Source organism: Lolium rigidum, chromosome 3, assembly GCF_022539505.1.
Source record: "Lolium rigidum isolate FL_2022 chromosome 3, APGP_CSIRO_Lrig_0.1, whole genome shotgun sequence".
Lineage (NCBI taxonomy): Eukaryota > Viridiplantae > Streptophyta > Magnoliopsida > Poales > Poaceae > Lolium > Lolium rigidum.
In genome coordinates this window covers 324,513,078-324,583,346 of record NC_061510.1, presented here as the reverse complement: position 1 = coordinate 324,583,346, position 70,269 = coordinate 324,513,078, and the positions used below count along the sequence as shown (strand labels likewise).

The following is a 70,269-nucleotide window of genomic DNA, read 5'->3' as shown; positions in this document are numbered from 1 at the left end:
AACTAGAGAAGCATGGCAAATAACCGAGGATAACCTCCCGCCTCTAAAATGGGAGTTTAACCATCGTCGCTTGTGATTCACTAGGTCATTGTGAACTAGAGAGAAAGGAAGATGCATGTTCTATCATGGACTAGCCTACCTATCCATCCATTATCATAAAGCGATTATTTGGCACCTGGTACTGCGGAATTCATTTAAACTTACTTTGTCACTAAGTTACATGGTTAATTACCTGATGATACGTATCAAACGTATCTATAATTTCTTATGTTCCATGCTAGTTTTATGATAATACTCACATGTTTTATACACACTTTACATCATTTATATGCATTTTCCGGCACTAACCTATTAACGAGATGCCGAAGCGCCAGTTCCTGTTTTGTGTTGTTTTTGGTTTCAGAAATCCTACACAGGAAATATTCTCGGAATTGGACGAAACGAACGCCCAGGGTCTTATTTTTCCACGGAGCTTCCAGAAGACCGAAGGAGATACGAAGTGGGGCCACGAGGAGGCGACACCACAAGGCGGCGCAGCTAAGGAGGGGCCCGCGCCGCCCTATGATGTGGGCCCCTCGAGCGCCCCCCGACTCTGCCCTTCCGCCTACTTAAACTCTCCGTCGCGAAAACCCTATTACCGAGAGCCACGATACGGAAAAAGTTCCAGAGACGTCGCCGCCGCCAATCCCATCTCGGGGGGATTCAGGAGATCGCCTCCGGCACCCTGCCGGAGAGGGGAATCATCACCGGAGGGCTCTACATCACCATGCCCGCCTCCGGATTGATGTGTGAGTAGTTCATCCTTGGACTATGGGTCCATAGCAGTAGCTAGATGGTTGTCTTCTCCTCTTGTGCTATCATGTTTAGATCTTGTGAGCTGCCTATCATGATCAAGATCATCTACATGTTGTGTTTGTTGGGATCCGATGAATATTGAATACTATATCAAGTTGATTATCAATCTATCATATATGTGTTGTTTATGTTCTTGCATGCTCTCCGTTGCTAGTAGAGGCTATGGCCAAGTTGATACTTGTGACTCCAAGAGGGAGTATTTATGCTCGATAGTGGGTTCATGCCTCCATTGAATCTAAGGTTGTGGATGTGTTGTTGCCACTAGGGATAAAACATCGATGCTTTGTCTAAGGATATTTGTGTTGATTACATTACGCACCATACTTAATGCAATTGTCTGTTGTTTGCAACTTAATGTCTTGGAAGGGGTGCGAATGCTAACCCGAAGGTGGACTTTTTAGTCATAGATGCATGCTGGATAGCGGTCTATGTACTTTGTCGTAATGCCCTGATTAAATCTCATAGTAGTCATCATGATATGTATGTGCATCTCTATTTGTCAATTGTCCAACTGTAATTTGTTCACCCAACATGCTATTTCTTATTGTGTTGGATAATTAGGCACAATTTCCATGATTAATTCCAGAATATAAAACATGATGACAGCAACTACTAACATGTGAAACTCAAACATACTAGATGCATTAATCAACATGAGTAGCAGCAACGCAAACGGTAAAGCATCCATCGCTAAACGAGATCGAGATATGTCGCACGTACCGATCCGGTGGTGGTGGCGGTGGAGGTGTAGCAGATGATGTCACGAGCGGTAACGTTGTTGATGACAACGTTGTTGACGACGGGGACGACGGGTCGAAGTAGACGGCGTTGAAGACGACGGTAGGCAGCACCGCCCGACTTGGACGGAAGGCGACCCGTGATGAAGAGCTTGAGCGGTCGCGCGGAGCGCTTCCCAAAAACCTAATTCGCCCTCTCCCGTACAGGATCGCAAGGACGAGCGGTTCCGGAGACTCTGCTCTCCCGTTCACCGATGCACGTCGGCTCGCGGGATGGAGTAGGCTACGATGGCGGCGCAAGCGAGAGAGGTGGAAACCCTAACTCGTGTATTAGATGTATTTCTGCGGTAGCCGGGCGGGAGATTATATAGGCTCGGGAAACCCTAGGCAACGTGGGCCACGCCCACGTCGCACGAACGTTTCGAGTCGGTTACAGATAGCCCACGATCCGGGAGCGACCCGAACCGACTAACTGCGACGCGTCCATCTAGGACTCTGTTCGTTTTCCTGAGCTGCAAAAAGTAAGGAAAGTCTCGGCTCGAGGCTCAATCCACTCACCATGAGCGCGGCGCGCGTCGTGACGTGTCGTGTCGAGTCGAGACGAGACGAGCGAGCGAGGAGGAGGAGGAGCGCGCGCGTGTAGCACTCCTATTCTCACTCACTTACTAGTGGTGGAGCAACCCACCTTATAAGGTGGTCTAACTTCCTCCCAACTTTCCATGTGGGACTAAACTTCCCACCTCTTGCCACTCCCTAGTGAGCTGCCACCAACTTGGGCTCAAACTCACAAGGCTGCCACTAAGTGGGCTTTGAGATTTATAGGAAAAACTGAAATCTAATTTGGGCCACTAAAAGTGGGCCCAATATTTCAACAATCCCCCACCGGATCTCAAATCCCATTTAGAGATTTACCAATACTCGTTGCTTGTTTATATACCGGTGTTTCGGCGGAGGCCGTTAAGTTGAACTTCCGCCTAGAACCTTAAGCTACATCCATTCACACTTGAACAATGGACTAAGCCTTGAATTGCAAGTTTTGCGTGAACGGGGTTTCACTCAAAGTCATTACCGGTACATGGCTGCCGGTAGCCTACCCCGCGGGTGAAGCATATGCGTCATACTTCGTGGTCTCTTCATGAGTTTACTAGAGATCACCCAAATCTCATAGATTGCGACGTTTAACAATCGGACTCATATAGGTGTGTTATTTCAAGAATGCTCTGTAGGACAGACATCTTTGCTAAAATAGCCAACATAAACACATTAAGGCTTGTTGCCAACCTGCCTTACAGCAATTGAGAGTTGTGCATCTTCACATAGAGAGGGTTACATAATACTCTCCTCAATTAAACCACTAGTTTGTTCTTCCCGGGTCCTAATTCACGGGATCTCCGATCACAAAGGTTGGGTTACCACTATGGCGTAACATCAACGGGTCTCAAACCCATCTCCCTCGATGCACTTTCTATCACATTACGTGATAGTCCCTTTGTAAAGGGATCTGCCGGGTTTTTGTACTGTTTGAATATATGTAACGGTTATTACTCCGGAGTTTCGCAATTTCTCGACAGACTTCAAACGTCTCTTGACGTGTCTTGATGACTTCGCGTTATCCTTAGAATTGTTCACTTTGACAATTACGGTTTGATTGTCACAATTCAAAAGGATTGCCGGAACGGGTTTTTCAACCACGGGCAAGTCCATCAAGAGCTCACGCAACCATTCCGATTCAACGGTGGTTGTATCTAAAGCGATAAGTTCTGCTTCCATAGTTGACCTCGTCAATATGGTTTGCTTACAAGATCTCCATGACATCTGCGCCACCTCCAAAGGTAAATACATACCCACTTGTGGCGTACGGATCAGCTACATCCGAGATCCAATTCGAATCACTATATCCTTCAAGCACAGCTGGGTGCCCTGAATAGTGAATCCCATAACTCATTGTACCACATAGGTAGCGCATGACCCTATCAAGTGCATGCCAATGATCAGTACCCGGGTTTGACATGAACCTACTCAACTTGCTAACAGCGAAAGAGATGTCGGGTCTAGTCGCGCTCGCTAAGTACATGAGTGAGCCAACGATCTGAGAGTATCTCAATTGATCTATGGCAATCCTTCGGTTCTTGCGTAGTGTCACACTGGGATCATAAGGTGTTGAAGAAGGCTTGCTATCAATATAGCCGAACCGGCTCAAGATCTTCTCAACATAATGGGATTGCGTTAGAGTAATCCCACTCTCATTCTTAATCAGCTTGATGTTCAGAATCACATCAGCTTCTCCCAGATCTTTCATATCAAAGCTCTTTGACAAGAAAGACTTGACCTCGTGTATTACTTTCATGTTTGTACCAAAGATCAGAATATCATCCACATACAAACATAGTATAACACCTTCGCCCCCACCATGGCGATAGTAAACGCACTTGTCGGCCTCATTGACAACAAAGCCTACGAAGTTAAAGTTCCGTCAAACTTCTCATGCCATTGCTTAGGTGCTTGTTTTAGGCCATATAAAGATTTCAGCAACTTGCACACCTTTCTTTCTTCACCTTTTACTACAAACCCATCGAGGCTGATCCATATAGATTTCCTCTTCCAACTCTCCATTAAGAAAAGCTGTCTTTACGTCCATTTGATGAACGATAAGACCATAGGAGGCAGCCATGGATAGTAGTACTCGAATGGTGGTAAGTCTAGCGACAGTTGAATAGGTGTCGAAGTAATCTTCGCCTTCTCTCTGTGTGTAGCCTTTCGCTACAAGCCGTGCCTTTTACTTTTCAATAGTACCATCAGGTCTTAGCTTCTTCTTGAACACCCATTTGCAGCCTACTGGCTTGCATCCATGGGGTCGTTCGACAACTCCCAAGTTCCATTAGAAAGAATCGAGTCCATCTCATTATGGACAGCTTCTTTCCGATCATCGCATCCGGAGATGCATATGCCTCTGCAATGGACGTGGGAGTATCATCCACAAGGTACACAATGAAATCATCTCCAAAGGATTTTTCAATCCTTCGTCTCTTGCTCTGTTTAGGAGCTTCATTGTCATCCTTCTCAGTAACATTCTCAAGTGATTGTTCAAAATACTCATTTGATGTACTAGACTCAGGAATTATCTCAGTAGAAATTCTAGCAATGCTATGCATATCTTTCATAGGAAACATATTCTCAAAAAATGTTGCATCACGAGATTCCATAATAGTATCAACATGCATATCAGGTACCTCGGATTGAACTACTAAAAATCTATATCCTACACTCCGAGGAGCATAACCTAGAAAGATACAATTCACTGTCTTTGGTCCAAGTTTGCGCTTCTTATTAATTGGAATATTGACTTTCGCCAAACATCCCCATGTGCGCAAATACGAAAGTGATGGTTTTCTCCCAGCCCACTCCTCGTAAGGGGTTTTATCTTTATTCTTGTTAGGAACTCTATTCAGGACATGACATGAAGTCAATAAAGCCTCCCCCACCATGCCTTAGATAAACCAGCAGTGGCTAACATGGAATTCACCAAGTCAGTCAGCGTGCGGTTTTTCCTCTCGGCAACCCCATTTGATTGGGGTGAATAAGGAGGCGTCCTCTCATGAATAATGCCATGTTTCTCACAGAATTCATCAAAGATTTTAGGAAAATATTCACCACCACGATCCGACCTAAGACGCTTGATCTTTCTCTCTAGTTGATTTTCAACTTCGGCCTTATAAATTTTAAAGTAGTCTAACGCTTCATCTTTAGTTCGCAACAAATAAACATAGCAAAATCTAGTCGCATCATCAATCAATGTCATGAAATATCTCTTTCCACCTTTTGTCAACACACCATTCATCTCGCATAGATCGAGAATGTATGAGTTCTAGAGGTGCCAAGTTTCTCTCCTCGGCCGCCTTATGGGGCTTCCGAGGTTGCTTTGATTGCACACAACTATGGCACTTAGAACCTTTGGCAATGGTGAATTTCGGAATTAAACTTAAACTGGATAGCCGAGACATTAAACCAAAATTAATGTGACATAAACGAGAATGCCAAACACTGGTATCATCACTAACATTGCCACAAATATGGTTCACAGACTTATTACTGAAATCAGAAGCGAAAAGCGGAACAAGCCTCCGCACTCATAGCCTTTACCAATAAATTGTCCAAACTTGGAAACAACTACTTTATTCGACTCTAAAACAACCTTAAACCCATCTCTCGCATAGAAGGGAGCCGCTAACGAGATTCTTGTTCATAGTAGGGACATGCTGCACGTTCCTCGCTGCACGATCTTCCCGAAGTGAACTTCGGATCTACCGTGCCAACACCACGAACGAAGCATGTGACCCATTCCCCATCAAGACGGAAGAATCCCGGGCGACACTGGTAAGAAGTGAACATGGATATGTCGGCACACGCATGAACATTAGCACCTGTATCAATCCACCAACATGGAGATTGAAATACCGAAAGAACGAGTAAAGAGATTACCGTACCCATCGGCATTGCTAGCGGTCACCGTGTTGACTTGCCTCCCCTTTTTCTTGCGGTCCGCCCTCTGCGGACAGTCCTTAGAAAAGTGGCCAGCCTCTCCACAGGTAAAGCAGCTCGGATCTGCTTTGTTTATCATCTTCTTCTTCTTGAAGGTTGTAGTCTTCATAGGCTTATTGAAGGAGGGCTTGTTATTCCCTTTGTTCTTGCTTGTAGGGTTTCTTACGCACCATGTTGGCGTTAGATCGACCCTCTCCTTTCTCGGTATTATCCTTAGCCCGTGCTTTCTCCTCAACATCAAGAGACGCTATCAGATTTTCAACCGATATCTCCTCGTCTCTTGTGTTTGAGGGTTGTGGCAAAGTTCCTCCATGAAGGGGGCAACTTAGCAATGATGCATCCAGCCAAAAACTTGTCAGGTAAGGCACACTTAAGAAGTTCGAGCTCTTTCGCAATGCACTGTATCTCATGAGCTTGTTCGACTACAGAACGGTTGTTAACCATCCTGATGTCATGGAAGCTCTCCATGATGTACAGTTCATCGCTCGCATCGGTTGCACCGAACTTAGCATTCGGTGCATCCCAGAGCTCTTTACCATCCGTTAAGTGCATGTACACATCACACGGACGATCAGCAAGAATACTTAGAACGCATCCGACGAAGAGAGTATTGTTTTCCTTGAACTTGTTCGATCTTGGTCGAGATATAGTTCCTTCGGGTAAACCATCGGTAACTTCGAACACTTTCGGATGAGTAAGCGGAGCATGGCCTTATACCGCCACCTCTTAAAGTGCACACCGGTAAACTTATCCGGCCTCGGTGCATCGGAAAAACCAGCCATTGTTAACTCGGGAAATTGCCTACAATTAGGTTTTTGGATTGTTGGATAATTAGGCACAATTTCCATGATTAATTCCAGAATATAAAACATGATGACAGCAACTACTAACATGTGAAACTCAAACATACTAGATGCATTAATCAACATGAGTAGCAGCAACGCAAACGGTAAAGCATCCATCGCTAAACAGATCGAGATATGTCGCACGTACCGATCTGGTGGTGGTGGCGGTGGAGGTGTAGCAGATGATGTCACAGCAGTAACGTTGTTGATGACAACGTTGTTGACGACGGGTCGAAGTAGACGGCGTTGAAGACAATGGTAGGCAGCACCGCCCGACTTGAACGGAAGGCGACCCGTGATGAAGAGCTTGAGCAGTCGCGCAGAGCGCTTCCCAAAAACCTAATTCGCCCTCTCCCGTACAGGATCGCAAGGACGAGCGGTTCCGGAGACCTGCTCTCCCGTTCGCCGATGCACGTCGGCTCGCGGGATGGAGTAGGCTACGATGGCGGCGCAAGCAGAGAGAGGTGGAAACCCTAACTCGTGTATTAGATGTATTTCTGCGGTAGCCGGGCAGGAGATTATATAGGCTCGGGAAACCCTAGGCAACGTGGGCCACGCCCACGTCGAACGTTTCGAGTCGGTTACAGATAGCCCACGATCCGGGAGCGACCCGAACCGACTAACTGCGACGCGTCCGTCTAGGACTCTGTTCGTTTTCCTGAGCTGCAAAAAGTAAGGAAAGTCTCGGCTCGAGGCTCAATCCACTTACCACGAGCGCGGCGCACGTCGTGACGTGTCGAGTCGAGTCGAGACGAGACGAGCGAGCGAGGAGGAGGAGGAGCGCGCGCGTGTAGCACTCCTATTCTCACTCACTTACTAGTGGTGGAACAACCCACCTTATAAGGTGGTCTAACTTCCTCCCAACTTTCCATGTGGGACTAAACTTCCCACCTCTTGCCACTCCCTAGTGAGCTGCCACCAACTTGGGCTCAAACTCACAAGGCTGCCACTAAGTGGGCTTTGAGATTTATAGGAAAAACTGAAATCTAATTTGGGCCACTAAAAGTGGGCCCAATATTTCAACATATTGGAGTGACACCACTAGTGAACTGTGGACCCCGGTCCATTCTTTTACATCTGAAATACAATCAACTGCAAACTCTGTTCTCTGTTGTTCTTCACAAGCAAACACCATTCTCCACACCATACGTTTAATCCTTTGTTTACAGCAAGCCGGTGAGATTGACAACCTCACTGTTAAGTTGGGGCAAAGTATTTTGATTGTGTTGTGCAGGTTCCACGTTGGTGCCGGAATCCCTGGTGTTGCGCCGCACTACACTCTTCCACCAACAACCTTCACGTGGCCTTCATCTTCTACTGGTTCGATAACCTTGGTTTTTTACTGAGGGAAAATTTCCTGCTGTACGCATCACACCTTCCTCTTGGGGTTCCCAACGGACGTGTGCTTCACGTGTTATCAAGCACTTTTTCTGGCGCCGTTGCCGGGGAGATCAAGACACGCTACAAGGGGAGTCTCTCACATCCAATCTCTTTACTTTGTTATTGTCTTGCTTTACTTTATTTTATTTTCTGTTTATTTTGATTTCTTTATATAAAAAACCCAAAAAAAATTAGTTACTTGCTTTACTTTACTTTCCGTCTTGTTTGCCTTCCTATATCAAAAACACAAAAAAATTAGTTACTTGTATTTAGTTTGTTATCATGTCTAGTCCTATACTTGTTACTCTGTCGCCTGAGAAATTGGTCTTTACTTTTAAACAAGGGGATGAGGAGAGTTTTAAGGAAGCTTGGTCTAGAATTTTTAATTCTTATGGTAAAACTGAACCTAAAATGACTCTAAGCCTTCTTCTTAGTAACTTTTATTTTGGGCTTATTCTTCGCTATAGATATGCCTTGGACGCTGTAGTGGGAGGAGATTTCCGTCATTGCGATGGGGATCAAGCTTTTAATGCCATAAAAAAATTGGTTGCATCATCTAGCTCAGCTAATAATTTTGATTCATCTCTTGTTAGTATTTGTAATAGATTAAACACTATTGAGACAGATATATCTTGCTTAAAAGAAGGGTATAGTCGGATGTGAGCATTTTGATTATGTTCCAGTAAACTCTGAACCTTCAATGTGGGACCCTACTATTAAAGTTGCTATTGATGGTAAAAAAAATTATGCCCGTTGTGATATTATGACTGAATTTTGCCTTATGCCTAAAAGTATTTATGAATCTTTGACACTCTGGGGATTTACTGAAGGTGGAGAAGGAATAACTCTTACTGATAACTCTGTTATAATTCCTAAAGGAATAGCTGAAGGAGTGTTCACAACCCTTCTTGGAAGAACGGTATCCACTGATTATCTCGTTATTGAATGTGTAGGGACAAGACAAATCACACTTGGAAGATCCATGCTGAAACTCTTGGGAGCGACCATAGATGTGGGGAAAGACACTCTAAATTCCTCTACACCTGGATGCGGTCATATATTCCCTAAACCAAAGAGTAAGAGTAAGTGTAAGAAGGGTAGACGCAAAGTCCCTGGTAATAATGTTAATGCTTCTTTTTTTGATAATACATGATTCACACTTTCTGCGTCTAACTTAAAGGCGTTAAAGAAAAGCACTTATGGGAGACAACCCATTATTTGTAAATTTCAGCCAATGAAGGCTTGCAGAAACATGTGGTGGACCAAACCTCGTTGAATCGCCGATATAGTAGGTTGTCTCGTACGACGAACATTGTCAATGACGCCAGCTGGCAATAATAACGGTGCAGAAACGCGCGATCTATGCAGCCAGCGACACCGGCCAGACCAGGGCGTCGACCTTGCTTCACTTTTTTTTAGGAAAATGCTCCCGTTCCCCCGGGGGATCGAACGCGACTCGTCCCCCGGCTTCCCAGCTCGCCACGCGTCCTATCAAAGTGGGGCCCTCGTCAAACCTTATCCCCCTCCTCTCCCGAGTGCTTCTTCTCCACAGAAAAATCCCCAATGCTACTCATCGCACACGACCATGGCTGGTGGCTGCCTCCGCCGCACACTGCACCAAGCGCATCATGGTCCTCCGCCGCCTCCACATCCCCCGTCGCCTTCCCTCGTCCGCCCTTCTCCGCCTCATCGTCCTCAAGCTCGGCCCGAGCTCGCCGCACTATGCCGCGCCGCCCATTTGTAGCAAGGCCGCCGCTCGCCGATGGTTCGCGCTGCACGCCCAACGCCGTTTCCTCGCGCCGCGCGCCCAACGCTGGTCTCCGCATCTGCTATAGCGCGGAGGGCGTTGGTACCCACACCATCTTCTCTGGCTGGATTCGTGGTTGTCGACGCTGCTCCAAATTGGTTGCTGTAAGGGAAGGCCAGCCTTGCTACAAGGGCCATCGGGCCTTCCTACAAGGAGCTGCCAGTGTTGCTGTCGGCGGCTGCCGGACTTCTACAATGGGCGGCCGGCCTTGCTACAAGGGGCGACGTGACTTGCTACATGGAGATGCCGGGGCTACTGCCAGCGGCCGCATTGCTACATGGAGCTGGCCGTGCTGCTACCAACGGCCGTTCACCTTGCTACAAAGGCACATCGGCCCTGCTACCATGTATCATGGGTGTCGTTGCTGATGCACCAGCGCCGCCGCATCGTGTTCTCCGGTGATGGCCTTCGCCGTCGGAAGAGCTACTCCGATGAGCACGAATAGGGGAGCCAGAGTGGTGAGGAGGGTTGTTGCATCGGCGCCACGGCCAGGTTGTCACGCAACGGCTCGACGGGCTCGCCAGCGATGGGATTGGTTTCTCCGGCGACCGCCGTGGCTCATGGAGTAGGGACACCGACGTACACATGGTAGGAATCATAGCAGCGCGGGCGCCATGCGCGGCCACCATGCACGGAGGAGCCAGGATGTAGGGAGCAGTTATCTAGTTGACTTTTGATCTGATCGTTACATGAGGGCATACGGCCGGGGAGGCGGGGGATCGGGGCGGGGGACGCTCAGCAGGCCCTTTGCTACAATTTATTTGCGGTTTTGCTATATCTGCCTAATATGTTTGCTACATGGTTTCCGGCGAGGTCTCCGACGAGCCCAGCTTTTTTATTTTCTTTTCTGAACGAACCGTTTTTTGCTTCAGTCATTTGCTGCCGGGATGATTTTTTGCTGCCGGAGGTGTTTTTTTGCTACATGGAAATCTAACCGTTAAAATGGTTGATCCGACGGCTAGGGACCCGGGGGCTGGGGAATCAGATCCCCGGGGGACGCCCAGCAGTTTCCTTTTTTTTAGGGAAAAGAGGAACTTCAGCTTAGGGAATTGCTTACTGACAGACGAGACCAGTAGCTTCACTAGGTATTGGGCCACCTTACAACAAAGCTTATGAAACGGCGACAGTCCATCTATCCGACCAGCCCAGGCCTCAAGCAGCCGAGCGGCCCAGGAAGCCCCGTCTGACGAGACGCCGCCGCTCAGCCCCCCCTCGTCGTCTCGCACCGCCGCCGCCGCTGCCCGCCGCCCATGGCATGGATCCCTGGCCGGCCGCTGCCTACATTCGACCGCCGCCCGCCTCGTCGCAGACATGCACTTATCCTAGCGCGATGATCCGCCGGCGACTGCACCCCACTCGTCAGCCATTGCTCCAAGATTGCTCTGTCTGTGCGCTCTGCGGACAGAAATATCTGCTGCCAGGTGCCAGCCACTGTTGTTGCCATCGTCCCTTGGAGGTCTGTCTGTACTGTCTGGCTGTCTCTGTGTGCGATTTTGCGTATCTGGACGTGTGTGTCATCAATCAATCGTGGAGCACCTTTTGTCGAGAGGTGGACGTGCACACTGGAATATCTGGGCTGGGCAGCCACAAATATCTGGTGCCACTGGTACAGTGGTACTACCGTCGGTTTCCCATCGTTTGGCCACACGCGCCGGCTGTCCTCTTCTGCGGCGAGGAGTGGCCACCCGTGCTCTATCCTCCCCTCGCCGGCCCAGGCCCAGCGCCGCGATCGCCTTCCCCCTATAAAGAATCTCCCTCTCGATCCACTCGTCAGGTGTGCACACCACTGCCATCCCCTCTCGGCCGGCTACGCTCACTCCTTCCCACCGCCTCTCGCGGGATCCGCCGTTTCGCCTAAGGTAAGCGCCCTCCCTTTCTCTCATGGCCGGATCGAGCCGATCGTGCTTGCTGCTCCGCTCAAGGGCAGGCGTCATGTCTTGTTTCTGGGAATTGGATCCATTCGTTGCCAGTTGTGCAGCTATAATCCAGTTTATGCAATCAATCCAGTTTCGTAGTGGGGATTTGGGACCTCACAATTGACTAGTACGATTTTTTCATGCATGTATAAACGTGGGGATCGGTGTGTAGTTGCAGAGACGCACACCAGATTGACAGTAGGACTTGTATGTTTCAGACTCCACAAGTTCAGATAACAGCCAGCCTCCTGTAATAATGTTATAAAAAGTACTACTCCGATTCATATTAATTGACTTCAATATGAATGTATCTAGAACTAAAATATGTCTAGATACATCCATAGTAGAGTCAATTAATATGAACCGGAGGGCTACCTCCCTTACAAAATAAGTGTTCGAGCAGTTTTTTTTTTCTAAATGAGGATATATCTATATTTTAAATGCGTCTACATAATCCATATCTAGAGAAACTTGTGAGTTGTGACACTTATTTTGAAACGGAGGCCAATAGCTGCCACACACCGTAGAATAAAACTAGTACTCCGTCTAGACCATTTTTTCATTTGCAGATATAAACTAGGCACGCTCTTATCTACAACCACTAATCTGTACCTTAAACAGGAAATGGCTGCGCTGCAACCATCCTTCTCATCGTCGACGATGGCTATGAACAACAGCTGCGGCGCCATCAAGTTCCCCAAAACTGCACTTCTGCCTGGTTTCGGTGGTATTTCGCGCACTCAAGATGCGCAGGACAGGAACGCTAGCCTCACTCTTTCAAGGCCCAAGGCTGCTTCAGTGACTGACCAGTCAGTAGCTGAGCCAGCAAAGCCTAGGCAGAAGAAACAGACGGTTGATCCTGCCGCTCCAGAATTTCTGCCGCTCCCAGCGTTTGAAGAATGCTTTCCACGCAGCACCAAGGAATCCAGGCACGCTTCCTGTTTTTACTTCGTCTAGCAGCTATATCTGGATTGCCAACATGTTTGTGTTCCAGTATACTGATTATACCTTGTGTTTGCTATTGTTGTGATTTGCAGTGAAATTGTTCACGAGGAATCAGGTCACTCCCTCAAGGTTCCGTTTCGGAGAATCCATTTGACTGGAGATAGTGGGCACTTCGATACGTATGACACCAGTGGTCCCCAGAACATAAGCCCAAGGATTGGTAACTCACCGGCCTCATCTTTCTTGTCATGTTTTTATTTTAACCCATTTAAACTGCTTTTACTCTGTGAGTCCTAACATCTAGATCAGCTGTTGCATAGAAACATAGATGCTGTGCACGCTCTCTTGCAACTATGCACTTGTGCTTACTGCATGTGCCTTGATCTAATCTTTGTTGGAATAAGTTAATTTTATAGTCAAATAATAGACGGTTTAATCTTTGTGGTAACTTAGTTTGGAGTTCAGGGTTGATTTCAGACTTGCAAAATAGTTGAAGAGGCCAAGTAGACTTATCACATTTTTCTGGTCATATATCGGATATCTCACTAGATGTCTAACTAACTGAATCTGGTGTTTTTCTAAGGACACAATAATCATATCGCCCTAGTTACCACATTAAGTCATCGTCACCAGGGTTGGTTTTCTCCATGTTTTCGTCATCATTTGGGCGGAGGTGTTTCATTTCCCATAACCCTTTTGTAGATATATTGTTGGGAGATGAATGGATGAATGTATTTCCACTTCTAACTTTGATAGTAGTAAATATAAAGGTAGATGCAGTTAAAAAATGACAGAAATGTTGGCAGAGCACATGGTTATAGTTGTCGATGTCTTGGATTGTCGTTCAGGAAAAAATTAAGTTAATCTTGCATACTATTGTATAAAGTCTTCTACAAGAAAGCAGTAACGTTAGATGATTTAGTATCCTGGGAAATTTGCTATAGAAGTTCCATCAGTTAGATATCATCAGAATAGCAATACAGTTCTTTTGTTCATCTGAATAATTCAAATCAGTTTTGTTGCCCCAAACTTGAAATTCCAGACATATCAGTTTGTTTGTAGTAACTATTCATTCAATTCTTGCAGGACTCCCAAAGATAAGGAAAGAATGGATTGACAGGAGGGAGAAGTTAGGTAGTCCTCGATACACGCAAATGTACTATGCTAAGCAGGGAATCATAACAGAGGAGATGTTGTACTGTGCCAAACGTGAGAACCTCACTCCTGAATTTGTCCGGTCTGAGGTCGCCCGTGGACGAGCTATTATTCCTTCCAACAAGAGGCACCTGGAATTGGAACCCATGATTGTTGGCAGAAATTTCCTGGTAAAGATTAATGCAAACATTGGAAATTCAGCTGTTGTGAGCTCCATTGAGGAGGAAGTCCACAAGCTCCAGTGGGCCACAATGTGGGGAGCTGATACCGTCATGGACCTTTCAACAGGGCGCCATATCCATGAAACCCGTGAATGGATTATTCGTAACTCTTCAGTTCCTATTGGGACTGTTCCTATTTACCAAGCACTTGAAAAGGTTAATGGTATTGCGGAAGATTTGAGCTGGGAAGTCTTTAGAGAAACTTTAATTGAACAGGCTGAGCAGGGTGTTGATTATTTCACCATCCATGCTGGTGTGTTGCTCCGTTATATTCCTCTTACAGCAAAAAGAATGACTGGCATTGTTTCTCGTGGTGGATCAATCCATGCAAAGTGGTGCTTAACGTATCACAAGGAGAACTTTGCTTATGAGCATTGGGATGACATTCTTGACATATGCAACCAGTATGATGTGGCATTATCAATTGGTGATGGTTTGAGGCCTGGTTCTATTTATGATGCAAATGACAGTGCTCAGTTTGCAGAACTGCTGACTCAAGGGGAGCTAACACGCCGAGCATGGGAGAAAGATGTGCAGGTAAGAATAAACATGAGTAAAGTTTAACCAAATATATTCGAATATATGCTATCATGGTTGTATGTGTTTTTCATATTCCATTGATCAGTAACAGGATGTTCTGAATAAGCTTTGATTATTGCGATCAAACTTTTATATAAATTCTAAGGACAAGATATTAACTATGTTATCTGTTCAGAAAGTTATTATTGTTAACATGAAATTGAAGTGAATATTTAAAGTAACTGGTAATAAGTAGAAAAAACATTTTGTTTTGCACTAAAATTGAATATGTGCCATGTTGGCAGATTGCACATTGAGCATAAAAGACACCATATTAAATAGGACAGATATTAACTGTTTTCATCTGATCTTTTCTGCGCCCATGACTAATGTGCACATTGTCATTTTTATTTGGAACAGTGTATATGCAATGATATTCATTAATAGTGCAATGTAGCTTATGCTTACCTAGAAATTAGTTCTCGGAAGAACAACAAGTGAGAAAATATTAAAGATCGATTTTTCAAACTCTTGATTTGCAAAGTGCCCTGAATGATAAATCATTTTTATTTTCCCTAGTTGCTCAGTAGTTGAACTTGCAGCTGTATTTCTATCTGCTATATAATATAGTCTTGCTGATATTCCTTCACTTCTAGGTAATGAATGAAGGTCCAGGGCATATTCCGATGCATAAAATTCCTGAAAACATGCAGAAACAGCTGGAGTGGTGCAATGAAGCACCTTTCTATACATTGGGTCCTTTGACAACTGATATTGCACCTGGTTATGATCACATCACCTCAGCCATTGGTGCTGCCAATATTGGGGCTCTTGGCACTGCACTTCTTTGTTATGTAACACCAAAGGAGCACCTTGGGTTGCCTAACCGTGATGATGTGAAGACAGGTGTTATATCCTATAAAATTGCTGCTCATGCTGCTGATTTGGCAAAGCGTCACCCCTACGCACAAGCATGGGACGATGCACTAAGCAAGGCAAGGTTTGAGTTTAGATGGTTAGACCAGTTTGCTTTATCTCTGGATCCAGTAACTGCTATGTCTTTCCATGATGAGACATTACCATCTGATGGTGCCAAAGTAGCACATTTCTGCTCGATGTGTGGTCCCAAATTTTGTTCGATGAAAATCACGGAGGATATAAGGAAGTATGCTGATGAACATGGTTATGGGACAGTAGAGGAAGCTGTGAGACAAGGAATGAGTGATATGAGTGCTGAATTTATGGCTGCAAGGAAAACAATTAGTGGCGAACAACATGGTGAAGCTGGAGGGGAAATCTATGTTCCAGAAAGCTACCTAGCTAAAAAATAAGGTCAGTTAGTTTTTTTATCATGTAAAAGAACACACATGAAGCTTTTTTATTCGAAATAGTATACATGATAATAAGAATTAAACCATACCAGTAATCCTTAAACATGGATCACAAAACACAATTCATAGTTTGAGACTTTGAGCCATATATGTTTTTCTTTCCTCCAGTTAATTTTTAAACCATGGATACTCCTTTTTTACCTTATTAGGTTGGTCATAATTACATTGCATAATCTGCTTGATCATAGTTCTAAATTGCCATGTCATAAATGTGGTTAATTTCCTGTCCACACAATATGAAACTTTTGCAGCATTGAACAAGCTTTAACTTCCATTAGAAAGTGTCGTAAACCAATAGTTTGTTGGATTGGCTGTACAGATGCGTACATTTAGTAGTCTGATTAATTTGGTTGAATGATCCATTGATTATTGTACCAACTACATGCAGGAATACTTTAATATCATAATAATGTAATTCTACTGAAGTGACTTATTCCTTTGTTTCTGTTAGATTCAACTTTTACTTGAATTTTTTGTCAGGTAACATAACATTTTGATTGTATGCTGTATGGATGTGAATACACATGTGTTTGTATATCTTTGGTATTTTATCATAATTCAGAAATACAAACTTTGTGCAGATCTCCTTGGCAGCATCTGTTCCAGGTGATGCAGATCTGATGGCTAGGCTGTTTGTCAACAGCACTTCTACCATCCTTTGTTAGGAGGTGGTAAGCAGGATATCTGCCTCAATAAAGCTGGTGTCGCTTAGCTTCAGTTTTTCTTATGTCGTCATGGATTGTAATAAAGAAAACTCTGTTGTGCTATGTTTGCTATATTCCTCTTTTCGTATCATTATGGGATTGTTAGTGATGAAAGTAGCACCAGGGGTGCCTGTATTCTCAACGATCTGAAGGGCCCTTGGCCTGGATTGTTGTGATATGGGCTGAGAAAGTCCCTTTGAACCTGATCAGGATAATGCCTGCGAAGGGAGTGTGCATTTCTATTTTCATGTTTCCCAGGACACACCCAATCCTCAACCTTTCGGAAATCGAGGGATCATATTTTCCTGAATGTCTGGAGCGCACCAACTGGATATGCATTTTTCTTACCTCGGAGGTTACATGGTAATGTATATGATTTCTTGAACCTGTTTGCATATTGGCATTTTTCCCGGAGAGAATCTTAGGTATTTATCATGGCATGCATGTAATTTAGTCATGTGTGTGATCAATAGTCAAACTACAGTGTGCCCGCTACATCTTGCAAAGCATTCACCATGTCCTATATAATCTACTTTTACATCTATCCATCTATATCTTTCATACTAGAAGTATGCAAACTCTGGCTGGACTCCGAGTGTCATACATATTGGAAATTTTAGTCGCGTGCTAACTGCCATTTGTAGAACAAAGGTACTAATAAAATTTGGCTCGACTTGATTATTTGAAATGTGTCTATTAGGAATTGATTTTTAGAATGGCTAAGTTACAGTTTTATCATCAACTATCCTTTTGTGTTTCCCATTGGAATTATCAAATGTAGCAAGTGCATCATAGGTTCAGTACACCATTGTTTCTCCATGGACAGTTAATTCATGTTAATCTTTCATGCATAAAACTGTGTACATTGTAGAACTTGGCAGTATTTTTTAGTGCTCGAATGGTTTATAGCCACAAATCTCCTCCCATAAGTTAAGGCGTTCCACATGCTTAGTTCTCGATGTCAGTTAAGCACACTACAGAAATACATATCTATCAGCCATACAAGCGTGGCAAAAAAAAAACTCCCTACATAAGTCTGTGGTAGGTATCAATTCGAAAAGTGTCTTTGTCTCCCACGATCTAGTGATCCCTTCACCCTAAAATATTCAAAAACCATATTTACAAGTTCAAAAAAATCTGAACATAGAAAATGATGTATCCCACAAGCATGCAAAATCGCAATGAGAAATTCTTTATATTGTGGGCTATGTAAAAAATAAAAAAAATCTGATAAAAGTTGGAGATTTGAAAATATGCATGCTCAAATCCACTCTTTTTTCATTTTTGTGTAGGTCAGAAACAAAATATGTGAATTGATATTTTCCACGTTTGTGGGATACATCATTTGGCTACATCCGGATTTTTTTTTCATTTTTTTGAATCTCGTAAATATTGTTTTGGATTTTATTTTCTAGAAAAAATAACAGGATCACTGGAGCTGGGACCCAAAAATCTCCGCTCCTATCAACTATCTATCAATCATAGGGCCCCATACTCCTTGCGACGTCACTTTTTGTATCAGTGGAGAACGTAACTTTATGTTTACCTTTGGTCATTTAGGCACATGTTTCATAGTTGACTTCGTTGCCACTCTACCATTTTGGTTCATGATCCAAATACCTTTGCTGACACGAAACATCGAGAGACATATGGGTGAAATATGTCAGAAAGGTGCTAGTGTCTGGGGTCTTTCTAGAGATGACAAAGAGCTTCGTTTCTGTTCTGATTGTGCACGTTTTATGTGATGTTGCGGCCTGTGGGTTTGTGGCTCCGGTTATCACACTGTTCTTATTTCGTCTTTGAAGTTATGTACTTATGTTCACTGTATAAATGAACTCCTTACAAGTTCAGATGTCAACTTGTAAACAATTCTTTGTCTTATACATGCTGGTATATGTCTTGCTTATTTCGATGTGGAACAAGGCCATGCCGCTTCATCGTTTTTTCTACTTCACGATGCTTTATGTTTTGATGTTTCGCTTCGCTCAAGCTTCATACTACGTGGAAATAGCAGGACCATGTTTGAGAATTTGCACGCTTGGCCTGAAATTATGCACTGATTTTGTGAATGAAATATCTGGTTGCATAATTTCTGTGGAAATTCATACGCTGATTTTTCTGAATAAAATAGCTGATTACATAACTCATGCTACAGAAAACAATGATTTTACGTGTTAACCACGACTCTGTCCTTTTCATGTCCATGTAAGGACGATACCAATGCAACGACATAATTAAGCTGTGTATGAAATATGTCAAGATGGCAAAATACTGGCGTGAAAGCATAATTTTGAAAGGAGAGATAACGTTTATAAAATATGTCAATCTAGATATGCCACTTATGTGGCATTCAAGATGGTATACATTTTCACCCACTCCAAGCTGATCGTCTCGCATGTGCCCCGGCTTAAAACGAGAAGTCTTAGAAGAGCTTTGGTGGAGCCGGAGCGGTTGTCTGAGAAAGGAAATTATGAGAGCTTTGTTGAATTCCAAGTTAATTCCTAGAGTTTCAAAGCGATGTATGTAGGGAAAACTCCGATCAAATGGAATCATACGAAATTCATATGAAATCCCAGCCCATTTTTCTTGCACCGGTGCAAAGTCAAGTACCAATACCAAGCTAAAAAAGTGGGCTTTTGTGGAGAGCGGATACCTGGTTTCAGGCTCATGTGCTTCCCTGCTGGTAAGGGCCTCTTTGGACCGTATTCCACAGAAATTAGATGACCTCAATCCTATGGATTAAAGGGTTCCCATACAAAAACTTCTTGCAATTACAAATTTGTATGATCTTCCTTCAGTCCAGAGAGGCCTTAGCGAAAAGAAAATTCACACTTTTTTTGCAAATGTTTGAGTTCTTTCGTATACTTTTACAATTTTCTGAATTCAAGCATTGGTGTGCCCTAAAACATTTCTGCGCAAAAATTTAGTTGCAGTCATGTGATAGAGAAAAAAGTTACTGTGTGATGCCAAAAAATGTTTATTTTCATTTTAAAATGTATACACATGAAGGGCTAGGGCATTTTCATGTGTGACACTTGATGCGCACATCCTTTCTTATTCTTAATACAAAAACTAGCAGCCAAACGTGTCCGACTCACATAAAAAAAAACCCTGGGCCGTATGCTTTGCGGTAGTAACTCCACCAGGTATCACTAACCCTATGGTGAAAGGACAACCAAACAAAATACATAAATCCTAGGCTAATCCTTCAAGAGTAAAAATCGGCATGTGCTTCGATGATGACGAGTCGAATCATAGGTCGATATCAGGATTTTCATCCCAAAAACCGAGCTTTGGTCCACTACCTTCAACATGGACATGACGTAGGAGTGCGCAAAGGTGGACCTAGGATTTTTGCGAAGCCTGGGCACACAACAAAGCTGAAGTCTAATTCAAAGAAAATATCAAGGCAAGATGTAATTTTAACCAAGGAATCCAAGACTGAAGCCTGGGCAAGTGCCCAGGCAACAGGTATGCTGGATCGGTCCCTGGGAGTGCGTCAACATAGCCTAATCAAAGATTTTGTGTTTTCACTAGAGTGCACATACTCGATGTTGAAGACGCTTACACCCTCATCACATGCCCGTCTAACGACTCCTCGCTGACAAGCTGCCGCTGGAGGAGAAACTGAAAGGTGATAATGTCCCATATCGCCGCACCTCTAGTCACTATTGCGCTGCCTTCGATTGAGCAACAACAAGCATGACGCTGGAAGAGATATGGTGCATTGCACCTTCGATCAGGCATGACTTGACATCTCCGCATGAAACACAATGCATAGTCATGGCCAGGCCAGCATGACTTCACACCTTCTCGAAGACATCGTTTGTAGCACATGCGGAGTCAAACCGAACTCGATATGGAAGTCGATGGGGCATACAACGCCGCTGGCCTTGAAACTCCACGGTCTCAAAAGATTACGTCCCGTACCAAGACCGACCACGATACACGGAGGTTAGGACCATCACCAAAGCGAAGATCCGAACACTATTGCATCCCGGCGACGATGTCCGTTGTTGTCGAAAGACCAGGGCTGCCGCCCAAAGCGTTCAACTACTGCAGCACCAATGGCTGATGTCACAGCGAACATATTGTGGCTAGATCGGTGCCGCTTGACTCACTGTCGGCTACCACGCTGCCACATGGCTGCAACCTCAGCATTGCTATCGGGAGAACGTCGACTGCCCTCGGAACCGCGTTCGCCCAACCACCATCATCATGCCGCCACCCTAGAGACCTTGCTCCACCTCGCGCGTCTTTCGTCCAAGTTCGAGCACCACGCTCCGGCTGGATGTCGCCACCACAAGAGGAGGCCAGAAGATCTAGACACGCTGACCGATGTCCGTATCGTGGGGATTCGCCATCGGCTTCCTCTGGTGGTGGTGAGAGGTTGGGAGAGAGAGAGGGACGAATTTTGGGGCGACATCTAGGGTTTCGCTCGAGCCATCCTAGGAGCAACGCGTGGATTTTAACCAAACACGTGCACTTCGGTGCACCTTTGAATCGTTAGAGTCTCATATGTAGGGGTGTACGTTTTCGAATATGTTTTAGAGATACCATATCTGGTATGAAAGAATCCGACGGGTAAGGATATCTGATTTCGAACTTTACACCCAAATACGGTATAGGCTATGGTATGTCATTTAGCACCCAGCCGTACCCAAAAATTATTAGGATTGCCCGACGGTTTTTTTTAATCTAAATAACTTGATTTTTAGTTTTCTTTAAAAGTTCAAAATTTTCATCAATGTTGCCCAAATCTCATAAAAATGACCCAACTTTTAAACGGGGATGTCAATTCTTTCCTTCTTTCAAATATTTTGAAATGTTTGTAAACACATCACCATTGCCTTGTGGGACCCGGTCATCAAATTTGCAGTTTTTGTACAGAATCAAATTTGCAGTTTAATCCAGAATTTAGACTTCTGTGCATACATAAAGTGAGCATTTTAAGCTAATATTTTTTCGTACGTCCCTGTAGCCGCCGCCTCTTGAGAAAAGCCTTAGCCGCCCCTACTCAGCCTCCTCCATAGATCGGTTCCCCCTCCTCCGGCCGGCTTCGCCGGCGTCGGGAGGAGTGGGGAACCCGATCTATGAGTGGAGTTTTCAATAAAAGTAGTCTTTTCGGTAGTCTATGTTAGGTTTTTGGTCGCCGTTTTCTTGTTGGTTTCCCCGCAATGGAGATGGCATTGTACTGCAATAAGTGATCTTCGGCCTTTCGTTCGACGACGAGATCTCCTTCCCGACGTCAATGGTGGTGCTGAAAGATTACAATTATCTAGGTATGGGTGTTCGAGATCTTACTTCGCCGGATCGATCTTGGATCTTTTCTCATGGTTGCCGCGAGGAGGATTATCCTCGCAGTTCTTGTCCCGGTTGCTACGTCCTCGATAATGGTGATTCCTATTCTCGGCTCTCCATCAACGTCGACAAGGCAGATCGGTTTTTATTCCCTGACATACTGGTGTTGGTACTCTTGCCGATGTTGATTGACTATTTTAATGGTTGCGCGCGTGCACGCAGCCTTGGCATTGCGGCTCAAATTAAAATTATGGGAGAACCTTCGTTGGTATTTACAGGTCTATGGTTTGTTATCTATCTTTGGCTGCCTTCAGAAAAGTACAAGATTATGTCTTGGAAGAAGAAAGAGTTTGAAGATCTCGAAGATTTGCTAGTATCTTTTAGACTTTATTTTGTAATCGCTGGAGACAGCTCGTGTATCTCTACCATGTACTATTTGTTATTATGAATACTAGGAAAGAAGCCCGTGCGATGCTACGGCGCGTGTGCGTTGCAATTATACCTAGCAATGGATTGCCTTGCCCGAAGCTCAGTCCAAAATTCCCAGGCTTGGACCTGAAAAAGTTGGCCCGATGGCTATGCCAGGCTAGGCCTAGGTACCCCAAAAGATGAAATAAGGAAGCAGCCAAGCTCACGACCCGACATGCTTCCCCAGTCCGACAGATGCCTAGGTATAGTTGCAATGAGGTGACTCATTCTAATTGTGAAGGTCATGTTCACTCCCAAGTTATATGCCGAAAAAAGTCGACCGTCTCGCTCGCATAATCCTAGCCTCACTTTGCCCTTTAGTCTTAATTTTATTTTCTACTTGATCTACATTTTAGGAAATGTTTTATATTGTGGCATAGAGGCTACTATTTATATATTTTTGTACCATATACTTGAAAATGATTACAGTTCTATTTTAAACTTTTGAACGTATACTCCTATGTATTTGTATCCTTTAAGTATAACCTACTATCTTTGTTAAAATATGATGCATGTAATTTCCATTTCGAGAACGATGCAACACAACCACATGAGACAGGCAGGTACGCATACACGCCCCCAGTTTTTGAAAATCGAGTATCTGATTGTCGTGCCCCACCAAAGATCAGCGTCCATTCAAAGGCTATCCGTCCCGTCCAACCAATCGTCTTCCCAACTCTCATCCTCTTTCCGCAATCCTTTCCCCTACCTATATAAATCGACGGTACATGGCTTAGGGGAGCGAGGTGGGATTATTGCACATACATAAACGTGCGTCCTTAATTCTAGTACTGTAAAACAAAGCGCAAAAAGATGACCTGTGGCCCAACACCGAGGCTGTTTGGCCCAGTTCAGCTGTCAGACAGAAGGTGGGAACGTGGTAACGAGAGAATAGAACTAAAGGGTACGATGGCATCGTTTCGTGGGAACCCGGGCTGGGGAGGCTGTTCGTCCGGCAGCGCGGCAACAACAGGGCCGGCCCACACGTTCATGGACGAGCACCGGAGCACGCGACAGACATTCCGATCCACACGTTGTGATCCATGTTCGGGGAGGAAAAGAACTCAAGAAGCTGGCCCCATACATTCTTCCACAGCGCGAGGAAAGGGGATCAAGGAGTCCTGGCGGCGTCCTCGCCATGGAGGTTTAAGCTGCACCGGGAGACCGAGCTTCCCCAGTCCCGAGCTTTCCCAGTCCCGGAGACGCGCCTTCCCGAGCAGGCCGAGCTTCGGCTCTGCACCCTTCTCTCCCCAACCAGAGCGCCTCCTCTATGCCGCCTGTACAAAGGTCTAAGGAGAAAGCTCGCATTGGATTTCTCGCTATTGATTATTCTCAACTTAGACATCCATACCGGGACAACATAGACAACAGATAATGGACTCCTCTTTTATGCATAAGCATGTAACAACAATTAATAATTTTCTCAATGAGATTGAGGATTTTGTCCAAAACTGAAACTTCCACCATGGATCATGGCTTTAGTTAGCGGCCCAATGTTCTTCTCTAACAATATGCATGCTTAACCATAAGGTGGTAGATCTCTCTTGCTTCAGACAAGACGAACATGCATAGCAACTCACATGAAATTCAACAAAGAATAGTTGATGGCGTCCCCAGAAACATGGTTATCGCACAACAAGCAACTTAATAAGAGATAAAGTGCATAAGTACATATTCAATACCACAATAGTTTTTAAGCAAATGTCCCATGAGCTATATGTTTTAAGGTGAATGATGGAATTTTAAAGGTAGCACTCAAGCAATTTACTTTGGAATGGCGGAAAATACCACGTAGTAGGTAGGTACGGTGGACACAAATGGCATAGTGGTTGGCTCAAGTATTTTGGATGCATGAGAAGTATTCCCTCTCGATACAAGGTTTAGGCTAGCAAGGCTTATTTGAAACAAACACAAGGATGAACCGGTGCAGCAAAACTCACATAAAAGACACATTGTAAACATTATAAGACTCTACACCGTCTTCCTTGTTGTTCAAACTCAATACTAGAAATTATCTAGACCTTAGAGAGACCAAATATGCAAACCAAATTTTAGCATGCTCTATGTATTTCTTCATTAATGGGTGCAAAGTATATGATGCAAGAGCTTAAACATGAGCACAACAATTGCCAAATATCACATTACCCAAGACATTATAGCAAATTACTACATGTATCATTTTCCAATTCCAACCATATAACAATTTAACGAAGAAGAAACTTCGCCATGAATACTATGAGTAGAAACTAAGGACATACTTGTCCATATGCTACAGCGGAGCGTGTCTCTCTCCCATAAAGTGAATGCTAGGATCCATTTTATTCAAACAAAACAAAAACAAAAAACAAACCGACGCTCCAAGCAAAGCACATAAGATGTGATGGAATAAAAATATAGTTTCAGGGGAGGAACCTGATGATGTTGTCGATGAAGAAGGGGATGCCTTGGGCATCCCCAAGCTTAGATGCTTGAGTCTTCTTGATATATGCAGGGGTGAACCACCGGGGCATCCCCAAGCTTAGAGCTTTCACTCTCCTTGATCATGTTGCATCATACTCCTCTCTTGATCCTTGAAAACTTCCTCCACACCAAACTCGAAACAACTCATTAGAGGGTTAGTGCACAATAAAAATTAACATGTTCAGAGGTGACACAATCATTCTTAACACTTCTGGACATTGCATAAAGCTACTGGACATTAATGGATCAAAGAAATTCATCCAACATAGCAAAAGAGGCAATGCGAAATAAAAGGCAGAATCTGTCAAAACAGAACAGTTCGTATTGACGAATTTTAAAATGGCACCAGACTTACTCAAATGAAAATGCCCAAATTTAATGAAAGTTGCGTACATATCTGAGGATCACGCACGTAAATTGGCATATTTTTCTGAGCTACCTACAGAGAGGCAGGTCGGAATTCGTGACAGCAAAGAAATCTGAAACTGCGCAGTAATCCAAATCTAGTATGAACTTTACTATCAAAGACTTTACTTGGTACAACAAAACACAAAACTAAGATAAGGAGAGGTTGCTACAGTAGTAAACAACTTCCAAGACACAAAATAAAAACAAAGTACTGTAGGTAAAAACATGGGTTGTCTCTCATAAGCGCTTTTCTTTAACGTCTTTCAGCTAGACGCAGAAGGTGTGCATCAATTATTATCGAAGGGTGGTACTTCTACAGCGGGATGTGGATTTTTCTCAACCAAGCATAGTATATTGGATACATAAGTTTTAGCGTCTCCCTTTTCATTAGTCTTGGGCTTGCTACTCTCATCAAACAAATTTTCGGAAACAAGCCAAGCATAGTTATTTTCTAGTGCATCATTCATAGCTAGGAGTTTACATGGTATTGGTGCTTTGATCTCCCCTCCATCATCAATATTATTAGTATATCTTATTCTATCCATGTCCATCTTTTCAAGGAGACTAACAAAATTAGTATGAGAACCAAGCATATTAAATTTAGCAAAGACCTTTCTAGCTTCTCTTGCTAGACCACCAAATTCTCTAAGAAGGGTTTCTAAAACAAAATCTTTCTTTTCCCCTTCTTCCATATCACCAAGTGTGAGAAACATGTGTTGGATTATAGGATTAAGATTAACAAATTTAGTTTCCAACGAGCGAACTAAATGTGCAGCAGCAATATCATAAGTAGGCGCAAGGTCTACCAAGTGTCTATCTTCAAAATCTTCAATGGTACTAACATGATTGAAAAATTCTTCTATATTATTTCTCCCAACTATAGACCCACGTCCTACCGGTATGTCTTTTGTGGTAAAATTAAAAGGAAACATGATGAATTAAGTAAAGTAAATGCAAGTAACTAATTTTTTGTGTGTTTTTGATATAGTAAACAAGATAGCAAATAAAGTAAAACTAGCAACTAATTTTTTTTTGTATTTTGATTTAGTGCAGCAAACAAAGTAGTAAATAAAACTAAGCAAGACAAAAACAAAGTAAAGAGATTGGGAAGTGGAGACTCCCCTTGCAGCGTGTCTTGATATCCCCGGCAACGGCGCCAGAAATTTGCTTGATGCGTGTAGTTGACACGTCCGTTGGGAACCCCAAGAGGAAGATGTGATGCGTACAGCGGCAAGTTTCCCTCAGTAAGAAACCAAGGTTTAATCGAACCAGTAGGAGTCAAGAAGCACGTTGAAGGTTGATGGCGGCGGGATGTAGTGCAGCGCAACACCAGAGATTCCGGCGCCAACGTGGAACCTGCACAACACAACCAAAGTACTTTGCCCCAACGAAACGAGTGAGGTTGTCAATCTCACCGGATTGCTGTAACAAAGGATTAACCGTATTGTGTGGAGGATGATTGTTTGCAGAAAACGAGTAGAACAAGTATTGCGATAGATTGTATTTCGAGTATAGAGAATTGGACCGGGGTCCACAGTTCACTAGAGGTGTCTCTCCCATAAGATAAACAGCATGTTGGGTGAACAAATTACAGTTGGGCAATTGACAAATAAAGAGGGCATGATCATGCACATACATATTATGATGAGTATAGTGAGATTTAATTGGGCATTACGACAAAGTACATAGACCGCCATCCAGCATGCATCTATGCCTAAAAAGTCCACCTTCGAGGTTATCATCCGAACCCCTCCGAGTATTAAGTTGCTAACAACGAGACAAGTGCATTAAGTATTGCGCGTAATGTAATCGGTAACTACATCCTTGAACATAGCACCAATGTTTTATCCCTAGTGGCAACAGACATCCACAACCTTAGAACTTTCTTCATCGTCCCGAGATATCAATGGAGGCATGAACCCACTATCGAGCATAAACACTCCCTCTTGGAGTTACAAGCATCTACTTGGCCCGAGCATCTACTAGTAACGGAGAGCATGCAAGATCATAAACAACACATAGACATAACTTTGATAATCAACATAACAAGTATTCTCTATTCATCGGATCCCAACAAACGCAACATATAGAATTACAGATAGATGATCTTGATCATGTTAGGCAGCTCACAAGACCCGACAATGAAGCACAATGGGGAGAAGACAACCATCTAGCTACAGCTATGGACCCATAGTCAAGGGGTAGACTACTCACACATCATTCCGGAGGCGACCATGGCGGTGTAGAGTCCTCCGGGAGATGAATCCCCTCTCCGGCAGGGTGCCGGAGGCGATCTCCTGGATCCCCCGAGATGGGATCGGCGGCGGCGGCGTCTCAGTAAGGTTTTCCGTATCGTGGCTCTCGGTATCGGCGGTTTCGCGACGGAGGCTTTAAGTAGGCGGAAGGGCAAGTCGGAGAGGGGCACGAGGGGCCCACACCATAGGGCCGCGCGGCCAAGGGGGCCGCGCCGCCCTAGGGTTTGGCCACCTCGTGGCCCCACTTCGTCTCCTCTTCGGTCTTCCGGAAGCTTCGTGGCAAAATAGGACCCCGGGCGTTGATTTCGTCCAATTCCGAGAATATTTCGTTACTAGGATTTACGAAACCAAAAACAGCGAGAACAACAGAACTGGCACTTCGGCATCTTGTTAATAGGTTAGTTCCAGAAAATGCACGAATATGACATAAAGTGTGCATAAAACATGTAGATAACATCAATAATGTGGCATGGAACATAAGAAATTATCGATACGTCGGAGACGTATCATACACCAACGTGAATAATCTTCTGATGATTATGCTTGTTCCTGATGCATTTATTGGAGTACTCTAATTGGCACACCATCTTATATAATGTTTTTCCATTGGTATAGTCTCATATTCAGAAAGTTAAACTTGTTTTCTTTAAGTGCCACTTTGATCTGCACTAATATGCCACTTGTTAGTTCCAGTAAATTAATCAGGTCTTGAAAGTTTAAGTATTGTACTACACGAGCAAAACTAATCACAAGGATGGCAGTAGCTGGGCGACAACATCTCCCGCACCAGGGACAACAAGAAGGTCTCCCAGGCATGGAGGACCGGACTCTTCGGGTATGCTTCCTCGGTTCCTCCCAACTATCTCTCAGTTGTCAATGCCAATCTTGCTTCGAGCTGCAATTTGCAATCTAAGCTTTAGTACTAAAATTGCTACCGATAATGTTCATTATTATAGTTCTAGAACAAAGTTTAATGTGTTTACAACCTCAGATCTTATTTGGTCAATTACTGTATATAGATATAAGATGTATCCATGGTAACAAAACGTGTCCTAGTTTGATGATCTTTTTTGTATCTACAGTTTGCATTTACTTCTTTGAATTATGCTCTTCTAAACTCAAGTACTTTGTCTCATGGTAGGCTGGTAGCAATCGTGTTCTGTGACATGAGTGGATTTCATTCAGCTTACTCTAGGTATTCTTATTCTAGTTCAGGAGACTGACGTTGTATTCTTGTCCTCACACTAGTATCATAGATGATGTGACAATAAGTATGTGTTCTATACTGGAGTATTTTTTCTGGATTGTGTTGTGTTTTCTCCCGTCACTGTGTGTTTCGTATCAGAATATTCAGACTGGCACTACTGAAGTTCAGCACATTTGAGCTTTTCTCATGAATCATTCAGGCATGCTTGTGTAGGACATTCATTAGCATCAATCCATGCTTGTGCAGGACATGCTTGTTCATGCTTGTGTGTTGATTTATGGAATCTTTACCCAATCTGTTGGTGTTCACTGCAGTTAACTTTATAGCTAGTTCTACACCTAACAACATTGTTGTTTCTTCCTCACAACAACATGAACTACTAGAATTGTTTCCAGTACTTGTTCACTTGCTGCTTGTTTACTTGCAGGATCACAGCGAGGTCGTCCCCAATGCTGACGCACCTTCTCTGCTGCCGTCAACGCTCCCTGCCCTCAACCCGGCCTCCTCTGCTCCCTGTGCCCGCCTCTCCGCTCCGGCCTGGGAGACCTGGTGCTCCAGATCAGGTGTATGCGAGATGGGGATCAAGTGTCTCCAGTCGATCATGGGATCAGGTGTCTCCAGGAGACCTACGGCTCAGGTGACCTGGGACCGAGGAGATCAGGGACCTGGGGCTCTGGATGGGGCGGAGAAGGAAGCTGGCAGGGGGCGGAGGATTCGCTGGGTCGAGATATGCTCGCTGGAAGATCGCTGGGCTTGGTTGGGGCGCTCGACGAGATCTGGAAGAGGACGACGCTCGGGGCGGAGGTGGAAGACACCTGGGGCGATCGAGACAAATTTAGGGGTAGTGATGTCATTTTGCACGTTTTCACCTGGTCGGACAGTTTTGTTGAACGTCTTATATTTCTGCACGGAGGGAGTAGGATCCACCACGAGCTCATGATATGGCTACTAAGCCTGAGTCGGAGGGAGGGAGCTAGAACCTAGAGCGAGAGTAGGCCTTAGGTGTAGAGTGGAGTGGTGTAAGGTTAAACTGATTGTGAGCAATTAGGCTTAACTTCTTGTAGTAATTTGTTTCCCCTCTTCTATCTCGAAAAAGAGAGGTTTAAGGCCTGTGTGACCCCTTTTTCAGGTAATCAGACCGTGGTTAGTGGCGGGGGGAGGGGGTCGGACCAGCTTCTTTCACAAAGGAATGCACTTCAACATTTCATAAGATTGAAAGAGCTCACATAGAAATAAAAATCTTAAACTCCTATGACATTCGTAATAGAATACAACCATCAAAAGTCAGCCTCTGAAAACCGTCCATCAATAATGATTCACAAGACGCTACAACAAAACATCATTTAATGAGTCATAGTGATTCAAACGGATTATCTAACAACAGGGCACCATCAGTCTTCTCACGCAAAGCACACAGCTACATTATCTGAAAGGGTACCAAACAACACGGAATAAACAGCAATACAGGTTTAGCGCCACAGAAGTGGTCCACATATAAGATTTTGTTCGGCAGAGCTCCTGACGAACGAAGCACTCGGTCCGTAGAATTCACCGCATTACCACTGCAAAACTCATCAATCATAAAATTAGATCAAACAACCACCCCATTGGCACAAAGACTGGATTAAGCTAAATTACGTCAATCGTATAATTTCAATTTTGCATATGAATATCACGGATTTACTTTCAAAAGTCTTACCTAAGGAATTTGTTTGTGCAAACGATGTTCTAAACAGGATCACGCATGATTCTACTAGTGTTTGTAGATATTCTGATTACCTGACAGTGGTGGTGGCTGCAGCTGGGGCTGCAGTGGCTGCGGCTGCGGCTTGTGATGGTAGTTGCCATACCATGGATACATGCCATTGGCGTATAAATTGGGGACCTGGGAGCAATAGCTACCATAGTTCGGTGCATAGTGATTGAGCGAGAAGACTGTAGTCCAGTTGTTGACATTTTCTTGGGGTGTCTACAAGGCAAGTTAGGAGTATGAAGTAGAGGGAATAGACTTATCTGAAAAATGACAGACAGTAGACAGGATATACCTGAGAAGTATAAGAGCCCCAAGAAGTATTCTGCCCACCAATCAGAGTTCCATCTAATGCAAGGAAAGTAGAACATTAAATTCATAAACACTCGGTAGTCACCATAGGTATCAACATCTATAGTATAACAAACCAATCAGTTCAAATAAGGTACGAATTAGTATACCAGAGAGCACATTTATTTAGTATTAATGCAGAGTCAACATCTATACCATCTAATGCACGGCTGATTGTGCCTCCTGCATTGATCCTCGCCTCGCCTCTGGTGTCGCCCGCAGTGGAAGGCGTCAGCATTCCAGGCAGAGTTTCTTTTTCTTTTCTTTTGTTTGCTTGTTTTCCTGAGGCTTGTAAGCTGTGTATGCACCCTGTATCTGCCGTATGTGGCTTCATTAATTTAAAGCCAGGCTCTTTGAGCCTCTCATCTAAAAAAATATTTAGTGTTAACGATCAGAGATGGGTCAAGGTCAAATGCTTTATCAAGGCAGGCAGAATCAAACCAAAATACATAAGAATACTGTAAATGGAAACAGCAAGAGTATGATTGGATTGTGAAGAAAAAATAATGTATTCCATGTTTATTATTTCCTCTATTTCCTTTTACAAGACATTTTCGCAGGCTTAATTGGGCATGCCAAAATGTCTTACAAAATGGAACGGAGGGAGTAGTTGTCAGTGCCAAACAAGTGAAGAAGCTTGGCTAATTAGTACGAATTATCAATGTACAAGAAGTGGTATCCAGATCGACAGAACTACTGCTATGGTGTTTATCAGAGTCAAAACCTAACAGGTGAAGGAACTTGGCTAATCAGTACCAATTATCTATGTACAAGAAGCGGTATCCACATCGACAGAACGACTGTTATGATGTTTATCAGAGTCAAAACCTAACAGGTGAAGAAACTTGGCTAATCAATATACACTATCTATCCACAAAAAGCTGCACGCACCATCCCCAATTTGACAGGTCTTACTGCACATCGCCTGCTTCCAAATGACCATGTGTGCATCTATGTGCAAGAATTGTGCAGAATAAAATTTGCCAAAACAAATTCACTGATACACGAAAAATACTTATTAAGGGAAAGAGAAGACATTCATTAGAGTTGTCACATGATAAACAAACAATTATCTGTATAGTTACCTGAATCAGTATTCAGATATTTGGACAAGGCACAGGGAATGTAGTTCATTCCAGAAAAATAGGATCCTCCTGAAGAAAATGGCACCAGTTCTTCAACTGTTTTCTTCTCCAAGTTAATGGCGACCACCCAAGACTTTTGGTCCTCCAATACACCCTTGCACACGAGGTAGACAACATCACTGTTAACCATGCTCAGAGTAGGAAAGCATGTTACAAGTTCTTTCAATGTCAAATTTTGAGGACTTTTGTGCCCTATCTCAGCCAACGTAACAGAATGACTTGGGCTGTTGTTGACAAGGATTTCATCAACATGAACCAAGAAACCCTTGTGCCAACAGTTGGATGAAATAGGCCTATCCCATGTGATGATCCTCCACCCAAGGTCCTCATAGTCCTCTTTTGTGTCATCCTTGGGATCCCACCACAACTCTGAATCATGGAGTACCTCCGTGTTTGACACATCTGGCATTTCACGAACGATGCGTCTTCTACAAACTTCCCTCTCAATGCACCTGATCATGCCATCCAGGCACACGACATCACGAAAGGAACGAGCGTCGCATTGGCTGAATTCAACCCGATTGGCAGGGAGCAAGCTAGGCAGCGGTATGAAGCTGAGCACGGGGTTCTCGTTGACCACATTGCACACCAGAATACCTTTCCAGAGATCGACCCAGCCTATCTTGCCACTTCCGAGTGTAATCACCTTCTGAGGCTCAAGTACCATCCCGTGGGCATGGAGCTCAGCCTCAAGCAGCACATTGCAAGTCCACGTTTCCAGCTTGGACCGGAAGACATGGACTTCGTACTGGCCATCAGTCAGTCTGTATTTGAGAGCGGCCAGGACAAAGTGCTCACCGTCGCCAAGGGTCACGAAACCCATGGTGTGAATGGACAACTTCATCGCCTTGATATAAGAACCTAAGCCCTTGACAAACTTGAGCGATGGATTGCAACCAGCTCTGTAGATACAGTAATCAGTTTGGGGGGCGCCTTTGAGAGATAAGCTGAGTAAGACGAGGTTATCCTCCGAGTGGACGATGAAAGGCTGCCTGGCGAAGTCCTCCGTCCTCAGGCCGGGGCAGTGGATGCTGAAGTGGGAGAGCCCTGGTGGTTCCGCGGGGAAGAAGGAGACAATGACCTCTTTCCCTCCGCTGGTACAGCTTTTAGCTTTGCTTGCGTTCTGGGACTTGTCGATGTGCCCCTTTTTGTCGAGGAAGACCCAGGCCGGAAGGCAGGAGCGGCGGCCGGTGGTGGTGGCATCGGTGTCCGGTTGGGTGGGAGTCTGGAAGGAGGCGGGGAGGCGGGAGTCCGGAGCGGTGGTGGCATCGGTGCCGGGTGGGGTGGGGGGCTGGAAGTAGGGGAGGCAGGGGCGCCAGGCGGTGGTGCCCGGTAGGGTCGAAGGTCGGAAGGAGACGGCCGAGGCCTTGGATCTCGCGAGGTCGGCGGCGCAGGCCATGGATCTCGCGAGGTCGGCGGCGCAGGCCATGGATCTCGCGAGGTCGGCGGCGCAGGCCATGGATCTCCCGGATCTCTCGAGGTCGGCGGCGCAGGCCATGGATCTCCCGGATCTCTCGAGGTCGGCGGCGCAGGCCATGGATCTCCCGGATCTCTCGAGGTCGGCGGCGCAGGCCAGGCAATTTTGAGGTTAGGGTTATCTCTTTTTCTCTGAGATGGTTATAGGGTTATCTCTGGGGAGAAGCGAGTGGACCGAAGAGTATAGTCTACTACCGATATAACGGGATCGGATCGGAGCTTCGGAGGCGGTGTTTCCGCTCATGGGCGCTTTGGTTGCTGGGCTGATTTTGGGCTCCTAGCGCAGGAATGTTAGCCCGTTTAAAACAAGCTTCGGGCTGATCGGAGGCCTATCTATATCTATATCTATACCTTCTTTTCTATATATATTATATATTATAAAGGAAGTATGGTATGGTTTCTCCCATATTTTTCGTCCGTTTTAAAACTATCCCTATTTTTTGATCACAATTATAGGAACTGCCACCGCCGACGTGATGTGCCGCTTCCTTCCGAAGCGAGGACGTAACCTAGAGCCCTAGATCCTCCCTCCCTTCATCTGTTCACGTGCACCGGGCCAGAAGCTTCGCGTCCCTTGTGCAATGTACGAGGATTGGGAAATAATCGTGCTGAACTATTCGAGTATTCATACGAATTACCCTCGGGTTTTAGTCCCACCTTGCTTCCATGCACTAAGAGCATCTCCAGCAGGCGCGCTATAAGTTGGCGCGGTATACGGCGCTGCGGCCGCGCTGTAAACCGTTGCCGCGCGCCGGAGCGATTTCTCTCCCGCCGGGTGCGCCATTTTGCAGCGCGCGTTGGCGCGGTAAAATAGCACCTCCGTCGGACGCGCCATTTTGCAGCGCGCGGACGCGGCGCAAACAACAAACACACACAAGTATGCATCCAACAAGATCAAACAATATATAAAAATTCACAAATAAATTGTATCATCCAAATACAATACATTGTTCACAACAATACTTCACACCAAATACAACACGTCCAACATACAACAATACAACATGGTTTTCAGACAATACTACACATAGTTTTCAAACAAATACAACAAATATGCAACTATTGTTGTCCATTCCAATTCCACCATTCTTCCATGAGATCTTTTTTTTTTGCGAAAATTCCACCGATCTATTAATAATCATCAATAGCAGTACAAACTGACCCAAAAGTAATAAAAATTACAAGTAGGTCTTTCGACCACCTAGCGACGACTACAAACACTGATACGAGCCGAAGGCGCGCCGATGTCCTCACCCCTTCATCACCGGATCCCGGCAAAGCTTGTCGTAGTAGAGCTTGTTGTAGTAGACAAACGGGAAGTCGTCGTGCTAAGGTCCCAAAGGACCAGCGCACCAGAACAGCAACCGTCGCCCAAGATGACAACTTTAGATCGGAAGAGACCGACTCGAAACCACACCAACGAACACGAAAACCGATCGGATCCCGCGAGATCCGCCGGGCACATGACTCCACGCGCCCTCTGCCGATGCTAGACGCACCACCAGAGCGAGGATAGAGCGGGGAGGACCTTATTCTGACATCAAGATGGAGCCGCCGTCTCACCATCCCGAAGAAGACACTGAAAATAACCTAACAAAGAACGAAAACCCTCCCGCCGGCGAAGCTCATCATGTGTCGTTGCACCGAATGGCATGGTATGAGGCAATGAATTGGGCAATCCTATGTGCGGACCTCCTCACTTGCACGGGAACCCCCATCAAGTCGTAGTGGGTATGATCCACATCTTTTCCGCGATCATCCTCTATAATCATGTTGTGCATGATTACACACGCGGTCATGATATACCAAAGGCATTCTTGGTCCCAAAATCTAGCTGGTCCACTAACAATGGCAAATTGGGCTTGCAAAATTCCAAATGCTCTCTCTACATCTTTCCTAGCCGCCGCTTGTGCATTGTGGAATTGGGTTTGCTTCTTACCTCTTGGTTGAATAATTGGCTTCACAAATGTTTGCCACCTTGGATATATGCCGTCGGCGAGGAAGTAGCCATAGTTGTACTTGTGGCCATTTGCTTCAAACTCCACCAATGGACCTTCCCGCATTGCAAGTCTTGTCATTAGTGGTGACCGTTGAAGAACATTGATGTCATTGCAAGATCCGGGCATTCCAAAGAAAGCATGTCATATCCAAGTCTCTTGGTCGGCCACCGCTTCAAGTACTATGGTGGCATCCTTCTTGTAGCCTTTGAATTGTCCATGCCATACCGCTGGACAATTCTTCCAACTCCAATGCATACAATCAATGGAACCAAGCATACCGGGAAACCCCCGGTTGGCGTTGATCTCCAAAAGCCTTGCCGTGTCTTGAGCATTGAGGGCTCTCAAGTATGTGGAGCCAAAGACATTGACAATTGCAACGACAAAGCGCTTCACACACAAGATAGAAGTGCTCTCTCCCATGGCCAAATGATCATCAATAAGATCCGCCGGTATACCATATGCCAACATACGCAAGGCGGCGGTCACCTTTTGATATGTGCTATGACCAAGTTCTCCGGCGGCATTCCTCCTTTGCTCAAAGAAGCGATCATATTTGGTGACCTCCGTTGCAATGTGCTTGAACAAGTTGAGACTCATCCGGAAACGCCACCGAAAATAGCTTTCAGGGAAAATCGGATTCTCATTGAAATACGACCGCATCAACTTCTCATGCCCTTCAATCCTTGCTCTCCACAACTTCTGTCTACCGAACACCGATCCACCAAATTTTGGCCTCTTAACGGCGCGGTATGCTAATAGTATCGATATGTTCTCCTCTTCTTCTTGGTCGAACTCGTCATCCGATGAATCATATGATGAACTCTACAAACATATGTATGAAATTACTTCTCTATGAACTATTGTAGCTAATTGGCGAGTAATAGAGGCCGGCCGGCGGAGGTTCATACCTTGCGAGCAAATGGGCGAGCACCATGGGCGCGCCATGTTGCTAGCAAGCTCGAGGACGACGAGGACGACATGTCACCGCCTGCGCGGAGGAGAACGCGACGGCGGTGCGAAGGGGGCCGCGGAGAAGGAGCGCCGACTACAACTCGTCGCTGGCGGCGGCGCGAGCGGCACAGTGCGGCGGAGCGTCCGCCGCTGCCAGGAGGAGGTGCGGGCGACGCGGATCTACGACGCGGCGGCGCGCAGAAGCGGAGGCGGCGGCGGAGTCGACCGGTGGCGGCTGGATTTCGCGCCGGCGGTAGGTGGGGAAATGAGGGCGCGCGCGGGGGGAGGAAATTTCCAGCCATTGGCTTTTTCGCGCTTGGACGAGCGTTGCCGCGCGCTGTAGCCGACGCGCCAGATATGCCGCTCCGGTTTGTGCAACACGCCGCGCGCCCTAAAAATTTTACAGCGCTGCGCCGTTTACCGCGCCTGCTGGAGCGCCACATTCCCTCCCGCGCGCGCTATATCGGACGTTTTTATGCCGCGCGGCCTATATAGCGCGTGTGTTGGAGATGCTCTAAGTGCCATCGGTTTATATACGTCCACGAGATGCTTGAACACAAGGTGACTAGGAAATCAACAAATAGCAGCAAAACGGGATGGATTATGGGCTGGCTGCCACCTGCATCGTGCAAAATTAAAAGGAGTCCTATGTGGACGACGAATACGGAAAGGAAGTGGCCGGCAAGATGCTCTCTCAGGAAAATAACATGATGATCCATGATTAGTTCTGTACTGTTCGTGGAGATAGAAAATTCTTTTTTTTTTTACATTTATGTATAGGTCACATATGGTCGGTTTTTATGCCAAAATCTGCACAAATAAGTGTCAACACAGGATATATACATGCGTGCGTTTTTTCATTTTTTTCTAAAACTTTAAAATAATTTTTTTTTTGGAATTTTTCATAATAAGATGCACGTGCACCCGGGTTCACATCGTCCGCCTCCATGATACGCTCTGCTATGTCCAAAAAAATGGCTAGATGTAGAATTCTTCTCTGTATATTTTTTCATTTAAATGGAAATTGGTTTTATGATGGTAACGAGTGCAATTATGGTAATATCGAAGATTTTATTTTTCAATGCCACATACACTATGCAAAAGGCTTCACCGAGTTACAAATTTGGCATCCGTCCAAATAATAGAGCCTCAAAAAAAAAATGAATGAGCATGGACTCACTATGGCTCATGTCATCGCATCTACTACTTCGCTCGCAAAAGGCTCTGCGGTCCCTTTTGAATGAAGGACAATCTGGAGGCGACCAATGGATGTGAGGAGCCTCACGATGAAGGGAGAGGCCTCTTAGGTACCGAGCTGGGGGCGACGCGGATTGTTGGCCATCCAATGCTCCAAAGTTGGATGACACGGGGTGAAAGACGCCTGGACCTGATCCAAGGAAGCACGTTGGTGAATGAGAGGAAAGGGGCACCTCAGACCAGATTGAAGAGGGATCGGGCCCGTTGCCCGGTAAGTAGGAACATGAGTGGAGTTGTGCCATTGTGAAAGATCGAGGACAAAGAGTTGACATAGGTGCAAGTGGTGGCCAGTTGCGAAACCGTAGCAACGCACGGGTATATGTGCTAGTCTATACCTAATAATAAAAGCAAAAGAAGTTTTTTTTGGTCCATCAAAAAATACCTCTTAAGTTGAACAAAATTATAAGCATTACTTTGAGTTTTCCTTTCGATCTGGTTAACTGGCTGTATTTTTCTCTGGATGACACAATAAGAGGTAGTACAAATACAAAAGGAGCAGAGGAAGATCTTCAGTACATACTGATTGTATTATGACTATACAACTGACCATGGCATAGTACGAAACCAGCTGGTAATGAAAAGTACACGTGGTATAACTACAATATTGTATAGACCGCCATGTCCGAAGGTGTTCTTGTTGGTAGCCTCAGCACACTGAACGTTTGCAGTCGTCTTCTACAGATACTGAAGTTAGTTGTCCGAGCGTCACCTTCAGCCCTGCAATTAGTCTCAAGTAATCAGTGCATATCATGTGTGAAGAATGCATATGAACTTACAGCACAAACATCTAAGCAAGATACTGCTCCTTTAAGACTGTTAGAGCATGTCTAACAGACTCCTTAAAAGGGGCAAACCCGTATAATAACCGTTAGTATACGGGTTTCGGCTCTACCCGACCGTCTAGCACGCCCCGTAAAAATGGCCCCCGCTCCGATTTTTGCTGTTTTCGATTACGGGGCGGGTCTTCGCCCCCTACTTGTGCGGGGTGGGAGCGGGGATAGTGGGCGAAACCAGTATCGTCCACTCCACTGCGCGCGAAGATTTCGCTGAAGCCAACCGCCGCCGCCGCCCGATCTCCTCCGCCCCGCCCTTCCCGGCCGGATCCCGCCGCCATGGACCGTCCGCAAGAGCCGCCTACCGCCGGCGGTACACCTCCTTCGGCCGCGGTGGTTGATGTCCTCGTCGGAGGTCCGCCGAACGCCGGCGTCGTCTCGGCCATGATCTCTGCCACCATCCCGTCGAAGAGGAAGAGGATCCCGAAGCAATTCTTCGAAGCACCCGCGGCGGCGGCCGCAGCTTCGCCGGCCGAAGCCCCGCCGGCTGCCAAGAAGGGAGGCAGGCTGAAGACCAAGGCGGCCGGGCCGAGGGGCGTCGCGCCGGCCAAGGTGCGGACAAAGGCAATCAGCCGCATCGGCCTCGCGCCTCCACCGCCCTCCAAGGCCACGACCCCTCCTCCCTCCGTTCCGGCCGATGCGCCGCCCGCGCCGCCGCCACCCACCATGGACGTAGACAAGGTGTTCGATGTTGAGTCCACAACATACTACATGGACATGCTCAACGAATCCGCGGTGAATTTGGACACCGGTATCGATGCATTCGATGGGGAGTGCAACGTCGAAGACCTTGATGACGAGGAGGAGGATGAGGGTGATGAGGAGGAGGTGGTTGAGGTTGATCCGGGTGCCGCCGGTTCTTCGTCGACGCCAAAGCCACGCACGGCGAACTACAGGTGAGTCTCCGGCGAGTGGTGGCGCCGCTGGCGATGGTCTCGTTGATGGTTGATCACATTTGGGAAATTCCGTGGCTTGAACATTGCCGATGATCGCGTTGTGATGTTAAAAACTACTCCCTCCGTTCCTTTCTATAGTGCCTATAGATTTTTTACATTTGTTTCAGAATATAAGGTTATAGCTTAGCTTTTTTTCAATTACCCCCTCCCCGTTCAGCACCCAAATCATTCAGCTCCCAAAATTGTTATGGTAAGTTAGGAAGATATGGATTTCCCAAGTTTTACGTTGATCTCAAATCGTTGAGCTAGGAGTCTTGTGTAAAAAATACTCTTGCGCTAATTTCCGTGCCAAAAAACAATAGGCACTATAGAATGGAACAGAGGGAGTATGAATTATGCATCATATTTTTTGGATGTGCTATGTTTGATCTGAAATTGTTGTGCAAATTGCTGTCTAAAACCCTGTTTTGAGGGGCCGAAAACTCGGACGAGCTAGCAGAACCCGTATCGCCACCCCGTAAAACAGAATCGTCCGAGTTTTTGGCCGACGAAAAGTGAATACAGGGCCCTTTACTCGTGTTTTAAGGGGCGAAAAAATACGGGGCTGTTAGACATGCTCTTAGCATCTACAGATATATCAAGCAGTGGACATTTACACTTGTTATCCGGGGGATACCTCAAACATACTAGATTTAGATGTGCGCCTTGGCGCACGATCCCGTGAAACTTGAACCAAACTACATCTAAATAGAAATGCGCTTTATTGAATTTAGAGAATAAAGTTGATAAGGTGAAATTAGACCCAACCACACAAAAACAAACGGAAAAACAATACTTATATACAATCATGAAAATAGTTTTAAATATACTACTTCCACCGATCCAAAAAAGTGCCAGATGATTAATACAATTGCGTTTGACAATTAAAACCTTCTAATATCAGGAAATTCATCTTTGGTGATTTTTCAAGTTCCTCGGCACTAACCGGGCGCTATGCAAGCTCGACGTAGACGGGATCGGAGCCCCCATTTCAAGCGTCGGCTTGAGATGCAGCTTAGGCTTTCTGCCAGTGCCATATGGGTGCGCCATCTCGAGGAAGGGAGTCACTGCAGGCTAGGGTCAACCCTATCCCAGGCATGGTCGCAATATGCATAAGACGGTAGATGCAGAACATGAGACGTCACTATATGATAAGCAACACTGGCTTAATTGCACCAAAACGGATCAATATAATAGGTGGTTTAGCCAGAACTTGTTTCAGTAGCTTGGTAAAGTTGTAAATATAGTTACTTGAATCAACTGGATCAGTCTAATCCAATCAACCAGAATCAATGAATGAATTCTAACAGCAGATCGTGGTACCAAAACACCTAAAATCCATCAAAGACATTCCAAGGAAACATGTTTAACCAGATATCTGAAACTGGTATTAGACGGTTTAGATAGTGCAGCAATCAAGTATCCCTGCAGCGCTTTTAGTTTTAGCTAATCGTTTCAGCCATCTGCTTATGAAGATCAGGATTGCATAAAGAGCTCACTGCTGAGATAGTTAGTACCTCTCATAGCATCATGCCAACCTCATACACCCCGTTGTAGTGGAAGGTGAAGGTATTGTACATAGAATATTAAGCTAAATCACATGGGAGTGGCTCCATACCTGGAAATGTCAATTTGTTATCATCATCTTTCCAAAAAATAGAGGTAATGAGCACATTCATGATTAGGACTTGGAAGGACAGAAGCAAGACAAAAAAGAAACTAACAACTCTGAATCATCTTGTGATCATAAGAAAAATAATATCTCTTCTTTCAATAGCATGATATATTAAAGAAAAAGAGCGCACAAATATCGTACAATTTCAACCTATATGTGAATAAAATAAAAACTCGAAATTGTCCTCAATATAACCTAAGGTGCCTTTGAACTTTCCCACTGCTTATTCCATGCAAAGGACATAAAAGCATTGATAATTATTTAAGAGCAGGAATTTTATATGGTGAAAAATCACAAAATCAGTTATCATGTAAGCACAGAAGCAACAATAAGCCAGCGCAAATCCGACATGAGCTCATATATTCGTGAGGAAAAGATCTTCTCATAATAAATTAGCAGCCACCAGCAATATAAACATGAAAAAATAATGCTAAATGGGAAGAAGATATCAAGCAGATACAGACTTCCAACATACAATGAATGAAATAAATAAAACACAAGCATCTATGTCTTCTTTCGCCTGTGCTAACGCAAAAGACACAAGGAGTACTGGGAGAGGACAAAGCTAGAAGCAAAGGAGAAGAATCAATTACGCTCTACAGGAACTACATTATTCTGAGTTGTCTATTTGTACGGATAGTAAATTATATTACTCTTCAATCCTTTAGGATCTGTGTAGATACATACTGTTATTTAGCACTACAACAACAATAGTGTTCATCATACCTGAAAAAACAATGGCACACCAGATGCATGTATTCAGAAATTTTCCCATAGATCTGTCTATCTGTCTTCTCTTATTTTCCCCATGCGAAATTAAATCATATATCTCAGCGGCTGCCAAAAAACATATATCTCTCAGTGCAGAGTTGAAACATAAACAATCTTGAATCATTACATATCCTATGAAACACTACTCCACGCCACCATAAAGCATGGTAATGAACATACATAATGTTTAAAGGCAGAAACAATCTTCATAAAATATAATAACCACTGCATATCAAATTAATGTGTACTAAATAATATGACTATTTTAGTATGCAGCAACATTTCAAGCATGACCAAAATAAAGATGATAACCTGCTAGCACTCAATATACTACTGCTTGAAAGCACCCAGTTCCTTACAAACTGAACAAGACGTACTTGAATATCTACTGCCAAAAAATAACTGAATGGTATTGTCTCGCTTTGACATTTTGCCTATAGCACGATACACAACTGTAAGGATATGTTAGTTGCAGGTGTATACAAATACACGCCAGCTAACATGTATAAGTTGTCGTGACTTTTCCATTTTTTAGAAAGTTAATTTTCCCCATCTTATTGACTTATGGGAAGGCCTAAAGATAATAAGGCTGAAGCTGGACCTAGAAATGAGCCATGAATATATACGTAAAAGCATTTCTCCAGGGATTGTTGTTACTCCTAGACTGCAGTTAACAGACATAATGGAAAAACTAAAATCAGAACCACAAAATTATTCCTAAACGTTCACACAACAAAAATAACAAACCCAAATCTATTGGATGTTAATTATCTATCGTTTTATATAAAGCTAGAGAGATTGTCATCATTACATATGAATAAGTTCTTTGAATTAAAGCACTATATTTTTTAGAAAAGCCAAGCTGATATGGTTCCCACTTCCCCTATGTTATCAGGTTCAACTGTTACCACTTTACATGAATTGGTGTGCAGCTGCAGCACTAATTGAAGTATTTACTTTTGGATACAGTTAACCTAGTAGGAAAAAAGAGGGCTTGAGCTTCTTCAAAGGATACATGATGACAACATGAAAAAAATAATGAACCACCCAAAGCTAAATTGATTTGAATAACCCAGGGATGATCAATACAATTGTGTTTGACAATTAAAACCTTCTAGAATCAGAAAATTCATCTTTGGTGAAGTTTCAAGATCCTTGGCACTAACCGGGCGAGCAGGCGCTAGGCGAGCTCGACGTAGACGGGATCGGAGCCCCCATTTCAAGCGCCGGCTTGAGATGCAGCTTAGGCTTTCGCCGATTGCCATATGGGTTCGCCATCTCGAGGAAGGGAGAGCCACTTGCGAGCTAGGGTCAACCCTATCCCGGGCATGGTCGCAATATGCATAAGACGGTAGATGCGGAACATGATACGTCACTATATGATAAGCAACACCGGCTTAATTGCACCAAAACGGATCAATATAATAGGTGGTTTAGCCAGAACTTGTTTCGATAGCTTGGTAAAGTTGTAAATATAGCTACTTGAATCAACTGGAAATTATACATGGATCAGTCTAATCCAATAAACCAGAATCAATGAATGAATTCTAACAGACAAATCGTGGTACCAAAACACCTAAAATCCATCAAAGACATTCCAAGGAAACATGTTTAACCAAATATCCGAAACTGGTATTAGACGGTTTAGATAGTGCAGCAATCAAGTATCCCTGCACCTTTCAGTTTTAGCTAATCGTTTCAGCCATCTGCTTATGAAGATCGGGATTGCATGAAGAGCTCACCGCTGAGATAGTTAGTACCTCTCATAGCATCATGCCAAGGTGAAGGTATCGTACATAGAAGATTAAGCTAAATCACATGGGAGTAGTTCCGTACCTGGAAATGTCAATTTGTCATCATCATCTTTCCAAAAAATAGAGGTACAGTTGTGGCTCCATTGAGCTATATATGCTGTGGAATTGCAGCAATCGATTAATGAGGTCTTAACCTGGGCTTATAGCCTTACGTGATAAGCATGAGACCTCTGTCAAAAGGAGTTTCCATCAAGTCCGAGATGTTACCATCGGGTGAAAGCTCTCTCAAAAAACACGAGAAAACAAATTATTTGATACTACATTGACATAGGACCAAATTAAACAACCATAAGCATAGCCGGCTGGAAGTACACTCCTATTTATAAGTTCTATAAAAGAAACAGCTAGCAACTTCAGATATACAGAGAACCACTGAAGTAGGACTGACAACTTAATTCTGATGTTAGTCTGAACCTTATTAGCGTCTTTTTGACATGTACTGGAACATGGCTTTACTCACCATTTTGGCATCGGAGGTTTCTCCAAGATAGAAAGAGAGGAAGTAAACACTAGTAGAGTCATAGGCATGTTTAGTTCAAAGTTGGAGTGTTGCATTCTCAAATATAACACCGCCACTTGCGACCCAAGTGAATGGGTAACACCCGGAATTGAATAGGGTTACTAATGGTAGCTATTAATCATCTATTTGCAAAGGCGCAAAAAAGACATGAAACAAATAGCTGTATCAGGTTACGTACTTCCAAGCAGCCCTGCATGATGCCACCATGGAGAGGAGGGAAGCTCTGGTTTTATGTGTAGGTAGCCAATGGAGCTATTACTTTTGGAATACGGATGAATGCACTGAATAATTGATATGTAGTAGTGTTTCTCGGTTTCTTATACGAATCCATAATTAAATCTAATCTGTTATGTGGCATAATATGAAAAAAAAAATAAGCTAACCTTACAGAGTTCAACCGGACAGCTTCTACAAAAAAATGTACAAGTGTTTCATGCGTAGTATTTATATCCCTAAGTCTATTTTCTGGCCTATAATTAAATGTCTGTGAACAATATTACTCACTTCAGCTTATATTCAAGATTTTTGGACCAACAAATCACTTGCTTGAACTCTTATAGGTGATTGGCTGTGTCTTATGACGATCCATGGCGGTGCAGGTTCGAAAGGCTTTAGCTTGGATTAGGTTGCTGGTTTCCATTGGCATCGAACACATGCATACGGAAGCATTATTGATGCAGCTAATAGAGAAGAACTTCATGGAAACGGAATTACCCCTCAGGGTCCAGTGCAACACGCTCTTCACAACAGGGCGTGATTTCTATGTAAATAAACAATCTAGTGCTTCATGAATAAAGAAGACCATATAAGTAAGAACAAAGCTAACTGGTAACCACTGAGAAAGGGATTTTTTTTTGGTAAATCAGTATAAAGAATAAGTAGTTAAATGAAAATGCATTATATGTCAACTCCAACTCTGCTATGAAAACAAAATTTCTCAAATTCTAACACAGGACTTCTTCAGTGGTATTGGAAGGCATACAAAAAACAGACAAAGATTTTCCATTTCTTACATGGATAAAGCGTGCACCCAATGGTCTTGCAGTTCTTTAAGAATATTCTTCATAGTGCATTATTAGATACCTACTCTAGTAGTAAAAAGTCCAACGAATGAATACTATACTTGTATAGCAGCAAGTGAAGGAACAAAGTAGAAGCGGTAACACAAGCGGTAACGGTGGAGTTTGGTACCTTACCTAGATAACATCGTTGGGTTCAGGCTCGGTGACCATATTGCACGGAGCTTGCATCAATTAACATGAATCCACGATCCATCAAACACTTCAGTATTGTACCATCAAAGCCGAGTTTAAGTTCTGAAGGTATAAGAAATAAATATTCAACTAAGATTATCCAGGAGGAGCAACTAAGAAATAAATATTCAACCGAAGTCCGATGATGATGAATTACATGATGTATGCTGCCCGAAAGGGCAAATTTCGTGAGCGGAAGATCTGAACCCGGCAGTAAACCTATCAACCTGTAGACAATAAGATTAGATGAAAATTGATTTTCAGATCACGTGCTGCAAAATATACGTGCTTACAAGTTGCTTCTGGTCCTCTTAGTTTTCACAAAAAAATATCAACATGCTAAAAAAAGAAAAGCTGGGAGAAGACCAATGCTCAAGTAACAACCCATAGCAGTCTGCTTCCTGGCATTTCTTTGCCACCTGTGCAAGACCACCATCTATTGGCTGAAGCATTGCAAACCATGCAGGAATCAGTATGCACTAAGTTGTTCCTAATTCCTAGCCAAGTGAGTTAGCTTGGATTATCTCCTAATAACTAACAACACACAAGATTCAACTATTTATATGGACTGGATGTTCAGATTTTCTCTCGTGCAATATGACTGGTTGCTGGAGAATATAAACGGAGTGAGAATGGATAGTTAATTCCTAGCCTAGTGAAGGAAATCTTATAGTTATCACATGACAGCTGGTGCGCGACAAGCAAAACAAAACAACCAGTAGCAACATTGTTGGAAGCCCTTCCAACCTTAGCAGCATCAGATTATGAGATTTTGACTATTCATGTACATAATATAATAGAAAGATTAGGGGGATAAATACTTCTTTATGAACATATATCTTAAAAATAAATGAATATATGCATGTATGTAGCACGCATGTAACAGAATTTGAATGGCACAACAGTGAGATGAGAAATTACATTGGGTAGGGTAATCTCATGCTAGTGTACATCTGGAACTATGTCATCACATTATTGACCTTATTTGACAAATAAAATCGCACAATGAGTTAGTTGCAACATTGTATCATCTTTCAAACAATGCCTTTTTGTTAATTCAGTACGTTTAAAAAGAAATGCATCACATATTAAAACTATCAAATACATATGTCCTTACACTGAATTATTAATGAGATGAGATCGACTTCGGACTTCTAATCAAAGTAGTTCATAGGATCCAAGCTAATAAAAATCTGTTGTCAATGTTTATGTCTTTGATTGATCACCAACAGATTTCTGCCTATCTTCACAAAGATAAAGAAGCTCATGCCTCTAATATGGTGGATACTGTTCAAAAGGCATGTGAGCACACCAGGAAACCATTATAGCGCAAGTATGTTTGCTAAATATCATAGTAAATACTACTTTACTTGGTACCTGTTTATTGATATCCTTCACGCCTGCATCTTGGTTCCCTGAGTTGAGCACACATCCATGAGAAAAAATGCTATTCAAAGAAAATAGTTAAAGGAATCCATCCTGGATTTTTGTATCCGGTACCCGGGGTGAGCAGCTGTGGGGATAGATCGTGAAACTGGAGTAGGTCACGCAAGTGCTGCTTGTTGCCATCGGAGAGATCACGCGGAGATACTCCAGCTGCACCAGCCCGAAGCGAGAGGATGTGAGGCAGAGGAGGGCGGCGTCCTCCTTATAAAATTGGGCCGAGCAGCGCCGATCCATGACTTTCGCCCCTGCGATTCTCCTCCCTAATCCTATCTATCTCTCTATAGGTGCAGCAGGATGGCAAAGAAGCCCGCCGCCGCGGCCTTTACCGCCGGAGAAGCGGAGCCAAAAGAGCGGCGGCACCGGTGCTGAGGCAGTTGCAGCCTGATTGAGCTCGTGGCCACCCACCTTTTGTCGAGCTCGCCAAGGCCGACGCGGTTGCAGCCTGATTGAGCGCCGATTGATGACCTCCGCCCCCACTGCTCGTGCCTGACCGTCGTTTCCGTCGTTTCCAGCCGCGCGCTCGCCGCCGCCGTCGCCAGGCGCGCCTTCGCCGCTGCCGTCTCCAGGCGCGCGCTCGCGGCCGCCGTCTCCCAGGCGCGTGCTCGCGCTTGTCGCCGTCGCCAAGCGCGCCCTTCGCCGTCTTCAGGCACGCGCTCGGCTTCGTCCCCGGGCGCGTGGTCGGCGCCGCCGCCCTGTTCTTCTCGGTTGGGGATAGGGCGTGGAAATGAGAGGGGATTGGGGAGCAGCCTCACGACGCGCCAACGTCGGGCCGCGTGGGCTTCATCGACCCATGGATAAAAAGCGGGTTCGCGCGAGGGCCTCGCGTCCTGATTACTCCACCAGTGAAAAATGGACGGACAAGATTGCCAGATGGGAAGATCCAACGGCTACGAGCAGCTAATCTCTGTGAGGCCCCCTATGGGGGGCATCATATACAACGTTAGATTTGGTGACATATACCATTCAGCAGAGGGAACTATTCCTAGTTATACCATAGTCGAACTGAACTTTGTTCAAGAAAATAGTATACTTATTGGGAAACAAAGAGGTAGCTTTGATCTCCAAACCTGAACTCTCTGTCCAGCGCTGGTTAATATTTACAGTCCTTAGGTGAGCCAGTGTGTCACCCATAGAAAATCGATATAGACGACCATTGATCCATACGATTTCTTGTTTTCCGCTAAAATTTATAGGTTGCAGTGCATCTCTATGATAAGGATACGACACAATTATATTCTCATCGGTAGATAGATTGATTGCCCCTGGATATAGCTAGTAATTTATCTGCAATAGAATGAACCACTGCATTAACCGGTGCACACAGTCCTGAATTTTGCCAGACGTGGTGGTGACTCCTTTCATTTTTTCTCTGAGCAGATTGTGTTTGACAATTAAAACCTTCTAGAATCAGAAAATTCATCTTTGGTGAAGTTTCAAGATCCTTGGCACTAACCGGGCGAGCAGGCGCTAGGCGAGCTCGACGTAGACGGGATCGGAGCCCCCATTTCAAGCGCCGGCTTGAGATGCAGCTTAGGCTTTCTGCCAGTGCCATATGGGTTCGCCATCTCGAGGAAGGGAGAGCCACTGCAGGCTAGGGTCAACCCTATCCCAGGCATGGTCGCAATATGCATAAGACGGTAGATGCAGAACATGATACGTCACTATATGATAAGCAACACTGGCTTAATTGCACCAAAACGGATCAATATAATAGGTGGTTTAGCCAGAACTTGTTTCAGTAGCTTGGTAAAGTTGTAAATATAGCTACTTGAATCAACTGGAAATTATACATGGATCAGTCTAATCCAATAAACCAGAATCAATGAATGAATTCTAACAGCAAATCGTGGTACCAAAACACCTAAAATCCATCAAAGACATTCCAAGGAAACATGTTTAACCAAATATCTGAAACTGGTATTAGACGGTTTAGATAGTGCAGCAATCAAGTATCCCTGCACCTTTCAGTTTTAGCTAATCGTTTCAGCCATCTGCTTATGAAGATCAGGATTGCATGAAGAGCTCACCGCTGAGATAGTTAGTACCTCTCATAGCATCATGCCAAGGTGAAGGTATCGTACATAGAAGATTAAGCTAAATCACATGGGAGTAGTTCCGTACCTGGAAATGTCAATTTGTCATCATCATCTTTCCAAAAAATAGAGGTACAGTTGTGGCTCCATTGAGCTATATATGCTGCAGAATTGCAGCAATCAGTTAATGAGGTCTTAACCTGGGCTTATAGCCTTACGTGATAAGCATGAGACCTCTGTCAAAAGGAGTTTCCATCAAGTCTGAGATGTTACCATCAGGTGAAAGCTCTCTCAAAAAACACAGAAAACAAATTATTTGATACTACATTGACATAGGACCAAATTAAACAACCATAAGCATAGCCGGCTGGAAGTACACTCCTATTTATAAGTTCTATAAAAGAAACAGCTAGCAACTTCAGATATACAGAGAACCACTGAAGTAGGACTGACAACTTAATTCTGATGTTAGTCTGAACCTTATTAGCGTCTTTTTGACATGTACTGGAACATGGCTTTACTCACCATTTTGGCATCGGAGGTTTCTCCAAGATAGAAAGAGAGGAAGTAAACACTAGTAGAGTCATAGGCATGTTTAGTTCAAAGTTGGAGTGTTGCATTCTCAAATATAACACCGCCACTTGCGACCCAAGTGAATGGGTAACACCCAGAATTGAATAGGGTTACTAATGGTAGCTATTAATCATCTATTTGCAAAGGCGCAAAAAAGACATGAAACAAATAGCTGTATCAGGTTACGTACTTCCAAGCAGCCCTGCATGATGCCACCATGGAGAGGAGGGAACTCTGGTTTTATGTGTAGGTAGCCAATGGAGCTATTACTTTTGGAATACGGATGAATGCACTGAATAATTGATATGTAGTAGTGTTTCTCGGTTTCTTATACGAATCCATAATTAAATCTAATCTGTTATGTGGCATAATATGAAAAAAAAAATAAGCTAACCTTACAGAGTTCAACCGGACAGCTTCTACAAAAAAATGTACAAGTGTTTCATGCGTAGTATTTATATCCCTAAGTCTATTTTCTGGCCTATAATTAAATGCTGTGAACAATATTACTCACTTCAGCTTATATTCAAGATTTTTGGACCAACAAATCACTTGCTTGAACTCTTATAGGTGATTGGCTGTGTCTTATGACGATCCATGGCGGTGCAGGTTCGAAAGGCTTTAGCTTGGATTAGGTTGCTGGTTTCCATTGGCATCGAACACATGCATACGGAAGCATTATTGATGCAGCTAATAGAGAAGAACTTCATGGAAACGGAATTACCCCTCAGGGTCCAGTGCAACACGCTCTTCACAACAGGGCGTGATTTCTATGTAAATAAACAATCTAGTGCTTCATGAATAAAGAAGACCATATAAGTAAGAACAAAGCTAACTGGTAACCACTAAGAAAGGGATTTTTTTTTGGTAAATCAGTATAAAGAATAAGTAGTTAAATGAAAATGCATTATATGTCAACTCCAACTCTGCTATGAAAACAAAATTTCTCAAATTCTAACACAGGACTTCTTCAGTGGTATTGGAAGGCATACAAAAAAGCAGACAAAGATTTTCCATTTCTTACATGGATAAAGCGTGCGCCCAATGGTCTTGCAGTTCTTTAAGAATATTCTTCATAGTGCATTATTAGATACCTACTCTAGTAGTAAAAAGTCCAACGAATGAATACTATACTTGTATAGCAGCAAGTGAAGGAACAAAGTAGAAGCGGTAACACAAGCGGTAACGGTGGAGTTTGGTACCTTACCTAGATAACATCGTTGGGTTCAGGCTCAGTGACCATATTGCACGGAGCTTGCATCAATTAACATGAATCCACGATCCATCAAACACTTCAGTATTGTACCATCAAAGCCGAGTTTAAGTTCTGAAGGTATAAGAAATAAATATTCAACTAAGATTATCCAGGAGGAGCAACTAAGAAATAAATATTCAACCGAGTCTGATGATGATGAATTACATGATGTATGCTGCCCGAAAGGGCAAATTTCGTGAGCGGAAGATCTGAACCTGGCAGTAAACCTATCAACCTGTAGACAATAAGATTAGATGAAAATTGATTTTCAGATCACGTGCTGCAAAATATACGTGCTTACAAGTTGCTTCTGGTCCTCTTAGTTTTCACAAAAAAATATCAACATGCTAAAAAAAGAAAAGCTGGGAGAAGACCAATGCTCAAGTAACAACCCATAGCAGTCTGCTTCCTGGCATTTCTTTGCCACCTGTGCAAGACCACCATCTATTGGCTGAAGCATTGCAAACCATGCAGGAATCAGTATGCACTAAGTTGTTCCTAATTCCTAGCCAAGTGAGTTAGCTTGGATTATCTCCTAATAACTAACAACACACAAGATTCAACTATTTATATGGACTGGATGTTCAGATTTTCTCTCGTGCAATATGACTGGTTGCTGGAGAATATAAACGGAGTGAGAATGGATAGTTAATTCCTAGCCTAGTGAAGGAAATCTTATAGTTATCACATGACAGCTGGTGCGCGACAAGCAAAACAAAACAACCAGTAGCAACATTGTTGGAAGCCCTTCCAACCTTAGCAGCATCAGATTATGAGATTTTGACTATTCATGTACATAATATAATAGAAAGATTAGGGGGATAAATACTTCTTTATGAACATATATCTTAAAAATAAATGAATATATGCATGTATGTAGCACGCATGTAACAGAATTTGAATGGCACAACAGTGAGATGAGAAATTACATTGGGTAGGGTAATCTCATGCTAGTGTACATCTGGAACTATGTCATCACATTATTGACCTTATTTGACAAATAAAATCGCACAATGAGTTAGTTGCAACATTGTATCATCTTTCAAACAATGCCTTTTTTGTTAATTCAGTACGTTTAAAAAGAAATGCATCACATATTAAAACTATCAAATACATATGTCCTTACACTGAATTATTAATGAGATGAGATCGACTTCGGACTTCTAATCAAAGTAGTTCATAGGATCCAAGCTAATAAAAATCTGTTGTCAATGTTTATGTCTTTGATTGATCACCAACAGATTTCTGCCTATCTTCACAAAGATAAAGAAGCTCATGCCTCTAATATGGTGGATACTGTTCAAAAGGCATGTGAGCACACCAGGAAACCATTATAGCGCAAGTATGTTTGCTAAATATCATAGTAAATACTACTTTACTTGGTACCTGTTTATTGATATCCTTCACGCCTGCATCTTGGTTCCCTGAGTTGAGCACACATCCATGAGAAAAAATGCTATTCAAAGAAAATAGTTAAAGGAATCCATCCTGGATTTTTGTATCTGGTACCTGGGGTGAGCAGCTGTGGGGATAGATCGTGAAACTGGAGTAGGTCACGCAAGTGCTGCTTGTTGCCATCGGAGAGATCACGCGGAGATACTCCAGCTGCACCAGCCCAGAAGCAGAGGATGTGAGGCAGAGGAGGGCGGCGTCCTCCTTATAAAATTGGGCCGAGCAGCGCCGATCCATGACTTTCGCCCCTGCGATTCTCCTCCCTAATCCTATCTATCTCTCTATAGGTGCAGCAGGATGGCAAAGAAGCCCGCCGCCGCGGCCTTTACCGCCGGAGAAGCGGAGCCAAAAGAGCGGCGGCACCGGTGCTGAGGCAGTTGCAGCCTGATTGAGCTCGTGGCCACCCACCTTTTTGTCGAGCTCGCCAAGGCCGACGCGGTTGCAGCCTGATTGAGCGCCGATTGATGACCTCCGCCCCCACTGCTCGTGCCTGACCGTCGTTTCCGTCGTTTCCAGCCGCGCGCTCGCCGCCGCCGTCGCCAGGCGCGCCTTCGCCGCTGCCGTCTCCAGGCGCGCGCTCGCGGCCGCCGTCTCCCAGGCGCGTGCTCGCGCTTGTCGCCGTCGCCAAGCGCGCCCTTCGCCGTCTCTCGGGCACGCGCTCGGCTTCGTCCCCGGCGCGTGGTCGGCGCCGCCGCCCTGTTCTTCTCGGTTGGGGATAGGGCGTGGAAATGAGAGGGGATTGGGGAGCAGCCTCACGACGCGCCAACGTCGGGCCGCGTGGGCTTCATCGACCCATGGATAAAAAGCGGGTTCGCGCGAGGGCCTCGCGTCCCGATTACTCCACCGATGAAAAATGGACGGACAAGATTGCCGGATGGGAAGATCCAACGGCTACGAGCAGCTAATCTATCGTGAGGCTCCCTATGGGGGCATCATATACAACGTTAGATTTGGTGACATATACCATTCAGCAGAGGGAACTATTCCTAGTTATACCATAGTCGAACTGAACTTTGTTCAAGAAAATAGTATACTTATTGGGAAACAAAGAGGTAGCTTTGATCTCCAAACCTGAACTCTCTGTCCAGCGCTGGTTAATATTTACAGTCCTTAGGTGAGCCAGTGTGTCACCCATAGAAAATCGATATAGACGACCATTGATCCATACGATTTCTTGTTTTCCGCTAAAATTTATAGGTTGCAGTGCATCTCTATGATAAGGATAGAACACAATTATCTTCTCATCGGTAGATAGATTGATTGCCCCTGGATATAGCTAGTAATTTATCTGCAATAGAATGAACCACTGCATTAACCGGTGCACACAGTCCTGAATTTTGCCAGACGTGGCCAACGAAGATTTCCTTATCCTTATCCGGCAAACCCCAACAATATTCATTTTGGATTTGTATGGCAGGAGCTGTACACCTGTAAAACCACACGCTAATCATTACTATAAGTCACACAGCTCGGAGAAAATGCTAGCCTTAGTTGAATGGAAAACTTAGCCTAGAAGCATGTCCCAACAATTGTTTACAACAAAGAAAGACAGAGTAATAATACGAAGAAAAAAACACGTGTGCAATAGTAGTAGTTCTACTGACTGAAAAGACTGCAGTAATATGATCTACAAAGAAAGCAAGTAGTTGCATATTACCTGCCGTTCGGATAGCCGAAATCAATACTGTCGGATGGCAGTGCAATCGGAGTGAAGTAGCAGGGAAAACCATTGATAGGTGTAATAAAAAGAAAAGGAATTAAGGAAGAAGACGACCTGGAGGAATGTATCGGATGGAAATTGGATGGAAAACTTAGAGACGAACAATGGCAAGATCAGCTTAGTCGCACCGTGAATTAGTGCCAATCAGAAGGTAAATATCGGTAAGAGAAAAGAGTTTAGAAGAATTCAATCTATTTTCAGTAAACAAAACGGCTCTGGCAAGTGGAAAGTCTTCCTGAAATTCGAAGAATATAGTGTGCAGAAAAAATGAAAGGAGTCACCACCATACGCCCTCGGAGCAGCGGCTGGACTAGGCGATCTTGTTGCCAGAAAATCGTGGGATCCAGACAACGCCATTTGGACGTGCAGTTGCTCCGTCCGAGCTCTTGCGGTCAAGGTCCAGCAACTTGATGTGTCTGCGCTCGGGAATTCTCTCGATCCCCCTCTCTCCTTGCTGATTCTCCTCTTTCTCTCCCTGATATGTTTTTCAATGAGTAGGGAAGATGGAGGGGCGGGTCGGGAAAAACGGCCGCAGACCGCGCTAACTTGGAGGTGCTGCAAGGCAAGAAAGCAGCGGAGCTGAACGTGGTGTCGTGGCGGCGGCTCAATCCAGCAGGAATTGCGGCAGGCAGCTGGCGCCTGCGCCGGTGGTGGGTGGTGGGTGGTCATGCTCTTACTCTTAATGCGAAGACCAGAACTACCTGCCCCGCTCAGCTATATGTTGTAATGTACAATGGCTCGGCTCTGTTGCTCTTCAATCTCTCTTTCTTTTCTTCTTACAACAATTTCAACTTCGGTTTGCGTACACACCTCAGGCCATCCTACCCCAGAATCCCAGATGCTATCGCTTCTGAAAGTGCTATCAGTGGATACCAACGCTAGCTGGACACCGATTGAGCACATCACTCTCTTTTTTCTTTTTGTAAGGAAAGCACATCATACTCAACCTCACGTAGGGATGCACATACAAGTTAGATATTAAACATGTAACATACTATTTGATGGATTAATAAGTATTTACTCTTTCCGTGAATCAGATCCCAGATTTAGCGTTTTGGTCTAACAAAAATCAAAATGTGAAATATTAGTGTGGATTGGTTGTGATTGTAGGTGGCGACTGTCATGAGCGATGTGAGACTTTAATCAATGCCAACATGCTGGTGTGCACCAATACCGTGGATGGCGGGCTACTAAAATGTTCACCCCTTGATGCCTCCATCTGCGTCGATTTTGACAAAACTGACCTATTTCTGGTAACAACGCACGAAATAACCTGTTCCAGAAAAAATTTCACGAATTGACCCTTTTGCTTGGCTCCGCACCAGATTTCATCTAGGATAGATTCCGGTTCCATCCTACATATGTGAGCAAATATAAACAAGTTACTACATATTATAAGAACAATTTGGTATAACTATTTCATAAGAATAAGAACACATTGAGAATAAGAACAATTCTATTTCCATCCTACATATGTGAACAATTCTATTTCATTGCTAATCAAAATATTTGAGGGAAACATGGTAGGCAAGATTTCTAATCCAACATTACCAACCTAACAATACCTCACAGATCTACTAACCCATAACTACAGGAATAACCACAAGGTTGTCATACATGTCAAGCCATATCAATTCGGACCTAAATAGTTAATTTGGGGATGAACTAGGGTTACCCAAAACCGGCCAAACCTTAGCTTAAACCAAAAATCCGGAGGAAAATCGATGGGGAATACCTTCAGATTTCGGAGGGGAAGTAGATCCACCAAAGAGAGAGAAGGATTGGAGGTTTTAGAGTAGGGATTTGAGTGGTGGGGAGAGGGGCGGGTGCGGCGGCGCCATGCTTCAGCCCGCGTCTCTGTCTTCTGGACGAAGGGGTACCGAGAGGGGCTGGCCGCGTCGTTGTTTTAAGTCGGGGGGGGGGGGGGCATAGCGCCACCAGCCGCGGCGTCGTGGACGCATGGCGCCATCAGGCGCGGCGTCGTACGACCATGGCGCCATCATCCGGGGCGTCAGCCTGTGTTGCTTGGCTCCGTCTGGTGCGGCGCCAAGAAAAAGGTCAATTCGTGAAAAAAATTCCGTGACAGGTTATTTTATGCGTTCTTACCAGAAATAGAGGTCAGTCAGTTTTGTCAAAATCGAGGAGAGCCGGATGGAGATTCCTATTTAATGGTCCACGTGGGCTGTTGGATTGGTTTCCTTCCTTTTTAGTCAGTGGGGGACAAAACCTATTCTTGATTTGGAGGTGCAGACAATCCGATAATTTGGCGCAGCTGCCCTACCTAGAAACACCCCAAGAAAAAAGTGCACGACATTGTTCTACCCATAAAATTACTTAGCTGAACATTAAATTAATTATCAGCTGTTGCTGGAGAGAATCACTTTGTGTTCCTCACCATTTGCATGTTGTGCTGGACTATACTACCTCCGTTTTAGGAATAAGCCATCCTTGTTTTACGTGTTTTTTGTTTAACCAAAAATTACTTTAAATACATGAAGATTGTCTTTATAAAATTATTATCATTAGAAAGTGCTTTTCAATACGAATCCAAAGTGTTTTTCAATACGAATGCAACGATGCTATCAAGATTTTATTGCTTAATTTTTATGATTAAAGTTCATCTTGGAATACGCGTGCACCTTATTGCTTTAGGGCATCTCCAGCGGCGCGACGCAAACGGACGCTGAGCTACCATTTGCGTCCGCTTTGACCGAAAATGCATCTGGCACCCTCTCCAGCGGCGCGACGCAAAGTGATCGGGCCGTCCGCGGAGACGCAAACCTGGCCCAAATATGCGCCAGGTTTGCGTCTATGCGGACGAGCGTGGACGCGCAAATTGTCCGCTCGCGTCTCCACCGGGCCCGCCTGGCAGCGAGTCTGCACCGAGGGCACCGCTTCGGCGGTCAGCGCTTCCGCGTCTGCGCCGCAGCCTTCGTCATCAATGGCGCAGCTGCATGTTCTGCGCGCGCAGCGGCGGCGGCGGGCCGGGCTTCGCGCCGCCTTCAATGGCATCGTATCCCGCGCGCGGCTGCCCTTAAAAGTCCACCGGCCGCGTCGCTCCTTCGCTCACACCTCCACTCGCACCACCACCGCCACAGCGCCATGGGGAAGAAAAATGACTTCGAGGCCTCCGGCAGCGACATCAAGAAGATCCCGCTCCCCGTTACGGTGGGGAGGCTTATGCACGGCAAATGGATGCCGTACGACGACGCCTGGTCCGGCGTGCAGCTGCCTGGCGGCTGGCGGCTTAGCTGCCGCCGGGTGCCCATCCCTCCAGTACATGCGCGCGAGCCTGATCGGACCACGGAGATCCGGCGCAAGAGGCGGTATCTGTCGGCGGACCTTCGCGCCGATCCGGCGTACGCCATCGAGTCGAAGCATTGGCGTACGTACCTGTCCACGGAGACGTATGGGAGACGAAGGGCTGGCTTCATGGGCGACAGGGATTATCCCTTCGGCCCAGCACCGCCGGCTCGTCGTCAGTAGGCGCCGACGCGTCGTTAACAGGCGTCGACGCGACGTCAGCAGACGCAACACAACGACGCCGACGACCGCGAGAACGACGACGACGAAGCCTACGCCGCGTTCGACGACGACGACTACATCGAGGCGCTCGCATACCATAGCGAGGAGGTGAAGGATGACAGCGACGACTGGCAGCAGGCCATGGCGGAGGGCCGGAACTTCGAGTGCCCGGAGAACATGACGGACGACGAGATGGCGAAGGTCGCCGTCCTCATCTCCGAGTACGACGCGCCTGTGCAGCCGCCGCTGCCCCGCTACGCCACCGCCGTCATGCCGCTAGGCCTGTTGGCGGATGAAGCACTTCGACAGGCGCTCCTAGAGTCGGCGGCGCCTCCTCCACCGCCGCCACAGCCTTATCCCTAGGCGCCTCCTCCATCGCCGCCACAGCCTTATGTCTAGGCGCCTCAACCACTGCCACAGCCGCAGCCCTGGGCGCCTCCACCGCCGCAGCCTCCTCAACCTCGAGCACCGACGGCGCGCCCGGCGTAGGCTCCCCCGAATGGCTACTAGCCATGGGTCATACCGGAGCTCATCGTGCTCGACAGCGACGAGGAGCAGCACAGCGACGATGAGCAAGAGTAGGCGTTTAGGTTTTTTTTTATGTTTTAAGTATGTAAATTATGTTTCATGTTAAAAAAAATGATTCGTCTTAAAAAAATGCGTCGTGCCGCTGGAGCCACCACCAACGCAAATGGACGTGCGGTCGATTTCGACCAAAAAGGACGTGCGGTCGATTTCGACCAAAAAGGCCGACGCAAACGGACGCTAAAATGCGTCGCGCCGCTGGAGATGCCCTTAGAGCTTCACGAGTTATCTATCTTTCCTTTGGCTTGCTGAGATTAGACTCTTGTCGGAAAAGCCAAAGAAAAACATCTTACCAAACTCTGCCACAAACTACCACACCCATAGGGAGAAAAACATCAATGTTCATAGGATCCTTTGAACAAACCAAAGAGCACATCACAGACCAAAACACGAAATTAACCAAGGTAACGAGCAGTGAAACAAGATGCGTCACAAAGCCCACATAGCTAACAGTTCACATTTGCCCAGGCATTCAAAACCAATCCATTTGGCCACCAAATGCACATCTCTTCTAATCAACCTGGAAACAAAGAGCAGCACAACAATTGGAAGATAGCATGACGAGAACAAACTGAAACCCGAACACACCGAACTAAATTTGAGGCATAACTTCTGCAAAGTAGTGAATGTGATACCTGACTTCATCTCTGCTCAAATAATTGAGTTCCAGAAGAATAGCATTCCCAGGTGGCTTTCAATCTACAGTGGCACATAAATTTAACCTAAGAATTATGCAGGAACTTAACTAGATAAATGTAGAGGATTCAATGTGGCGGCAATACTTACAATGGGTGCTGGTCACAGGCCTCCCCAATGATGGCCAATAACATTGCTAAAAACTCTTTAAAGTAATATGCAATGATTTGATCAAGTTCGGTATATGTTTGAAGAATTTGCTGATTGCTGGAATCCTATAATAATAGAATTAGGTTGTCAATGTAACTGATACCCAAGTACTACTGCGGAAATAGAAAATAGTAAAATGCAAATGTACCGATGTTTTTTCAGATGCATGTACAAAGACATGTTGCAAAAATGATATCATATTCAGTGCTGTAGGGCTCCCATTCTCATTCGGTTTGACCCTGATATAGCTCTGATAGACAAGGTCCAGAAGCCTGTCGCTGCGAGCAACATCAATCCAGGTAGGTTCCAGAGGGTTTTTCACCACCAGGGTCTTGAATATATTATCAAAAAACTTCAACTCATTACTGCTTAGATTTTGAAGGAACCGACCTATACTCGTAAGTGCCAACATTCTGCGAGACGGAGTAGCCAAGGCTGCATGATTCATAACTTTCTTTAAGTATCTGACCTTTGAATCTTCACTTCTATCAAAATCAATGCAGGGATTATCCAAAAGCTCACAAAAATGAGCAAAGTATGGTGGAAATCGTCCGCCTCTTCCGAACTTGGATAGCAAATTCTGTTTTAGCTTACTGAGATCAAGCTTCAAGTTTGCATATGTAAGAGGGTGCTGGGGTCTTTTTCTGATTTTACAAAGCACTCCATCTACTACTACCATATCTTTCTCTTCAAATTCACCCCCCCAACTGAGCCCTCTCTGATAGAATTTATTTGCATGTGCAAAAAACCCATTCAGTAGTTTCGTTCCCATACTGGTGCACTGGTACATAGTCATTTCAGAATCGATATTACCAACTATAGCACCTGCGTTGAAATGGAAAGGCACCACCGGTTCTTGTTCTCTAAGAAAATCCATCAATGGAACTGCCTCCATACCATCAACATGATCAATCGTCAGAATCTCCCTGTTAGCATCTAGTGCATTACCCTGCAAAAATAGTAGAAAGCAGGATATTCAATTCCAGTCACTGATAGAATAAATTCCTCGGAACTTCTTTTAAGTAAGATTACAAACAAAAACAGTGACATATGGGTGCTATTCATAACCATATGTTCTATGGCCATAATTTATTACTGTAGGCATATAGTGGCATACAATCAGGGGCGGACCTACCCTCCCTGTTGGCCGGGCGGCTGCCCGGGCTTCCGGCCGGCCGGCAAACTGTATTTTATACGTATTTGACATGTATTTGACACTATTTGATACTATTTTACACTGTTTTACACTCTTTGCCCAGGCTTCAAAATAGTCCTGGGTCCGCTTATGCATACAATACAAAAGTCAAAACTTCCATGCAAGCGAACTAGAGGAATATCCAACTAACAATATCTAGGATATGCAATAGGACCAAGCAAGCAGGCTATGTAACACCATTTCACCTCTATTCGTAAGTAAATCACAGATCAAAACAATGCCAACGTACGTCAATCATGTGACTGTATGACCATTTTCATCGAAACTGAACATGCAAAATATACATGGACCACAATAAAAATCCATATCTGCTACGAAAATTAAATGGCACTTACATTAACCACGAGGATATTTACGATAGTGTCGTTGTCATTGATTTCAGATGGAAGGTCAGGATTAAATCTTGGTTCCCCATCTACAATAAATCTGTAGCGATATACACCGGGAGCGAGAAATAAGCAAACATGGTAATCACATCCTACCATCCTCAGTTGCTGACTGTAATACATATACGAACATTATCAGAATCACAATGAGTGTGTTTTAAGGTTACTGTTTATTTAATGGGTTCTCAAATTAAGCAGTTTACCGCATGGTCCATTCATCCCAGGACCCTTCAACAAATACACAAACACCCCCAAGAGTCCAAGTGAGCCAAGCCGGTTGTCCCTTCTGACTCGATGATGCCTGGTTATGAACTGGAAGTGCAGCAACGACCCCTGGAGGTTGATGTGCCTGCGCTCCTCCCCACAACCCAGAGACGCTAGAGACAACCACCTGAGTACCCAGCTGAGTGGCTACAACCGCCTGCGAGGCTGGTAGCCAATGTTGCGCCTGCATTATAAGTGTTTCAAAGCATTAAATCCCAGTGAGAAAAGTATGGTCTACTGGATGCTTTATTACAAGTAGCAAGTTTCTTTCCGCTTCGCTTGGGTTAGATTCCCAATTGAAGTAGTAGCATATGGTCTACTGGATGATTTATTACAAGTAGTGGTTGCTCGAGAAGTATATTGGTGAAACCAAAACAACACATTTTCCTGAATTCTCATGGCCAAGGCTAGATCTAAAACCAACCACGATATTTAGGCAGTCTCAGACAGCTATTATGTATCAACTGGGACCAAAACATGCCTAATGCCTCTTACTTGTTTCTACAGTAATTTGTGATTTTATACAGTTACCTTGAGTTAAGATGAGACAAAAGAAATGGCACTCACATCAAGCACAAGAATATTCACGGTGTTTCCGTTGGTGTCAATCTCAGTAGGAAGGCCAGGATTACATTTTGGTTCTTCATCTACAAGAAATCTGTAGCGATATACACCAGGCATGAGAAAACAGCGGGGTAATAGTCATTTCCAGCTCTTTCCATACTTTGCCTGGAATATTTAATAAATATTATCAGGACCAGTGTATTTGTAGAGTATAGTTTGTTAGCCCGAATGTGATCTTGTCATGGTGTGAACTGCCCACATAGGTTGTGTGCACGCTGTAGTGTGAATAGCACACTTAGGTTGTGTGCTTGCTGTGTGTGAACAAGGCACATGAGTTGTGTCATGTGTGAGTGAACAGTGCACATAGGTTGTGCACTGAATAGATAGGCATGTCTGCGGTTCTAGAAGTATCGAGGGCATGTAGGGAGAACTCTAGAATTAGTGCACATAGGCTGTGTAGGCATGTCTAGAAGTATTCAAGGTATGTTGGGAGAGCTCTAGAATTAGGAATGTTCTAGAGTAAGATATTTAGTAGTATGAAATATCTAGAGTAAGATATTTAGGTGTAGGTCACTGGCGGAGCTCCTTTGGGGCCAAACCAGGCCATGGCCTGCCCAGGTTTTTTGCAAAAAAGAAGTTGACCCCTATGCATCTAAGGCCCAGCCCACAAGATTGGGAAAAAATTGGAGGAAAAAATTGGAGGAATCTAGAGAAGTGGCGGAGTAGATGAGGCAACAAAACATCGCCGCGCCACCATCACCAGCCAGGGTCGGCCAGGGGATTGCCGCAGCCTGCAGACACGGCTGCACCGCAAGGGCACATGATCGGCCAGAGTTCTGGCAGCCAATACCGCGGACTCCTGGCTGCGACCAGGACCGAACCAATCCCCTTCTCTTCTCCAGTTCTCTGCCCAGTTAATCTTCTTTCTTCCCCCAAATTCCTAGTTAGCAATTTATAGCATCTATTATTCACTGTTCACCGAGTTGGGAATTTATTCTTCAATTTTGCAAAAGATGGGAATTTATTTTTCAGTTTTGCAAATTGCAACAACCAACAACAACGTGAAAGCCCAGTCGGAGAAGAATTGACTTCATTTTAAAAAGATGATACAAGTGAAATTGAAAACTGTGTAGCACCAGCAAATGACAAGTGGTGTGTTTCAGAACCAAAAAAAATGCATTTCTCGTAGACTGGCCCGCCCATGATTTTTTCTCAAGCTCCGCCACTGGTGTAGGGTTTGGATTCTGCACATGGCAACAATCCAAAGGGTCATGTACAAGTATAAATAGGGGTACCACCCCTCCCATGTAGATGGGAACGAAGCATGGGTTGCTAGGGTGAGCATAGGTTGCTATCCTAGCATAGGTTGCTGGGGTAAGCATGGGGTCTTAGCATAGGTTGCTGGGGGAAGTATGGAGCCCTAGCATAGGTTGCTGGGGGAAGTATGGAGCCCTAGCATAGGTTGCTGGGGCAAGCATAGGTTGCTAAGTTCTGTAGTCATTTGTTGCCAAGTAGTGTAGCATGGTTAAAATATCATGTGTTCTCCTCTGTACTCCTAGTCCTTCATCATCTGCTTTTACTCGAGAGGCTTTTACTTGAGAGAGAACAGAGAGGAGAGAGAGGAGAAGGAACACTAACATAGTTTTACTAAAGGCTTTTCAATTATTTAGGTTTACCTTTTGGTCCATTTATCCCATGATCCTTCAATAGATACACAGTTTCCCCCAAGTGTCCAGGTTAACCAAACTGGTGCTACCTTTTGAATCACTAATGTCTGGTTTTGTACCAGAAGTACTGGAGGATGTTTTGGATGTTGATGCACCCACTATTGAACATACAGCATCAGTACCATATGTAGGTTGAAACCCATAGCACTAATACCTAAAGAAGTGGACCAGATCCCTTTTATAGGTCAAGCAGCCAAAGTGTAAAGAACAGAGTTGTTGAAACTAGCATATTGGAAGATTAATCGGCCAAAATAACCATGAGCAGCCACAATATTATAAGTCTACTCCTCTTGAGGGCATTTCAGCGCATTAAATTATAGTAAAAAAAAGTAAGCCATTAGTTGCTTCATACTTCCTTAAATTAATTAAAGAAGCACCTATGGCATGTTCTTTAAAACAGGCTGCTTTGGTAAACAGAGAACTAACCAAGTGCATGAAAATTTGTATTGAACAAACAACCTACATAATGCCTTCTGATTAGTTCTAATGCTACAAGCCTACAACAAGAAAAAAGTCAACATGAATACTACGATAGTACTAGCTCCACAGCTGATAAGAATTCAGATCTTCAACACAGAAGAAATGGAACTCACATCAACCGCAAGAATATTGACGGTGTTGCCCTTGGCATCGGTCTCTGATGGAAGGTGAGGATTATATCTTGGTTCTTGGTCTACAATAAACCTGTAGCGGTATACACCAGGCTTGAGGAAAACACAAAGATGGTAAGCACTTCCTGCCCTCTTCATAATTTTCCTGCAAGGGGCCAATTGAATTGTCAGAATCAGGACCCATTCATGGCTTCAATTTTAGTAAGAGTTTTCAAATTAATTTGTTTACCTGCTGGTCCATTTATCCCATGATCCTTCAACAAATACACAGTTCCCCCCAAGAGTCCACGTGAGCCAAGCTGGTCTTTCCTTTTCAATCATTGATGCTTCGTTCTGCGCAAGAAGTGCAGCAGGCGCTGATTGAAGGTAATGTATATATGGGTATGCTGCTGTGCATGACCTGCCCCGCACACTTGAGCAGCCATCTGCATAGTGAGTGGTGGTGGCTCACGGGCTACCACCACCTGCGGGGCTGGAAACCAATGACTGTAATGCTGCTCCTGAATGAGAAGCACATCGGACTCTTATAAAACACTAACATGAACTCACCTCTTGATGTGTTCATTCAAGAGACCATGCACATAAGATGAGGTGGTGCCGCGAACCAAAAAGAACATATCCTCCATCACAGCCTTACTTGTAAGAAAGGATCAGCATGCACATAAGTAGGTTATGCTACCTAGGTAACCCAATAACTACCTGTCACAACTGATCTAATCATTCTCCTAGGACATAAAAAACTTATCCACCATCAACAATGGATTTGGGAAGCATCTCACGTTTCCCTTCATTTTCTAGACTACTCGATAGCAACAGATTCCGTTTTGAAGCCTCTGCAGTACAGAAACAAATCCAAAATTTGAAGAAGCATGCAGAAGACGCAACAATTAACTCAACTTTGGACATTCATGGACAAAGAGCACTTTCAATATATTAGCAGTTAAACGACTGGATCAGATGCAAACCCCAGAAGGTCGAGGGACTTAAGTTCGCCAAGTGCTACCTTTCTAAACTTAAGTTCAATCGAGAAATACACTTTTGTCTGCAACACTAACCCTAGCCCTCGTGATTCGCTGAAATGGACGAAAATAATACAGAAGGGTTCGGCCTTTTCGAGTAGTATTACCGGGTAGAAGATTCTGCCGTCCGTGTTGCACCACCTCATGTTTCCCATCTCATCCATCTCTGCCACCGGTGGACACCGACCAGATCTGAAGAGGAAAGTTGAAGGGCACAAGCACACAGGCAACAGAGCCAATCTTTGCAATTACTCGGAAGAGATGAAAAAAGCAGATGCGCAGTGATGGGTAGATAGCAAGAGGAACAACCTGCGACGGGCGGGCGGCGCGACGGACGGGGTCACCGATGGCTGCGAAGCCCAAAACGTCGAACCCTAGAGGATTTGTTTACAGTGAAGATGAGAAACGGCGGAGGCTAAGACGAAAAGTCTAGACTCCTTAATTTTATAATAGGGCGTAATTGGGGCGCGCCTATGCATCGCTCCAGCCCTGGTGGGCTGGTCCAGGTAAACCATACCTGGCCAACGGACCGGGCTTTGGTGTGCCGGCCCGCAACACGCGAAAAAAGCCTGTCACGTGCTGGGCCTGTGACGCCCCGCGAAATTCAGGTGCCGTGCATGGGCCGGATTCGGTGCCGTGTACGGGGGATTCGGTGCTCCTTTAGGCCTCGTTTGGTAGAGGAGTTTTGACCAGGTTTCTAGTGTATTACACCGGCCCAATATAAATACACGTGAAACCATAAGTAAGCCGTTTGGCAGGCTGGTTTTGGCCAGAACAAACCCTGGAAAACCTCCCGATACACGGCGGGTGGACGTGTATCCAAGACGCTCCTATCCCCTCGCGTTTTGCGCGTTGGCGGCGCCGATGTTCAGAGCGACGCCCTAGATCGATACTCTGCCCCGTCGCATGAAGGCAACCACTTGGCCCGTCCGCACAGACTAACTTGAAAGGCCATATCCCAAGTCCGACTGTGCCGCCAAAGTCCGGCCGCACTACCCGCGACCGCGAAGGTCACATCGTGATTTGTCTAGTCACTGCATTACGTCTCTTTCGTTGTTGGGTTTTCTCCTGTAACTCTGCTCAATCGATTCAATGTTATAGGTGATCTGGACTTTCTTAGCTAGCACTGATTTTTTTTTTTTTGAGAACACAGTATAACGCAGACGCTCACAAACACGCACGTACAAACACCCCTATGAACGCACGCACGCACACCCTACCCCTATGAGCACCTCCGAGGGACTGAGCCGGCATATCTTGAGGTTGACGAAGTCACCACCGGCGCCTCGTCGTTGACGGGCACGTCACGTACCACTGAAAGCATAGCGCCGGTTAAATCCTGGAATAAATCCAGGTAAATGCAAACACCCATGTCAAGTCTAGGACTTGAACCTGGGTGGGTTGGTTCCACCACAAGGGACCTAACCACCAGAGCCAAGCTCCACTGATTTTTTTTTTAGAAACACAGTACAAACGTAGGCGCTCACATACACGCGCATACACTCACCCCTATGAACGCACACACGCACACCCTACCCATATGAGCACCTCCGGAAAACTGAGCCGGCGGATTGGATCTTGAAATTGACGAAGTCACCACAGGCGCCTCGCTGTCGACGGGAACGTCGCCTCCCACTGAATGAATATTCCGCCTTTATGAGACACACAGATGTCAAACCTGAGATTTGAACTCTGGTGGGCTGGAGGTACAACCACCCTCCTAACCACCCAACCTCAGGTTTGGTTCTCCAAGCTCCACTGATTTGAGCTACTACGTTTCTCAATTCCTACTTCTCAATCCCCCCTTCCATTTTTTTTTGCCCCTGCTCCTCTCTCCCAGGCGGCGGCGGCCAGATCCCATCTCCACTGGCGTGAGCTCTGGGCCCCTCTCCCTCCGCTTGCCGCTCCGGCGGCAGGAGGGGGAGGGGACCTCGTTTCTCCTCCGTTTTGTAGTTTGGGCTTGTCTGCTGTGGTGCGTCGTTGGGGTGGTGGGAGCGATGCCCGGGCAAATTAATCTGCCTCAACTCCACTCCCACACCGGCGGCGACCTTCACGGCGGCGTCTCGGAGTTGTTGGCAACGTGTGCTTGTCGATCTTTCAGGTCGGCAGCTTGGTCTTCTCGCCGTTCTTCGGATCCGGCGAGATCCGTTTCTCGACGTGTCACCGGTGTTTGTCGTTGTCCACGACGGCGCCGGGGGCCGGGCGAGGTGGTTCTTCCGGAGCGAATATGTTGGTCCGGAGGTGGTGGATATGCCGTTCTTCTCCGACTTCGTCGATGGGAGGCGGCGTATCTTGGTCCAAGACAAGCACGGGGACGTCCCCGGTCGACGTGCCACGGCGACATGTGCCTCGCCGCTTACAGCGAGCCTCGTTTATTGACTCACAAAGCCTCGTTGGCGATGGTGCTCTTTTGGATCTTGCAATGGTGGAGGCTCGGCGTCTCTTCTTGCGTTCGTCTCGGCGGCGTTGGAATTGGACGGCGGCCGGCGGCTACGGTGGTTGCGGGAAACCCTAGGGATCGTTTTGTATTTCTCGATCTTTTAGGATTTTATCTGCAATTTCAGGATAATCATTTTATCCCGGTTTGTCTTTTAGTTTCCACATGTGTTGCTTCATGTAACTTGATTTTCGATTAATGAAATATGTGGTTGCTCTCAAAAAAAAAATTCCTACTTCTCAATCGAATGAGTCATGAACTAGGTGCTATTTTTAACTTATTATTTGTGAACTCTGATTTCTGAATGTCTCAAGTACTTAGCAGTGATTGTTCTTGGAGCTCATATTTCTAAGTCCAAGAGATTCCAGTTCGTAACTTGTCTGAAGTCAAGTCCGCTGAAATTCATGTACTTATTCCTGCCTACCAAACATAAAAAACAATGAAGAGTATTGAAGAGGAAGGGAATTGTGGTGTCATGAAGTGTTTTGGGTGACAAGAGTGTTTTCACCCAATCCCCTTCAAAAAAGACTCTCAAATACTCCCAAATACACTTTTGCCAAACAAGGCCTTAAGGTATACTAGCAAAAAAATGCTCGTGCGTTGCAACGGGTTGAAATTTATTAGATACATTTTTAGTCAATTCAGTGTTTTATATTAGTCAATGCAGTGTTTTAGATTATTTATTTAGTAAGTTAATATCTGTTCAATTTGCAACTTTAAGAATTTGCAAGACTCTTTTGTGAATGGTGTAGCTAGAGAGGTTCCATAGTAGATTTGCTAAATGCGTTAAGAAATAAAAATAATTGCATGAAGAAACAGAAGCAGAAAGTCAATTAAATAACATAACCAGAGGATATTTGAGATCTTATCTTGGCATCTCATCTTTTGTGGTGCAATATTCAAACATCCATGTTTCAACTTATAGTAGGGACCTCCGATAGACTACCATATAAAACAAGCTCTCCAAACATATGTTTAAATCACAACCAAGTTTAATTTCAAAAGGGGTGGCATGCTTGATCATGCATGTTTTATATGTTACTACGAGTGACCATCACATAATCACATAAGAAATTTAGGATCAAATCACCCTTTTCTGAGGGAAACATCTGAATAGGAGATTGACAGGCGCTACAAGTGACCATCCATGAATAACTGAAAGTATGTAGTCTTTTGATTTCATCGTGAATTCAATTGCATTTTAGTTCTTCTAAGGGACTGCGCTGGTGTTTGCTGGACTAAGGGTTGATGCTAGATGGTAAATATTATTACTATTATATCATATCAAACCTCCAAGTAATTTCCACTTCAGTAATTTTTAACTGAACTTTGGTGTGATGCTTCTTTTTCTCAATCCACAGGAAACATCCATGAACCACTCCAGTAATTCCTTATCTGAACTTTGCTAATAGTGATACTTCCTTTCTCATACACCTGTTTGGTTTTCATCCACTCACCAACGCTTTTATGCCATCTTACCATTCTTTTTTTCTTTGAGATGCTTGTATATCTAGAGTCGCCTAAAGCATCAGCCTCATCCAGAGTTAAGAGAAGCATGCACAGGCTCGCGAGTGCTTCTCATGCAACAACAATAGCTGGATTGGCGCAGCTGCCTTGTGCGGAACGCAGACAATTGTGAGATGGAAGCAGCCTCAGGCCACATTGCACCAAGGACGTGGCCGGAAAAGCTGGAAGCAGATTGGGATGCCGGATGTGTGCGCCATGTTCACAGGTGCATGGTTGATTTCGCTCGGGCTTGGCCGAGCCGCGTGGGCACTGCATGCTAGACCTGCGTGTCTAGTATAGCGCCTTGGTCGGAACTCGGAAGACACACGGAGGCGGCCAACAGTAATTAAACAGATAATAATGAAATCATGTATGTGGATTAAGAAAATATACCAGATTCATTAAAAGGTCACCACCCAGCTGGCCCATGGCCTCGTGCTTGTAGAGGTTTTCGGAAGATGGTGCCGGCACCATCGTCCTCACAGCAGCCTCATTAGCCTCATTTTGCATCCACTTGAGTAAAGGCGCAGCAGTTTCAGCCTGCATAAGAATGGGAACAGATCTCAGCAGTGATATTGAATGACTCTGGGACAGACTGATGCATATAGTGTTGGATGTAAGTGGAAGGGTATGGCCGTGTATGGACAACAGTTCACAACAATGCAAGGGTGTGTTCGGTTCTGAAACAGCGTGGAATGGAATGGAATGGTTCCATTTCAGAGGAATGGAATGGTTACATTTTTGTTCGGTTGGGAAAAATGGAGAGCAGAAGAGATCGAGGTTAAACTAACCATTTGTCTCAAAATTGTAATTAACAATTGCAAATGACATTTTAATCTCAAAGTCGTAATTAACAGCGCCTAATGGTGCTCTTTTAATCTAAAAATCGTAATTAACATCATTTTTTGTTGGGTTAGGAGAACTGGAGTAGATGAACATTACTGTATGATGATTGTAAGCAAACGAATTTGGTGTTTCTAAACTTTTGGCTTCGAGATCTTATGGGTTTCAACTCTAGCCTACCCCAACTTGTTTGGGACTGAAAGGCTTGGTTGTTGTTGTTGTTGTAAACTTTTGGCAAGCATAGAAAAAACCGACAATAAACAGAGAAAAATCAAGGCATGTTTTGTGGATTAAGAAAATATACCATATTCATTAAAAGATCACCACCCAGCCGGCGCGTGGCCTTGTGCTTGTAGAGGCATTTAGAAGATGGGGGCGGCATCAACATACTGGCAGCCTGATCAGCCGCAGTTTTGA

The 70,269-nt window shown here is 44.8% G+C and overlaps 3 protein-coding genes and 4 long non-coding RNA genes across 16 annotated transcripts; 1 reads left to right on the top strand and 6 right to left on the bottom strand.

Annotated features, from left to right (window-relative positions):
* Window positions 1–11,900: 11,900 nt before the first annotated feature.
* On the top strand, window positions 11,901–18,920 carry LOC124703831 (phosphomethylpyrimidine synthase, chloroplastic-like). Of its 4 annotated transcripts, XR_007003333.1 has the most exons (8): window positions 11,901–12,022; window positions 12,701–13,008; window positions 13,117–13,244; window positions 14,111–14,937; window positions 15,576–16,251; window positions 16,892–16,981; window positions 17,139–17,377; window positions 18,575–18,920. XR_007003333.1 is itself a non-coding variant. In XM_047236071.1 (6 exons), the coding sequence occupies exons 2-5, from the start codon at window positions 12,704–12,706 to the stop codon at window positions 16,248–16,250; spliced, it is 1,935 nt and encodes a 644-aa protein (XP_047092027.1). In that variant the 5' UTR covers window positions 11,901–12,022; window positions 12,701–12,703; the 3' UTR covers window position 16,251; window positions 16,892–17,105. The 4 variants fall into 4 exon arrangements, 1 of the variants encoding a protein (XP_047092027.1); XR_007003334.1 differs by having other exon boundaries at window positions 17,167–18,920; XR_007003332.1 differs by having other exon boundaries at window positions 17,139–18,920.
* An 11,477-nt stretch (window positions 18,921–30,397) lies between these two features.
* LOC124703830 lies at window positions 30,398–33,989 on the bottom strand. 2 transcript variants are annotated; one of them, XM_047236070.1, is made up of 6 exons: window positions 33,910–33,989; window positions 32,300–33,870; window positions 31,371–31,580; window positions 31,159–31,211; window positions 30,893–31,082; window positions 30,398–30,675 (listed from the first exon to the last, which is right to left on the bottom strand). In XM_047236070.1, exons 2-6 carry the CDS (start codon window positions 33,855–33,857, stop codon window positions 30,662–30,664), a joined length of 2,025 nt encoding a protein of 674 aa, XP_047092026.1. In that variant the 5' UTR covers window positions 33,858–33,870; window positions 33,910–33,989; the 3' UTR covers window positions 30,398–30,661. The 2 variants fall into 2 exon arrangements, with proteins under 2 accessions (XP_047092026.1, XP_047092025.1); XM_047236069.1 differs by having other exon boundaries at window positions 32,300–33,989.
* A 6,664-nt stretch (window positions 33,990–40,653) lies between these two features.
* Window positions 40,654–43,536, bottom strand: LOC124703828. The gene is made up of 3 exons (XR_007003330.1): window positions 43,424–43,536; window positions 42,213–42,323; window positions 40,654–41,429 (listed from the first exon to the last, which is right to left on the bottom strand). It is a non-coding gene; the product is annotated as an uncharacterized LOC124703828 (long non-coding RNA).
* A 4,784-nt stretch (window positions 43,537–48,320) lies between these two features.
* Window positions 48,321–50,121, bottom strand: LOC124703827. 2 transcript variants are annotated; one of them, XR_007003328.1, is made up of 2 exons: window positions 49,524–50,121; window positions 48,321–49,411 (listed from the first exon to the last, which is right to left on the bottom strand). It is a non-coding gene; the product is annotated as an uncharacterized LOC124703827 (long non-coding RNA). The 2 variants fall into 2 exon arrangements; XR_007003329.1 differs by having other exon boundaries at window positions 49,542–50,121.
* Window positions 50,122–50,942: 821 nt separating this feature from the next.
* Window positions 50,943–53,059, bottom strand: LOC124703826. Of its 3 annotated transcripts, XR_007003327.1 has the most exons (5): window positions 52,661–53,059; window positions 52,538–52,575; window positions 52,278–52,447; window positions 51,317–52,139; window positions 50,943–51,223 (listed from the first exon to the last, which is right to left on the bottom strand). It is a non-coding gene; the product is annotated as an uncharacterized LOC124703826 (long non-coding RNA). The 3 variants fall into 3 exon arrangements; XR_007003326.1 differs by having other exon boundaries at window positions 51,317–52,447; XR_007003325.1 differs by lacking the exon at window positions 52,278–52,447 and having other exon boundaries at window positions 51,317–51,386; window positions 52,661–53,055.
* Window positions 53,060–53,637: 578 nt separating this feature from the next.
* On the bottom strand, window positions 53,638–54,927 carry LOC124703829. Its single transcript, XR_007003331.1, has 2 exons — window positions 54,261–54,927; window positions 53,638–54,031 (listed from the first exon to the last, which is right to left on the bottom strand). It is a non-coding gene; the product is annotated as an uncharacterized LOC124703829 (long non-coding RNA).
* Window positions 54,928–58,743: 3,816 nt separating this feature from the next.
* Window positions 58,744–65,487, bottom strand: LOC124703825. Of its 3 annotated transcripts, XM_047236065.1 has the most exons (10): window positions 65,376–65,487; window positions 65,174–65,258; window positions 64,277–64,380; window positions 64,030–64,192; window positions 61,085–61,329; window positions 60,831–60,993; window positions 59,428–60,228; window positions 59,220–59,344; window positions 59,069–59,132; window positions 58,744–58,953 (listed from the first exon to the last, which is right to left on the bottom strand). In XM_047236065.1, exons 2-9 carry the CDS (start codon window positions 65,228–65,230, stop codon window positions 59,075–59,077), a joined length of 1,716 nt encoding a protein of 571 aa, XP_047092021.1. In that variant the 5' UTR covers window positions 65,231–65,258; window positions 65,376–65,487; the 3' UTR covers window positions 58,744–58,953; window positions 59,069–59,074. The 3 variants fall into 3 exon arrangements, with proteins under 3 accessions (XP_047092021.1, XP_047092022.1, XP_047092023.1); XM_047236066.1 differs by having other exon boundaries at window positions 65,174–65,487; XM_047236067.1 differs by lacking the exons at window positions 64,030–64,192; window positions 64,277–64,380; window positions 65,174–65,258; window positions 65,376–65,487 and adding an exon at window positions 63,863–63,915.
* Window positions 65,488–70,269: the final 4,782 nt, after the last annotated feature.

What these genes read in the sequence shown, in the direction of transcription:
- LOC124703830 (XM_047236069.1), bottom strand. Translation starts at nt 33,896, where the DNA reads ATGGCCTGCGCCGCCGACCTCGAGAGATCCGGGAGATCCATGGCCTGC. An exon ending in AATCAGCCGTGCATTAGATG is followed by an intron (nt 31,212 to 31,370) that starts GTATAGATGTTG and finishes TCCTTGCATTAG; the next exon opens with ATGGAACTCTGATTGGTGGG. An exon ending in GGGGCTCTTATACTTCTCAG is followed by an intron (nt 31,083 to 31,158) that starts GTATATCCTGTC and finishes CTTGCCTTGTAG; the next exon opens with ACACCCCAAGAAAATGTCAA.
- LOC124703831 (XM_047236071.1), top strand. Translation starts at nt 12,704, where the DNA reads ATGGCTGCGCTGCAACCATCCTTCTCATCGTCGACGATGGCTATGAAC. An exon ending in GAACATAAGCCCAAGGATTG is followed by an intron (nt 13,245 to 14,110) that starts GTAACTCACCGG and finishes CAATTCTTGCAG; the next exon opens with GACTCCCAAAGATAAGGAAA. An exon ending in CATGGGAGAAAGATGTGCAG is followed by an intron (nt 14,938 to 15,575) that starts GTAAGAATAAAC and finishes CTTCACTTCTAG; the next exon opens with GTAATGAATGAAGGTCCAGG.
- LOC124703825 (XM_047236066.1), bottom strand. Translation starts at nt 65,230, where the DNA reads ATGGATGAGATGGGAAACATGAGGTGGTGCAACACGGACGGCAGAATC. An exon ending in ACGGCAGAATCTTCTACCCG is followed by an intron (nt 64,381 to 65,173) that starts GTAATACTACTC and finishes CTTCTTGCGCAG; the next exon opens with AACGAAGCATCAATGATTGA. An exon ending in TCAATATTCTTGCGGTTGAT is followed by an intron (nt 61,330 to 64,029) that starts GTGAGTTCCATT and finishes CTTATAATGCAG; the next exon opens with GCGCAACATTGGCTACCAGC.